This window comes from Miscanthus floridulus, chromosome 11, assembly GCF_019320115.1.
Source record: "Miscanthus floridulus cultivar M001 chromosome 11, ASM1932011v1, whole genome shotgun sequence".
Classification (NCBI taxonomy): Eukaryota; Viridiplantae; Streptophyta; class Magnoliopsida; order Poales; family Poaceae; genus Miscanthus; species Miscanthus floridulus.
In genome coordinates, this window is record NC_089590.1 from 57245698 (window position 1) to 57317786 (window position 72089).

The 72089-nt window shown below is 45.0% G+C and overlaps 1 protein-coding gene and 2 pseudogenes across 3 annotated transcripts; 1 reads left to right on the forward strand and 2 right to left on the reverse strand.

The window, feature by feature from the left end:
• The first annotated feature begins 27063 nt into the window (after positions 1-27063).
• LOC136490839 (dicarboxylate transporter 1, chloroplastic-like) lies at positions 27064-36086 on the forward strand (annotated as a pseudogene).
• Positions 28777-33243, reverse strand: LOC136490840 (uncharacterized). Of its 3 annotated transcripts, none has more exons than XM_066487028.1 (5): positions 32821-33243; positions 32666-32737; positions 32430-32508; positions 31731-31814; positions 28777-31575 (listed from the first exon to the last, which is right to left on the reverse strand). In XM_066487028.1, the coding sequence occupies exons 2-5, from the start codon at positions 32726-32728 to the stop codon at positions 31475-31477; spliced, it is 327 nt and encodes a 108-aa protein (XP_066343125.1). In that variant the 5' UTR covers positions 32729-32737; positions 32821-33243; the 3' UTR covers positions 28777-31474. The 3 variants fall into 3 exon arrangements, with proteins under 3 accessions (XP_066343125.1, XP_066343123.1, XP_066343124.1); XM_066487026.1 differs by having other exon boundaries at positions 31731-31817; XM_066487027.1 differs by lacking the exon at positions 32821-33243 and having other exon boundaries at positions 31731-31817; positions 32666-32757.
• Positions 36087-36513: 427 nt separating the features above from the next.
• On the reverse strand, positions 36514-43009 carry LOC136492007 (UDP-glycosyltransferase 73C4-like; annotated as a pseudogene).
• Between the last annotated feature and the right edge of the window lie 29080 nt (positions 43010-72089).

The following is a 72089-nucleotide window of genomic DNA, read 5'->3' on the forward strand; positions in this document are numbered from 1 at the left end:
AGGATGTTGCCTAGCCTGCGGATGGCATGGAGCCTGGGTTGGAGGTGGACATCGCCTCAGCTTCGACCGAGTCGAATGTAGTCCCACCGGGGAGTGAGCAGCCCGAGCCTTTGCCGGTCGCACCGACAGCAGATGCCGCTGAGCCGCCCCAATAGTTTGTGAAGTATAAGAAGTTTAGTAGATGTAAAATGATTAAGTTTGTGGGGGAGCCCCCGTGTAAATATTTTTGTGTACTTAATGACAGTTGGTTTCATTTTTTGTGGAGTCACTCCGTTCGGGGAAGCTTGTCCCTTTCGTTCCTTAGTTTTCCCTTAGCATAATTTTGTTTTTTATTATTTCTTTCTCGTACTTGCCTGTTCACCCCATAGGCTGCAACCTTGGAAGCCCAGGGCATGGCCCGCGAGGCTCAGCTGCTCATAACTGTAGGAAAAGGCGGGGTGCGATCGGTCGAAATGTTTTAAAGCAAAGCTATGTAAGGTAAATTAAAGGAACAGACTACCCTTTTGTTTGGGTAAGAAGGAGCTTCACCATGTGATAGTAAACGAAAAAGAGAGGTAGTAGTGCACCCTTGTGCAGCCCCCGAGCGACCTGGGCCAAAAAGTGTTCGGGTCGGGGTGCTCTTATAGGAGCAAACGCTAAGTAAACAATGGTAAGACTAAAAATTAGGGGAAGAAAAACGACATAGCTGTTCCAAGTGTTTGGTGAGAATGTCGTCGTTGTCATCCTTTAGTCGGTAGGCATCCGGTCGGATCACTTCAACCTTCAGTCGTCCAGATCCTTGCCCGCTATGCCCCCTTTCTCGGTCACTGCTTCTTCGCCTTTTTCTTTCTTTGGCCCGTTGGCCTACTGTAGAAGGCGCTTGAGGAGCTCATAGTCCTTTTAGAGGTGATTGATGAGGTAGTTGTGGTTGGTGCACTGGCTCTCCATGAGCTCATGGAAGTGGCCCGAAGGGTCCTGCTGGGGCTGCTTGCCCGTGTGATCAGCTGTGGCGACCAACACGAAGTTGGCTGGTCGGCGGTGATCTTTTCTGTTCTTTTTCCCCTTCTGTGTGGAGGGGCCCTCGTCCTGATCCTGGCGCTTGGCCTTGCCATTGCCTCTGCCTCCGTTGGAGCGCGGCGGGAGCGGCGCTCGCTGGAGGCGTTGGACAAAGTTCTGTGGTCCTAGGCCATTAGGGCTAAGACTTCGGTCGCCGCTACATGCGTCTCGGTTCGGCCCGAGCCACGCGTATGTAGGCGGTCAGTGTGGATCGTTCGCCAAGTCAAGACAAGGCACGGGTGTGGCCTCTTGTGTCGCACTCGATAGTTGTAGCGGTGAGCTAGTGGAGCGACTTGTCTGCTACGTCCCCATTCCCCTGGTGGGAAGAGAGGCTGTGAGTCAGTGTCGCGATACAGAGCTCTCCGCCTATTGAACGGCGGTGGTCTCCACTAGTGCCTGGAGGTTTTGGTGGATCACCTATTCCTAAGGGTCGTTTGGCTCGAGGAGGCCGCGTAGAAGCATTGCCATGGCGGCGATGTTCTGATTGGCCTGAGCGAACTGTGGGGGGTCATTCCCCTGTCCATGGTGTTGCGCTGGACCCAACGGGCGTGACCCTAGGCGCCGCTCGCCGGTCTATGTGCACAGGGTGCAGTGTGGTGCGCCGAGCGCACTGGCGCAATCGGTGGCTGTGCAGCAACTGTTGTCGTGGTTTCTCACCGTGCTCCTGTGCGAGCTCGGGGGTCTCCACATGAGGATCTAGAGGGGCGTGAGTCTGCAAGGATTGCGTTACCACCGGTGGCTGTCTCAGAGCAATTACCATAGCACACTCCCGGGATGGACGGTGGCTAGGCACCACATCACTGATGCTAGAGCCATCACTCTCAACATTGTCATCCATGAGGTCGAGGAAATAGGTGGGAGCATAGCTTGCCATCCCCACAAATTCGGACGTGAGAGGGGGCGACACCGGCATCCTTCAGAGCCCCCGGGCGTACGCGTCCACGAGAGATGTGAGGCCATAGGGTAATCGGCGGAAGACAGAGAATAGTAAGTAAATAATAGCATGTACATTACTCACAGCAGGGTTTGAGTAGAGAGTTTACTCGGAATGAAGCGCGGATGCCGTGTCGTCGAAGTCGTGCGTCCCAGAGTCGATGGAGGGCGCCCCTCTGACGGGTACCGGAACAAGTGCCTCCTCATGGAGGTGTAGTACGCCGAGCTGGTCGGCGACAAAGTCTAGGCTTCTGAGGAGGAAGGCCTAGGATGGCTCGAAGATGGGTGGAACCCACATCCCAACAGGTGGCAGAAAAGTGGGTAATCCGATATCCAAAAAGTGTTGAACATACAACGTCTTCCCCACAGACAGCGCCAACTGTCGGTGCAGAAAGTGATCAACAAGTAAATACTTGTAGTTTTGCCACACGTTGTGATCAGAGGTGGCCTAGCACTCAATGACACAGGGTTTTTACTGGTTTAGGCAACGTGCCCTACGTCCAGTTTTGAGTCGGTCGGTGACTTTATTCCAGACCCTAGGTGCTCAAAGTTTGTAGTGGGGTTACAAACGAGAAGGAGAAAGATGGGGGGTACAAGTGGTTTGGCCGGGCTCCGGTCAGAAGGGCTGAGAGCAATAGGAGCTCCGCTATGAGCTATGTGTCCAAGTGTGTGCTTATGGTTCAAATCTGGCGGTTCTGTGGTTGTGTGCTGGTGAACTTGGTCGATCTAATGAATTTGGAATCACTTTGATCAACCTAGATCAACTGAGTCTTTGGGAGAGAGCACATCCCCTTTTATAGATGAAGGGGATGGCCTTACAAGTGAGAGGGAGAGAGTACGAATGCTTCTAAGTCTTGTTGCCCATGTCGGCGGGTATAGGATGATGGTAGGCGCCCACAACACTATTGGATGTCGGATGCACGTGGGAGGCTGCGTCGTTTTATTCGGGTATGGCAGATGTGGCTACCTGCTACACTGTTGATGCCTAGAGGTATGTGAGGAGTTTCACCATGTTCACTCGATACGGTAAATGCCAGCGCCCACAACACTGTCGATGCCCAGAGGCATCTAGGGGGAGCCTTATCGTACGGGAGTTAATGGCGCCCACAATACTGTAGGGAAAATGTTGGTGCCTACAACACTATGTGTCAGGGAGGTTGCAGAGTATTATTTCTATAGGCGTATAGGGTATGGTCCCTGGTATTGTGGTTTGACTTGTGCGCCCTACCTTGCTTTCTCTATTCATTCCCTGGTTCTTTCTGAGCAGGCATCCTCGGTTAGTTGGTCCTAGTCGTCTCTGGTTGCGCCGGTCGGAGAAGAGCAGCGAGCAGGGTTTTTGCGTTCCCCGATCAAAGACATGGGGTCAAAGTCAGAAGTAGTGTTTTGGCCAGGCCTTCCGATCAGAGAGGCTATCTAGAGGCGGGCTAGAGACCGAAGTGAGTGCTCCGGTCAGAGAGGTGGGCCGGAGTTGGAAAACAGGTGCCTTTCCTTCTCGACCGGACTTTCCGGTCGGCGATTAGATCACCCTGTTGGCCTGTTGTTCAGATACTTGGGCTGGCCCATGAGTTGCATTTGTCTGCCTAGGCCAAGCCTTTGTTGGGAAGCCGATCCGTGAGGGACCCCACGTTTATGAACCCAACACGTCTTCTCCAACACCATCGATATTGCTCCCTTCCCTTTGAAATGTAGGGCTTTGTTGTAATTTGGTATTCTACGGAGGTCCTCTTTGTAAAATGGCTACTGTGATAACATATTACTAGATGATACTCCCTCTGTTTCAAATTATAGTTCATTTGACTTTTTTGGCCTTAAGTTTGACCACTCGTCTTATTCAAAAAAATTATGCAAACATAGTCAAATTTAAGTCATTCTTGAAGAACTTTTGTTAATAAAGCAAGCCACAACAAAAGAAGTGATATTTTGCACAAATTTTGGAATAAAACGAGTGGTCAAACTTAGGATCAAAAAAGTCAAATGAACTATAATTTGGAACGGAGTTAGTACCTCACGTGTTGTTGCGGGATTTTGTAGTATTGTATAAAAAAGAGAGCTCTTATGGATGGAGAAATAGAGAAAGTTCAGATAAACAATGAATAGTAACTATTTACACCAAAATTTGAAAAGAAGAATGTGGGAACTCGAAGCTTCCAAAATTGTGCCGATCAAGAAATCGATTACATAAGGATCGATACCAGCTGATTCATATGCAATACTGGAATTGGCTCTGTTTGAATGACGTCAGTAGATAACGATAATAAGCTACGGTTAGCGTTGGGAAATACATATTGGACTCTATAAAAAGGGAAAGATTAGGGTCCAAGTTATCTTAAGATATTAATGTTTTCTTTTATACAAAAGATTATAATATGTTGTACTTGAGTAGGATTCATGTTTAGGCTCCGGGTATAAATATTGGACCCCAGCTATTGTAAAAAGACTTCCAATCAATCAAATACAATTTAACTTTTTTTGGCTCTGGCCAACCCTTAGGAGTAGGAGTAGAGTAGATCCCGGCGAGTTCTTTATCAAGCAGGGCTGCATCGGTTCGGCCGGCCTCCGGTTTGTCTGTAAGTACCATCATGGTTTATACTTTGATTTGTACGGCTGCATCGATCCGGTCGACCTCCACTGCGAACTCTAGTATAAGCTAGTTATTGACTCTTGTCTAGTTCAAGTACAGCTACATCTATCCGGTCGACCTCCACTGCTCGAACTAGATTAAGGTCAAGTTATTGGCTCTATCTAAGGGTGGCGTCCTTCAGGTAGATTCATTAAGTTACCAATCTTACAGATGTTTTCATTGTTATTAGTTTACAGCAACATCAATCCACCCAGTCAAGATCGATTTAGATCGGCCTATATCCTTTCAGTCCGTCGTTCACTTTATTACAACATGATGTTTCTTACTCTGAACGACAGGTTACATTTCATCAGCTGTTCTACTTCGATCTTGATCGTGCATAATACGCGGTTAAGATGTGTATGATCTTAAAGAGGTTTGTTGGTTAGTTAAATCTAGTCTATAGTTTGCTATTATGGCTGTAACGATCCATTCGATCCACACTGTGAAAGGTCCTAGTATGGCTAGAGGGGGGGTGAATAGCCTATTTAAAAATCTACAAATCAACTAGAGCAATTTGATTAGTATGACAAATAGCGTAATGCAAACTTGCTCTAGCTCTACAAGGGTTGCAAGCCATCTATCCAACAATTCTAGTTGCAATGATTACTTAGGCACACAAACTTGCTACTCTCAAGAGCTCAACTAGATGAATGTAAACAACAAAGCAAGCTCTCAATTCTAATTACTCTAAAGAGCTTGTATCAACTAGTTTGCAAGAATGTAATCTAAGTAAGTAGGGTGATTATACCGCCATGTAGGGGATGAACCGATCACAAGATGAAGATCAAACCAATCACCAGGAGAATGCAAATGACAAGAGACAATCGATTTTCTCCCAAGGTTCACGTGCTTGCCAACACGCTACGTCCTCGTTGTGTCGACCAACACTTGGTGGTTCGGCAGCTAAGAGGTGTTTCATAAACCTCATCCACATGATAGGACACCGCAAGAACCGACCCACAAGTGAGGTAACTCAATGACATGAGCAATTTACTAGAGTTACCTTTCGGCACTCCGCCAGAGAAGGTACAACACCCCTTACAATCACCGAAGGTGGCCATGAACAATCACCAACTCATGCCGATCCTTCACCGCTGCTCCAACTGTCTAGGTGGTGGCAACCACTAAGAGAAACAAGTGAAATCTGCAGCGCAACACGAATACCAAGTGTCTCTAGATGCAATCACTCAAGCAATTCACTTGGATTATCTCCCAATCTCACAATGATGATGGATCAATGATGGAGATGAGTGGGAGGTCTTTGGCTAAGCTCACAAGGTTGCTATGTCAATGAAAATGTGCAAGAAGTTGCCCTTGAGCCGGCCATGGGGCTATATATAGAGCCCTAATCAAATAGAGTCGTTATACCTCTTCACTGGGCAAAACGCGCTCTGACCGGACGCTCCGGTCATACTAACCGGACCCTGGACTCAGCGTCCGGTCTCCCGATGGATGCCATGCATCACTTGCTTCAAACACAGTTCATCAGATTCCAACGGCTACGAAACTGACCGGACGCACCGGCAAAACTGACCGGACGCTGAAGCCCCAGCGTCTGGTCGTTTCCAGTAAGCTCCCCGAGGCGTATTTCTTCGATCGGACACGTCTGGTCCACCTTGACCGGATGCAGACCAGCGTCCGGTGCAATACCCTAGGTACTGTGCCGACCGACCAGTTTGACTGGACACATGCTGCCAGCGTCCGGTGCTTTCAGATCCAGCGTCCGGTCAATTGACCGACGCCAGCGTCTTCGCGACTAACTCGTTTTCACTTCTAACTTCTTCACCCTTGTTCCAATGTGCCAACCACCAAGTGTATCACCTTGTGCACATGTGTTAGCATATTTTCACAAATGTTTTCAAGGGTGTTAGCACTCCACTAGATCCTAAATGCATATGCAATGGGTTAGAGCATCTAGTGGCACTTTGATAACCGCATTTCGATACGAGTTTCACTCCTCTTAATAGTACGGCTATCTATCCAAAATGTGATCACACTCACTAAGTGTCTTGATCACTAAAACAAAATGGCTCCTACATTTTATACCTTTGCATTGAGCCTTTTGTTTTTCTCTTTCTTCTTTTCCAAGTTTAAGCATTTGTCCATCACCATTGTCATGATCTTCATCATTGCTTCATCACTTGGAGTAGTGCTACCTATCTCATAATCACTTTGATAAACTAGGTTAGCACTTAGGGTTTCATTAATTAACCAAAACCAAACTAGAGCTTTCAATCTCCCCCTTTTTGGTAATTGATGACAACCCTTTCACAAAGATATGAATTTAAGTTCATTTGAATCCATGTTGCTTGCCCAAGCATATCTACCATGTGTAAAAGAATATGGACAAGTTTCATGAACTCCAATTGATAGTAATTGCTCCCCCTACATATGTGCTAAGAGTTTGAATTGTAGCTTGCACATATGCTTAGATAGGAAATATGGGAGTCAATTTCTACCAAGTGATGCTAAGGTATAAGAGATGGACCTTTGAAGCGTGATACCAATCGGAGTGCACCAATATACCATCCTTAGCATCATTAGTAACTAGACATACACAAAAACTAGAATACCCCATGAGATCAATATTAAAAGCAAGGGTCTAGTTTTCATAATGTGAGCATGAGTCTAGTTACTTAGCCTATGCATGCTAGTTTTTCATTTCAACATTCAAACCTACAACTAGCATACACCACACAAGCATGGATATTTGAAATTAAAACTTATGCCATGCAAGCAAACATATGTAATGCTCATTCAAATTCATCATACAAGTTTATGAGCTTGCTCCCCCTACTTATGTGATCAAAATTTTAATTGATCCCTTCTTTCCTTTATTATATCTCTCCCTTAACACTCATTTGGTACAACTTGATGTTGTGGGCACAAGCATAAGCTAGCAAGATCCTAATTGCTTCCAATCTTGCAACCGAGGCATATGTTTCTCCAAAGTCAAGACCTTCAACTTGAGTGTAACCTTGAGCCACTAATCTTGCTTTGTTCCTTATTACTATCCCATCTTGATCTTGCTTGTTCCAAAAGACCCACTTAGTTCCAATCACATTATGACCCTTAGGCCTCTCAACTAAATCCCATACATGATTTCTTGTGAAGTTGTTTAGCTCTTCATGCATAGCATTGATCCAATCAACATCCCTCAAAGCTTCATCTATCTTCTTAGGTTTAATAGATGACACAAATGAGAAATGCTCACAAAATGAAGCCAATCTTGATCTTGTTTGCACACCTCTTGAAATATCACCAAGGATAGTGTCCAATGGATGATCTCTTGCAACATTGTTTGGTTGAAGCACTTGCACTTGATTGCTAGTATTTGATTGATCATTTGGTTGAGATGATGAACTAGCCATTTGTTGATCTTGCACATTGCCATCACTAGTGCTTGCTTGGATTTGATCATGAGAACCACTAGCTTGCACATTTGAGTTAGAGAGTACTTGATTCTTGTCATCTTCAACATCAATCACCTCTCTAGGCCTTAACTCACCAATGTCCATGTTCTTCATTGCATTGACCAATTAAGTGCCTCTTACATCATCTAGATTCTCATCTTCCTCTTGGAACCATTTGTTTCATCAAACTCCACATCATGAACCTCCTCAAGAGTACCACTAGCCAAATTCCAAACTCTATAAGCCTTGCTAGTAGTGGAGTAACCAAGCAAGAAACCTTCATCACATTTCTTTTCAAACTTGCTCAATCTAGTGCCTTTCTTCAATATATAGCATTTACAACCAAAAACCTAAAAGTATGCTATGTTGGGCTTTCTTCCATTCAATAGCTCATAAGGTGTCTTCTCCATCATGGGGTGACAATAGAGTCGGTTGCTATAGTAGCAAGCCATGTTGATTGCTTCGGCCCAAAATGAATGACTCACATTGTACTCACTCAACATTGATCTTGCCATATCAATCAAGGTTCTATTCTTTCTTTTAACTAGCCCATTTGATTGAGGAGTATACTTGGCCGAGAATTGATGTCTAATTCCAAATTCATCACATAACTCATCAAATCTAGTGTTCTTGAATTCACTACCATTGTCACTTCTAACTTTCTTGATTGTGGTTTCAAACTCATTGTGAATGCCTTTGACAAATGATTTGAATGTTGCAAACACATCACTCTTATCAACAAGAAAGAACACCTATGTGTATCTAGTGAAATCATCCATAATCATAAATCCATATTTGTTTCCACTAATGCTAGTGTATGTGGTTGGTCCAAACAAGTCCATGTGCATCAACTCAAATGCCTTAGATGTGCTCATTATGCTCTTCTTAGGATGAGTATTACCAACTTGCTTTCCGGCTTGACATGCACTACATAGCTTATCCTTCTCAAATGTGACATCTTTCAAGCCTCTAACTAAGTCATGCTTAATCAATTTGTTCAATTGTTTCATTCCAACATGACCAAGCCTTCTATGCCATAACCAACCCATGCTAGACTTAGTGATCAAACATGTTGACAATTGAGCTTCTCTAGCATTGAAATCAACTAAGTATAGATTCTCATATCTAAATCCTTTAAATATCAAGTTAGAGCCATCTACACTTATGATTTCTACATCATCCACACCAAATATACACTTGAAACCAAGATCACACAATTGAGCTACCGATAATAAGTTGAAGTTCAAGCTCTCTACTAGTAGCACATTGGAAATGCTCAAGTCATTAGATATTGCAATCTTACCAAGCCCTTTGACCTTGCCTTTGCTATTGTCACCAAATGTGATACTATCAATCCCTTTGCTCTTGCTTTCATTGATGGAATTGAACATTCTTGAATCACCGGTCATGTGTTGTGTGCACCCACTATCAAGCACCCAATGCCTTCCTCCGGCTTTATAATTTACCTACAAAAGAAGATCAATTCTTTTTAGGTACCCAAACTTGCTTGGGTCCTTGTAGGTTAGTCACCAAGGTCTTTGGTACCCAAATGGCCTTCTTCTTTGGGCCCACAATTGGTGTACCAATGAACTTAGCCTTCACACCATTGGCACCCTTATAAAGCATGTAACAAGAATCAAATTTGATTGAGGATACATTAGGTAGCTTGTTCTTGTTAGTCTTGCAATTTTGCTCTATATGCCCAACTTGCTTGCATCTATTGCAAAACCGACCATTGCCCTTCACAATGCTAGCTTTGGGAGTGACAAAGGCCGCCTTGCCTTTCTTGGGGGTATAGTCTAATCCCTCTTTGTTGAGAGAAAATCTTTGGCTACCCAAGCACTTTAGCAAATGGGCTTCTCCACCATAGGTATTGCCTAAGGCACGAGTGAGCTCATTTACCTCCTTATTGAGGGTTTCATTTTCCACCATTAGTGATGTACCATTCATAGGTGGAGTGGTAATGGTTGTGCTACAAGAAGTGTTAGTGGGAGCAACAATAATGGGTTCATGAAAAGATTCATTAATAAGATCACATGTTAGTCCCACATCACATGTTACTATCACTTGCTCCTTCTTGGCTTCCTCCTTCTTGACTTGCTTAATGAGAGAGGAGTGAGCCTTTTCAAGCTTAGAGTGAGCTTTGCCAAGCTTCTCATGGGCATCCACTAGCCCCTCATGAGTGGCATTGAGCTCATCAAAGGATTGCTCAAGAAATTTTACTTTCTTGCGCAATTCTTTGCACTCCTTTCTCTTCATCTGATTGCAAGCATGCACTTGCTCACACATGTCCAAGAGCTCCTCCTTGGAGTACTCCTCATCATCATCATCATCATCATTTTCATTCCTACAAGAGTCACTTTCACATTCATCATCATCACTCTCATCATATTTTACCTTGGTAGGCTTTGCCATGAGGCATGTTGATGGAGTATCGAAGATGGAGGGCTTGTTATTGATGGCGATGCTTGCTAGTGCTCTCTTGATAGACTTCTTGCCATCATCACTAGAGTCATCACTATCCGATGAGCCATCACTATCCCAAGTGACTACATAGCCTCCACCCTTCTTCTTCTTTTGGAAGGTCATTCTCTTCTCCTTCTTCTCCTTCTTTTCTTTCTTATCCTTCTTGTGCTTCTTCTTCTCATCCTCATCATTGTCACTATTGTATGGACAATTTGCTACTACATGATCGGGGCTCTTGTAATTGTAGCATCTTCTCACATACTCTTTCTTCTTGGAGTGATCTCTTCTCTTTCTTGTACCATAGCCCTTCTTTTTCATGAACTTGCCCATCTTGCGCACAAAGAGAGCCATAGCCTCATCATCAATATCACTTAGATCTTCATCATCACTTGATTCTTTCTTGGACTTGCCCTTGTTTTTGTATGATGATGAACTAGCCTTGAATGCTATGCTTTTCTTCTTCTTGTCCTTTTCTTCCTTCTTGTCCTCCTTGTCATCCCCCTCCCTTTCCACATGGTATGTCTCTTGTGTCATGACATCACCTAGTACTTGGTTGGGGGTAATGTCCTTCAATCCTCCGCTTATAATGAGCAATCTTAACATCTCAAATCTTGGAGGTAAGCACATCAAGAATCGATGGGAGATATCATCATCCTTGATCTTCTCTCCCAATACCTTCAAGTCGTTGACGATGACTTGAATCGATGGAACATCTCCGGAATGCTCTCATCATCCTTCATCTTGAAACTTGTCAACTTGTCCTTGAGGATATACAACTTAGCACTCTTCACCGTCGGTGTGCCCTCATATGTTTCCTCCAATCTCTTCCACACTTCATTTGCTCTATCACAATCCTTGATTTGCTCAAACACTTTGGAATCAATGGCATTGTATATGGTGTTGAGAGCCATTGTATTGCATTGCTTGTTGATCTTATCTTGATTTGTTGGATCATCGGGATCAATGATAGCATAGTCATTCTCGGTTACTTCCCATACTTGATCATTGATTGAACCAAGATATATCCTCATCTTTCTCTTTCAATAACCATAGCATGTGCCATCAAAGAATGGTGGTTTGCCCCCCATATGGTTGAACACAACTTGAGCCATAATTTGAACACAACTTGAGCCACAACTTGAACCAATCACAAGATGAAGATCAAACCAATCACTGGGAGAATGCAAATGATAAGAGACAATCGATTTTCTCCTGAGGTTCACGTGCTTGCCAACACGCTACATCCCCATTGTGTCGACCAACACTTGGTGGTTCGACGGCTAAGAGGTGTTTCATAAACCTCGTCCACACGATAAGCCACCGCAAGAACCGACCCACAAGTGAGGTAACTCAATGACACAAGCATTTACTAGAGTTACCTTTCGGCACTCCACCGGGGAAGGTACAACACCCCTTACAATCACCGAAGGTGGCCACGAACAATCACCAACTCATGCCGATCCTTCACCGCTGCTCCAACCATCAAGGTGGTGGCAACCACCAAGAGAAACAAGCGAAATCCGCAGCGCAACACGAATACCAAGTGCCTCTAGATGCAATCACTCAAGCAATTCACTTGGATTCTCTCCCAATCTCACAATGATGATGGATCAATGATGGAGATGAGTGGGAGGTCTTTGGCTAAGCTCACAAGGTTGCTATGTCAATGAAAATGTGTAAGAAGTTACCCTTGAGCCGGCCATGGGGCTATATATAGAGCCCCAATCAAATAGAGCTGTTATACCCCTTCACTGGGCAAAACATGCTCTGACCGGACACTCTGGTCATACTGACCGGACCCTGGACTCAGCGTCTGGTCTCCCGATGGATGCCACGCGTCACTTGCTTCAAACACAGTTTGTCAGATTCCAACGGCTACGAAACTGATCGGACGCACCGGCAAAACTGACTGGACGCTGAAGCCCCAGCGTCCAGTCGTTTCCAGTAAGCTCCCCAAGGCGTATTTCTTCGACCGGACGTGTCCGGTCCACCTTGACCGGACGCAGACCAGCGTCCAGTGCAATACCTTAGGTACTGTGCCGACCGGCCAGTTTGATCGGATGCATGCTGCCAGCGTCCGGTGCTTTCAGATCCAGCGTCCGGTCAGTTGACCGACGCCAGCGTCTTCGTGACTAACTCGTTTTCACTTCTAACTTCTTCATCCTTGTTCCAATGTGCCAACCACCAAGTGTATCACCTTGTGCACATGTGTTAGCATATTTTCACAAATGTTTTCAAGGGTGTTAGCACTCTACTAGATCCTAAATGCATATGCAATGGGTTAGAGCATCTAGTGGCACTTTGATAACCGCATTTCAATACGAGTTTCACTCCTCTTAATAGTACGGCTATCTATCCAAAATGTGATCACACTCATTAAGTGTCTTGATCACTAAAACAAAATGGCTCCTATATTTTATACCTTTGCCTTGAGCCTTTTATTTTTCTCTTTCTTCTTTTCCAAGTTTAAGCATTTGTCCATCACCATTGTCATGATCTTCGTCATTGCTTCATCACTTGGAGTAGTGCTACCTATCTCATAATCACTTTGATAAACTAGGTTAGCACTTAGGGTTTCATCAATTAACCAAAACCAAACTAGAGCTCTCACACTGATGGCACTGTAGATTTAGAGGATGCTAGTTAGTAGATTTGTTCTCGATTAGGCATGACCTTAACTGTTTGCTATGCCTGCATCGGCTAAATAGCCGATCACCTATGCTTTAACACCTATAGTGTGTGTCCATGATTCTGTTAAGCGTGAATAGATCTGTGTACTTTAAGAGTTTGATCTGTTGTCTTTATCATGGCTGCATCGATCCGGTCGAACCCCACTGTTAGAGATAGTAAGTTAAGTCTGATGAGTCCATAGGTTTGTCCATATGAAACAATCGATTGTTTACACGTTGTAGTCCCTTTTCACCTGAATCAGCTATTTTAGCCGATTCATCTAAGCCTTCACGTATAGCAAGTCTTTCGGAAAGCCTGTCGAAGTATAGATGGTTTTATGGATTCTTTGGTTTTAGTTTGTTATTATCATCATAGCTACCATCGATCCGGTCGAACCTCACTATTAATGGTAACAGATTAGATTCAGAGCGTTTGTGGATCCATTGGTATTAGACAGTCGATTTATTTGCATGCTATATCTTTTCCTGATTAGATTCATTAGCTCAATGATTCATACTGGTAATATCCACCTAGCTAATGATCTCATTCACATATGCGGGCAGTGTACTTATCAACATAAAACTAATCGCGATCCATAAGCTTTACTATCCGTAACAACCGATTTCTACGCGTATCAGCTATTTAGTCGATTTTCCCGTCTGACTGCTCCCGAAGTGGCACACTTGGAACTGTCTGGGCAAAGACCGGCATGTTCCACCTTAAATTATTGATAAACTTTCTCTCCTTGTCAATTGTAGGGTCAAATTGACTAGCATGTCTCGGGAGGAATTCGTAGGATCGGTTACCCCTACATTGAAGCCAAGTGGATCTCCAGCTCCATCAAACAGATCCTTCCAGCTTACTATGTGTCGACACATTTTCGTGCCGACACATGTTTTGGCACGCCTGGTGGGACATCACAATCGTCATGGCGGCTTACAACAACAATGACATCCTTATGGTGCCTTATGAAGACCTACATGATAGAGATAAAGATGTCATCAGTAAAGCTATAGAAGAATTTTAGAACAAGTGTTTGTTGTCCTACACCAAGATACATGACAATACAATTGTTCAGAAATATCCACTACCAAGAGTTCTGTTGCATGGGCAGACAGATGTGGATGAAGCTAAAGATAGGCGTTTTCTTCATAGAAGCTATAAACAAGTCTATTCATGATGCCATGTCGAATCATAATGAAGTTTTCTTGAACACATTCCATAACACCATGAAAGAGGTGTTTCATGGGTTTCTAGATGATCAGGTTGGGCCAGCTTATTACAACATTCCACATCCGTTGACTCAGGGGACTAATCAAGCCGATACTAGCCATCAGGAAACAACACCAGCTAGTAATGATGATGTCTAGGTGGTTTAGAGCTCAGTTGAGCAAGTTCAGGGTGCTACTACTAATCACATATAGTATAATCCTGGATTGTCAGAACAACATGTGCAACAACCGATGGGACAAGTTCAGAATCAAATGGTCAATCTTGGCACATCAGGCTAGATACCATCGTCGGCTCAAAAAAATAGTGCCATCAGTTCAAAGAATTCGTAGAGATATAGATCCTAATATCTATAACCAAAGACTTCAAGCAGCAAACCAACAAAGGACCTAATAGATAGAGATCGCATAAGGGTATCATTATGACACAGATTACAACACCCTTCACATGATTCCAAATCCAGGGTATCAGGGTACTCAAAATTTTAATCCATAGATGGGTCAGCAATTGCAGAGAGATTCAAATTCAAATGATGATGAGTTGTTGCTTAAAGTGACCGAGATGATGAAGAATTAGTTCGGTTTAAAACCAAAAGTGTAGACCTTCTCGTACAAACGCCCATATCCAGAATGGTATGATTTGGTCGCTCTTTTAATGAATTACAGGCTCCCAGAGTTTGCTAAGTTCACTGGCCAAGATAGAACAAGCACAATAGAACATGTCAGTCGGTATCTTACACAGTTGGGCGAAGCATCCATTGAAGAGGCCCATCGAGTTCGTTTCTTCTCCTTGTCTCTGTTGGGGCTAGCCTTCACTTGGTTTTCATCACTGCTAGTTAACTCTATTGCAATTGGGCTGACCTAGAGAAGAAGTTTCATACATATTTTTATACTAGGACTGGAGAAAAGAAGATTACCGATTTGACGACCATAAGGCAGAGAACTAATGAATCGGGCACCGAGCTTCTTCAGAGGTTCTGAGATACTAGAAATTTATGCTTCTCATTGAACTCGACTGATGATCAACTTGCTGCTTTGGCCATTTAAAGAATGTTGCCAATGTGGAGAGAGAGGCTGCTAGGACAAGAATTTGACAACTTGGGTCAGTTGGCTCAATGAGTGGCAGCGCTCATAGCCAATTCCAAAATATGCGCAGAGACACCTGATTCTAGAAAAGTACCACAATGGTCGAAACCTATAATCCATATTCAGTCGATGACGACTATAAGGACGACGAAGAAGAAGAGGTTGCTGCGGCCGAATGGAATTGGGGTAAGAAGACAGTAATAGTATCAAATCATTGGGGAAGAGGAGTCGAAGAGAGCTATGACTTTGACGTCACAAAATCGTACAAGCTCTTTGATTTCTTACTCGAGAAAGGACAGATCAAGTTGCCCGATAATTATGTTATGTTGCCTCCCGATCAGTTGAAGAATAAGAAGTTCTACAAATTTCACAACGCCACTTCTCATTCTACTAATGAGTGCAGAGTTTTTCGGCAACATATACAGAGGGCTATTCAGCAAGGAAGGCTCAAATTTGGTACACCTTGAAAGATGAAAGTCGATGATAATCTTTTCCCTAGAGATCAGAACATGGTTGATGCTAGGCTGCTCAAAGGGAAGACTAAAGTCCTAATATTAGTTAGATAAAAAAAAATTGGATCAGTCGATCCCGGGATGTAAATATCGGCGGATGAATATAGAGAAATTAGAAGGCGTCGTGACCAACAAAAGAGCCAATGTGAGCAGGGAAAAACATTGAAGGATGGGGCGACAAGGTCGCATGTTACATCTCAAATTTTATTGAACAAATAGCAGCGGCAGAAGGAAAAGGATTATCAGCGTTGGTTAGAAGAGCAAGAATACCAGCATCAGTAGGAAAAAGAGAGGTATAAAAGAAACAAGCTGAATCACATTGGAATTGTCCTTTTTCAGACATTACTGGAATGAAGGTTTGAAATTGCCTACCAGAAATAATTATCTGGAATGCAGCGAGCAATATTGGAAGTTCAGGCAATCTTAAGCCAACCGTCGGTCTATCAATGCTCGAGATGAGTATCATCATAATAACATGGATTGGTGCCTAAAAATAGAAGTGTTCATGATCGGCTAGGAAAGCGAGTTGTTGATCAAAATTGGGCTGATTATGAAGAAGAAAGTAATGAGGAAGAATTTGTTTGGCAGGAAGGCCAATGGTGTCTAGGAGGTCTGACAAGAAGCCAGAAAAGAAGAGTGCAATGGCTAAGGAATAGAGAACTAGAACAGGCTCAAGCATTTGGTAGACCTCAAGTGTAGAGTGCTAAGCAAACAACCGATAGAAAGCAACCATCGGCTAATATTCAAATGACTTTTCTATTGCCATCAGAATTCAGAGCTCCAGCAGATCAAGAAGTTTACTTAGATTTTGATGAATCAGAGTATGAGGAGATAGTTGCTAAGTTGACAGTTATACATCAGGCTATATTCGATAAACCAGTCAAGGATCAGCACTTAAAGGCTTTATATGTAAAAGGTTTTGTTGATGGGAAACCGATGAACAAGATATTGATGGATGGAGGTGCTTCTGTCGATCTTATGCCTTATACCACTTTTCACAATCTTGGCAAGGGGCTAGGAGATTTGATTGAAACTAATATGATGCTTAAGGATTTTAGGGGTAATGCATCTAAGACCCAGGGGGCAATGAACGTCGAACTGACAATCGGGGGTAAGACTCTGCTCACCACATTCTTTATCATCGATGGAAAATGTTCATATAGTTTACTCCTTGGTCATGATTGGATTCATGCAAACTATTGTGTGCCATCAACCATGCATCAGTGTTTGATTCAATGGCATGGAGATGATGTCGAGCTGGTTCGCGCTGATGAATCTATGAGTATCGCAATAGCCGATCCAGTATACTGGGAGGTAGAAGACTTCGAATGTTTTTCTAGCAAGTTGTGGGAAGGAGGCTTCATTAAGATCAGTGATGAAAGCCAACAATCGATCCAAGCAATCGGCTCTGAGAGTTTGATTTGATGGATAATCATGGCTTCACGTCGGCCGATGGATTAAGGGAGATAGACATTGGTCTAAGAGATAGGACCAGGCTGACATATGTGAACGCTAAGTCAAATCCTGAGTATGAGCCAGAATTGATGGATTTGTTAAAGGAAGTTCAAAGATTGTTTTACTTAATGAGATGCTTGGCCTAGGTTAATCAATTGTTTAATTTTGATCTGAAGAGTTCTAATGCAACCCATCAAGAGGCGATCAATGGAAAATGATTGAAGGAGTATTATCTCAATGTTTAAGATCGACGCTCGACAGCTGATAGGTTCAGTCATCAGCTCTAATAGCTGATACCAGAAGGGTATTGCCTCTAGTTCAAAAAATAAACCTGAAGATATAAAATTCGATACGATATGTATCGCCTATAGAGCAAAAGGGAAAACAAAGACAATCATGACATATACAAGGACATTGCACTGAGACACGGTCATGGAAGAGCAGAAGATTTTATTCATTAGTTTGCCCAAAATACAAACTAATCGAAGACATTGTTCACCACATCCTAAGCGGATGTGATGTCCACAATGGCCTCCGCTGCGATGACAAAATCTTCGATCAAATCCTCATGCTCCTCAGGGTCGTCACCCATCGGGAAGCCAGTCTCTATGGTGTGGAGTTCGTGCCCGATCTAGACCTACGTCACGGTCAGTGCCACCGATGTGCCATGACAGACACCATGGAGGGCGATCTCCTGAACGCGGGTCGGAATGTCGTGGAGGCGAGCGTTGATGAGGGGGCCCCGAGCATTGACGGTGTCCGCGGCCGCGTTCGCCGCTAGTTGGAGGGACTCCAACTGCACCGTCAAGGCTGGCCATAATAGAAATAGGAGAGCTATCAATATAAAGACAATGGAAATTAGAATAAGAGCATTCATGGAATTCATTTTACCCGCCACCATGGTGTCGGACTCGGCCAACTGCGCCCGAGCGGCACTGGCCTCTTCTTCGGTGGCATGAAGGGAAGCTTGAGAAACCCCAAGGCGGATCTCAAGCTGGCCATTTTCCTGAGTTGCCTCAGAATAACGGTTTTGGGCTGCCCTCCACTCTTAGAGGAAACGCCGAGCGTCATTGCCGTTGTACGAATTGGAGGAATCCGACGAGGAGGCCGGTGTAGAAGATGTAGCATCAGAGGGCTCGCCAGCCCTAGGAAGAGGATGAAGACTATCATTCAAAACGAACCTATAGACAAGTCAGAACAGTTCATTGTCATGAATAGAAGATGTCGATCTCACCTCATGCGTCGAAGGCGCTGGTTCACCGGTATATTCTCCTCCGGAATCTCCTCCACTACATGCTTGCCCTGGCTGTCCTCGCCGACCATTGAATCTACAAGGAGGGGAAAAAGGATGCTACAGAGTTTGCGAGGGCAAAGAAGTGCAAAGGAACAGGAGTGGTTGCGAGTGTAGATGTATTCAAAGCTGGAGCCCTCGGCTGGTATTAGAAGCCATGGAGCGAGGAGGTGGACGCCTCAGGACGTGCGAAAGGCAACCGCAATTAATAGAAGGCAAAGCGCCACCTCACTAATGCCAAAGAGAATATGGCATTGGGTGACTAAGGACAAAAGATCGAGGAGTTCTCTTAATAAAGGTCATGTTTTCAGACTTAATTGGATTAAGGTTAGAGGTCTAGAATCGACTATTTTCAAATCCGCTCTTTAGCCGAAAACAAGAAATACGATGGGGCAACAAAAAGTATGGTTATCATTGATTCTACACAAGATACACGTTGATATACAGATCATGAGTCTAGAACATCCTGGATTGCTTTCAAAACTTCTAGCCGGATAGCATCAACTTCTGCGATTTGTTGCTTGTCTTTTTCGGTTGATCCAGGAATGTCCTCGAGGCTACTATAGATGGCCCTGCCTTCTCTGACTTTGGCAAGTAGTTCTTGTTTCTTTTGCTTGATGGCATCGGGTATTTGAGCTAGGTTGGACTTATGACGATCAATGACAGCCTTCACATTCTCTAGCTCCTTCTCAAGTTCTGCATGCTTGATTTCTAATTGGGACAACTCTGGGTAGATCCTGAGGAAGGAGTTCTTCAAATCATCAATCAACTGTGTCAGCTCTTTAGCCTCTTGCCTGTTGGAGTTCCTCTTGGCCAATAAAGCTTCACGGTCAGACAGATTCCTCTAAGCCTTTTTCACCTTTAGGGCCTGATCTTCAATAATGGATAAAGGTGACAAGACTCTAGAGAGAATTGGGGATAGATCACCATTAATAGCCAAGAAGACTCTCTGTATTGAATCAATGTTTGGGACCAAATCGATTATATTCTTCTCAAACATTGGTAATATATCCCTTAGCCGATTTCTGGTCTCTTCTAACAAAGCTTCCTTATAGGAGGTGGCTGACGAGCTAATTTCATCTTCATCTAGATACTCCTCAAGATTAAAAGAGTAGCTCAGAGCTGGAAGATTGAGTGCCTATGTATAAGAGAATCTTGATTAGAAGGTTTGGATCAGTTTATAACAAAATGAACGGTGAAGTGGATACAATACCTTTTCTGTGGTAGTCTCTGTCTGAAGAGGTGGAACAGCTAATGATGCACCAATAATATCTGGTTGAATTGGCTCTGAACTTTCAACGTTGGTATATGCAAATATCATGGAAAATTTTTAGTTCATGATTATTACGTAAGGATAGAAGGGATATATGATTTTCTTACCATCAGTTGTATGCTGAACTAGGGAATCGGCAGTATGAGTGTCAACAATGGGATCATTCTCAACGTCAATAGGATCGTTGTCAATAGGTGGACTGCCAAACTCCTGCTCTTGCGTGGGTGTTTCCTTGGAGAGTATCTGGCATGATAAATGGTCAGATGAAAGGCAAAAACTGAATAAAATCAAGAAGTTAAAAAAATGTCTTGGCAGCATCAGGGGGTGAAATGGAAGAACTTACATCTTCTGTTGTCTTGGAAGCATCGATTATTTCAACCAAAATCGGCTCCTTTTGAGGATTGGGTGATGAAGGTTCAGTTGGTGCTGAATCAAACGCCTGGGACTGCAGTTCCGCACCCAGAGCAGATTGGGACACAATGTTTGATAACTGTGAAGAAACAGGATTAGAAGCTGAATATCAGTTTAAGAAGAATATGGATTGTTTACCTGAGCATCTGATGGTCTCATTCTATGGAGTCTTTTCCTAGTAATGGCTTTCTGGGTTGCCCCTTGGACTGCCTTGCGCTTTGAAGATTGATACGTCACGATCGTGGGGGCATCATGAGTTTTTATCAATTTCTTTAGTGAAGGTGCGACCAATCCTATTCTTGAAACTGGGTATGGTGGCTAATAATCTATAGGACGTCCCTTCCTATCTAAGCTTGGAGGATCGAATTCAGTGTCCTGACAGGGTCGGTCAGAATAGTTGGCATAGCCAAACGCGCAAGGGTAAGTGGTGGTTGGAGTATCAGAGGTGCGCTGGTGCAAGCTGCAGTGGCGAGCGGCTATCCACGATGGCGGCATGGCTGTTCTGGCTCAGCTGCGCGACGGCAAGGTAAAAGAGCTGGCGCTCAAGCATCAAGGACTCACCAAGGTTACTGCTACGGCGATGGTCAAGACGAAGGGAGGCTAGGCAGGGCAGGGTAGGCTACATGCGTGCAGGCATGGTAGCGGCGCTCCACGGCGGACATGGCTGCGTCAGCTCATCGTCGGTGAGGGTTCTGGCCAGCTGAGACAAACACCAATTAGAGGAGGTCAAGGCGAGTTTAGGGATGCAACTTCTTGATCTGTTACCGACAATTCGGGCCTTACCCCCAAATCCTACTGGCTCGGCGGCGCACATGACCGACGGTGAGTAAAATGCCAAATTATCGATCAGTAGTGCTCTACCGGGCTTGAGGGGAAAGAGACGGCTAGCCGACTTCCTAAGCTATCCACTAGAGCAAGGAATTGGGCTGAGGAGCCATGAGCTAGTGGTTATGAAGGAAGAGGGGAGGGTGCATTGCCACTACCACGTTGCAGAGAGTGGGGATGGCTTAAGCGGCCCAGCCAAGACCCGACAAGAGCATGGCAGCGCAGTGACATGACCGCACGAGCGAAGGGTAAGAGACATGTCGGTTAGTGCTCGTATAGAACCATAAATGTGTGCCTACGCGTGGCCACGTACAAGCAGTAGCGCGGCATCGCGATGCAGCAGACCACGCCATAGCGTCGAGATCAGGGCGTGGTAGGTGGGTTGAGTGGCGGAGGGCGAGCGCTGCAACGGCCGAGGTGAATCGGAGTGCGGGGAAAGGCACCACGACTACCGAGCGACGGCAACCATAGCCTCACCTTGGCCCTACACGCGACACAGCGGCCTGGCGTGGCTTGGCTAGCAAGAGGGCAAGGTGAGGTGAGAGGCGCGTCATGGTGTTGTCCCAGCATGCAGCACTGGCCAGTAGGGTAAGGCGTGACTAGCCCTAGGCCGAGCCCGGCGCCAGCTGCGCACGCGCACGAGGCGACCGTGTCCATGGGCCAAACGGCTAAAACAAAGATACGCACGCTTATTAAAGTGGGCCAAAAACTACTTACTAACTCGACGAAGGCTCAACCAACTCCATGAACCCAAAGTTGATACTAACATATAGCTAGCGAAGCAAACCTCACTCCCAGAGAGCGACCAGAGAGAAAGATAGGGAGGTGCCAACATGAGTTCGTCACGTTGAACGCCGGTTCGTGAACCAAGCGCTAACCACACGGTCTACAACGTGTTTCAACAAAATTTGGGCAATTTTTGCAATGCCAATGCAAAACCAAACTAGTCAATGAACTACACCATGCTAAAGTACTCATTATGGTCCAACCAACAGTACAAAAATATGGATCTAGTGTTTAAGAAATTTAATCAAAATTTAAATGCCAAAAAGGCATCGCCATTAGGTTTTCCGCCTAAGGTTATTTTGGTTCTAGACGCTGAAATTGAATTCACATTCAATTATCGAGCTATCAAAAATACTATTGAACATCATCTATTTACCAAAACAAAAGTTGCATTTTCATCTACTAAATTTGTACTTCAAATTTTATTTAAGTACTAAATACAAGTTATATTTTATTTTTGTTTATAAAAATTGTTTTTCATGCTTACCCAAATAGGACAAGCCACTCACTATTTATTTGCTAGAAGTGCTATCAGGCAATTTAAGCACCAAAAAAATTGATTAGCAACACTTATTTGGTTTCTTTTATTTACAAAAAGTTGCGTTTATGTACTGTTTTTTGCATAGGTATGAGCTTTCAGTCTAGATTCTCGTAGACTACGGTACTAGTAAATGGACATTGAAGCATAAGGTGACCACGCTAGAGCTATTTGGACAGTAATATCTTGAAATTGGTACCGAGGTTTGCGATGTGGCCTACTGAGTGATTGTAGTTCACCTAGAATGGAATTTGATTTTCCTTGTTGGGGTGGACAAAACACTGATTGCATATGACATGAACCATAGTAAAGTTCATGTTCTCCCTTGTCTTGGCCATTGGCTATCCTAGAACTAGCTGGAAACTATTATGTATGAACGGCGGACACTATCTTCCTTATGTTCCTTTGTTCATGGAGAAATTAGCAGAGTAGTGAAGAGGCCAATGCTATATTTTGTTGTTACGACATGTCTTTGTTCAGGTAGGTAATTGTTTTGATTCTACATATAGGCCAATTTGGGCTTGGTAACTAAAGGAATGATGCGTTAAATATCATTAATTTTGCTACTTTGTGTAGGTTGTGGAGTCTGAGTGCTTTTGAATAATTTTCCTGCATTAGGTTAAGGGAGGAAGAAGAGGGGTTCCATGATGCATTGGCTACCAATCTAAATGAAGCACTCATTATAGTTTGCCTTGCAAGCAGGAGTGGACACATAGGAGGAACCCAGCTACCTCGTTTTCGTAATGTAAGTCTATAGAGATCAGTACTTTGTTATGCAACATCAAGTGACAAACTTATCATGTTAGCATCCATTGTTATTGTAAAAAGTACTCTTATTTGTGGGCATGATGTTTGGATGTAATGATTTATATCTGTATATGCTTGTGTGTTAAGCTATTAAGGCCTAGCTGAATTAGTGTAAACATTGTACAATTCTATCACTGTACATCGAGGAAATAAGCGTCGTTGAAAAAATTGTATCACCGCCGCTATTCGTCTGATGCGGACAGGGATCAAAAGTGTATCACCGCCGAATCGCTTAGTAAACCAACACAGGAAAAAGGATCATCAAAGGCGGATCAGTGATGCAAGGCAACATTGCCATGAACTTTCGACAGGCGGTTCATACGCCCAAGCAACGGTGAGCACGACCATTGCACCGACAGGTTCATACGCCCTAGGCTGACTGTGATGTTTACCGCCAGCACAGACATCTCGGTCCGCCTGATGTGATGATAGAACACACTACATACAGTCGGGTCGTAGTACAAGGCGACGGTCCTGATGAGCACTACACAGGCAGGTTCATGTGCCCAAATGACTGTGATGTTAGCATCAACACAGACGGATCATTAAGCAATGCAGCGGTGGTGAGGTCATCCACAGTCGGTTGCTTGCCGACAAGTGATGCCTATGACCATCTCTATCGAGTGCTTACTGATGGACCTGAAATTCAGCTAGTGAAGGAGGGTTATGACTTGTCTGCTGAAGGGTCTGAGTGTAGTAGTGCTTGGGCTTATTCCCCTGGCGGAAGCGCCAAAAGCACCTATAGTGGATTGCTCGTGGCTTGTGGATCCCCATCTTGTGTTGGTTGTGTGGCACCCTAGTGAGGGTTTGGCAGTGTGATGCTAATTAGCTTGTGAACCTCCAAGTGGGTGAATCACCACAATGAGGACTAGCTTATCGGCAAGCAAGTGAACCTCGGTAAAAAAATATTATGTCATCTCTCTTTCCGAGGATTCTTTGGTTTTCATTGTGATTGTGATTGATTGGATCATCTCCTCTACACCTGGCTGTTATAATCATCACCTCTCTACCTTGCATTACTTTCCTAGTTGACCTAGCTCTTTAGTGTAGTTAGTTTTGAGAGCTAGTTTACCTTTGTGCAAAGTAGAGGTTAGTGAAGCTCTTTTAGTTAGTCTTTGAAGAGCTCACTAGCTTAGAAGTAGTGACCTAGTGTTGTTGAGTGACATAGAGATCATAGCCTATAGAATTGGGTAGGTGGCTTGCAATACTTGAGTAGTGCTAGTGCAATATTTACTTCACCATCTTATTTACTAACCGGCTATCCTAAGTGTCTTTTGTAGAAATTTTATAGGCTATTCACTCCCCTCTAGCCATTTAGGACCATTCAGAAGTACCCTATTCCAGTTTCAAATTATAAGACGTTTTGGCTTATCTAGATATATGTTTTTTACTATGTGCCTAGACATAATTAATATCTAAGTACGTAGCAAAAGTTATGTATCTATTAATATCAAAATGTCTTATAATTTAGAGTGGAGGGAACAGTTAGGAATTTAGCTAAAAATTAGTCCACCTATTAGCTCATCTATTTGGATACTTATGGACTTAAAATTAGTTTACTAGGTGTTAGTCACATGGATCTAAACAGGCTCTTTGATTATTTTTCACAATAACCTAGCTAGCAATCTAGGAAAAATTTTAGGGATTTATTTTTATAATTGTAGAAGTCGTGATTTTTAAAAAACATGGTAAATCTGATGATATTGTTACAATGATTAGAGGCTATCAAATTGATGGTTAGATGATTTATTTTGATAATTTCTAAGATTTATCGTGTGAGGATTAGTATGGAACCCCAAACAAAATCTCTGAAGGGTGATTTGAAGGAATACACTAAGGCCCGTTTGATCCTTGGAATTAAATTCATCGTAATAAATTATAGTTTAGACATATATTTGATATAGTCTATATAATTTATGTAACTTTACTTAAGTTGGAGAGTACAAACATAGCATGGTGATATATGGAATCCATTTTCATCTCCTACCCTATGAATTTAAGATAGACTTAAATGTGAACTTTGGAAAGTTGTGAAATCTCACATTCCAAACTAAATAGCCTAATTTATTAAGTAATTATAATTCCTCTAAAATAAAGGGAAACCAAACGATAAGAGGATTATTACGTGGTGTAATGTGCTTCTAATCACCACATGCTGTAGCGAAAAAAGTTCTTTTAATATCCTTCGAGAGGTAGGGTAGCCCCTTGAGAGCAATTTGGATATAGCTATGTATGGCCAGCGCCCAGCGATATCGCTGTCCTTCATATGGTTGGAATTTTGTTTCACTAAAAAGGTTGCATATCTTCATTGGCGTCATCGATTACGAACCTTTGAACAGTTTGAAGACAAGACAATATTCACTCCAGGAGATGGGGGAGCGGCTCCACGATTGTTCACCGTTCACGTGTCTTACCGATTTGCTGCCTTGATGCTGACGGCGTGCGCAATACAATTCTTCGGTTCATATCCACTTCTCGACTTCAACATACATAGGGAATACTTCATCGGTTCCTCCGTGTCTTGTCAACTGTCGTTCTCGCATACTCCCTCCGTCCCCAATTGACCGTCGCCATGATTGGCGTGCCGATAAATTTAACTCGATTTATAGAAAAATATGTGCAACATTTCTATCTTCAAATAAATTTATTAAAAAACTAGATTCAAATATCTATCCAATGATATTAATTATGTAACATACATATTAATAATTTTTAATATATATTTAGTCAAAGTTGTTTATCGGGAAACGAAAACGACAAACATTTAGAGACGGATGGAGTATTGAGAAGTGAAACATACTCACTTTGACCAAATATATACAAGAGGTTACTAATATTTAGAGTGCATAATAAATATTATTAGATTAATCATGGTATATATTTTTATAATATATTTGTTTATAGAGATACAAATGTTATTAATATTTTTTATAATCTAGTTAAGCTTAAGAAAGTTTGACTAGCGAGAATTTAGGCGACACTTAAAAAGGGACAAAGAGAATATATATATATCAAAGTATCAATAATGAATCAAATTGCAGTTGGGACAACTGATGTGATAATCTTGCAGTTTTGTGATGCTTCAAATTCTTTGCAAAAACTAGTACTACTTTTGGTCAAATAAACATGTTGTTTGTGATAAAATTTAGTCAAACGTTAAAAACTACAAGTATCCATAAGTTCTAAATTATTTTGTTTGAAAACAAGTGAGGTATATGTTTGTGGTAAAATTTAGTTAGACATTAAAACCTACAAATGTCTATAAGTTTTGTTTAAATTATTTTGTTTGAAAACACATAAAGTATATGTGTAATCTACTCTATTTGTTTCAAATTGTAAATCATTCTGTGTTTTCTTAGGCATAACTTTTGATATGAATATAAATATATGCTATGCCAGATGTATAGTATATCTATGTAAAGGGACGAAACCAGTTTCAAGTTTCCTAATGCCATGGCACCATTGTAAAACATGCTAGTGAGCCTCTAGCTTTTGGCTTCCGGAAGCTTTTTGGTTTTTCAAAGGTTCAAAAGCTTCCAAGAAGTCCAAATAAACTGGCCCTTAGACAGAGCAACAGAGTAGATTTGCTTGTAGCTTCGTCCTGCCTATATCTCTTACGATTAAAAAAATAAAGTGTAGATATTTTTTTAATGTGACATCTATTTACCGTCTGCACCACGGCTACAATCCCGCACCCATCGCTCCCTCGGTCTACCTTCCCCTGCGATGCCCTGCCGGTCGCCGCGCGAACGCGTCCACGCCGCTCCTCCTCCTCTTCCTCCTCTAAGCCCATCTCCCTCTCCCACTCCCTCCCCTCCAAGCCCTCGCTGGCCCCACCCCCCACCGCATCCGGAGCCTCCCGCCGCGGCCTCACCCCCGTCTCCGCCTCCGCCTCAGCCGCGGCGGCCCCAGCCCCGGACCCAGTCCCAGCACCGTCCCCGGCGCCGGCCGCCCCGCCGAAGAAGCCTGCGCTGCAGGGCGCGGCCATCAAGCCGCTCCTCGCCTCCCTCGCGATCGACGTCCTCATCTGGTTTGTCCCAGCCCCCACCGGCGTGCCCCACAACGCGTGGCAGCTGCTCACCATCTTCCTCTCCACCATCATCGGCATCATTACCCAGCCGCTGCCCCTCGGCGCGATGGCCCTGCTCGGCCTCGGCGCCGCCGTGCTCACCAAGACGCTCACCTTCGCCGCGGCCTTCTCGGCCTTCGGCGACCCGATCCCCTGGCTCATCGCGCTCGCCTCCTTCTTCGCGCACGGGTTCATCAAGACCGGCCTCGGCTCCCGCGTCGCCTACGCCTTCGTCGCCGCCTTCGGCTCCTCCTCGCTCGGCCTCGGCTACTCGCTCGTCTTCGCCGAGGCGCTCCTCGCCCCCGCCATCCCCTCCGTCTCGGCGCGCGCGGGCGGCATCTTCCTGCCGCTCGTCAAGTCGCTCTGCGAGGCATGCGGCTCGCGCGCCGGCGACGGCACGGAGCGGAAGCTCGGGGCCTGGCTCATGCTCACCTGCTTCCAGACCTCCGTCGTCTCGTAGGCAATGTTCCTCACCGCCATGGCGGCCAACCCGCTCTCGGCCAACCTCACGGCTGCCACCATCGGCCAGGGGATCGGATGGACGCTCTGGGCCAAGGCCGCCATCGTGCCGGGGCTGCTGTCGCTCGTGCTCGTGCCGCTCATTCTCTATGTGATCTACCCGCCGGAGGTGAAGGCCAGCTCCGATGCGCCACGCCTGGCCAAGGAGCGGCTCACCAAGATGGGACCCATGAGCACGGAGGAGAAGATCATGGCCGGCACGCTGCTGCTTACGGTATATAATTAATGATATATATACATATACTTGCCATTTTCTCGCAACATTTAACTCTTTGGCATTACTATAGCCTTTACTAGCATTCTTTGAACTTTTCTTGTGCTATTAGTGTTCTTTATTTATGCCTTGAATCCTGATGGTTAAAATTATTATCAGCTATCTTTCATAAGTAGTTTATAGTGTTCTATTATGAGTGGATGCACCATTTGATGTCTTTGGAGTCTTAGGATTCTTGTTATCAATGGTTTAGTAATCGACTGAACTCTGACCTGTGACTTTGTAATGTTCATATCCTTGACAGTCGTTGCCACTGAATGCAGTTTTTTTCATTGCCCTGTCACATCTAACTTGAATAGGAATTGGATCCACTTTTCTTCACTGAAAATTATGCCCTTGCTCTGCATGCCAGGTTGGTCTTTGGATCTTTGAAGGAATGCTGAGTGTGGATGCAGTGTCTGCAGCAATTCTTGCGCCTAATCACAGGGGTTGTCACATGGAAAGAGTGTTTGGCAGAGTCTGTGGCGTGGGATCCGCTTACATGGTTTGCAGCACTTATAGCAATGGCTGGCTACCTCAACAAATACGGGTTCATCTCTTGGTTCAGTGAGACTGTTGTGAAGGTACACTCTCTTTTCTTCACACAACTCTCATCTCTCATGAGCCTTGGCTCTTGGCATTTATAAGGTTAAGGTTTTTTCTTTATTCGTGAGAAAATTCCTTATTTGACAATGGAAGTTAACATGCTTTATTCTTTTTTCCCACAACGAGAAACCTGAATTTTATTACTTGAAGCAATGAAATTACAAACACAACGAGTTCAAAGACATAATAACATCACAGATTGACAGATCCCACCCAATTAAAATCCATACTTCTGATCACAGAGGGACCAGAACATATGGAACCACCTCAGGCCCCTGACATGCTTCCTTTATGGCCCTGAAAATCTTTTTCTCCCTTATATGACACTGGATCTATCTTTTATGCCTTAATTTGACACTTCCATCAGTTTTGGCTGTTAACCCATTAAAAGATTAGATGAAAAGACCTTTTGACCCTGAGCCCTCTTTGCGCCAGTATTGGAGTCCCAGCATCAGGATTTGTGCATAACATATGTGAGGCAACAAGCAATTTCAAAAAACCATGAGTAGTTTTAGTTACTGATCAAATCAAAGCTTATCATGAAAGTATGAAGCATCTCTTTCTCAGTATCCATCAACATGATAACTTCATAGATGAATTATTCATCCTATTTCTTTCCCAATATCATTCAACATGTTAATTTCATACATGAATTTTTTTATACTATTAATTGGTGAAGAAAAAATGTGCTTAATGTAATCATCTCGTGAGAAAATAGTATGCTTCTTTTTCTTAAAGAATGAAACAGTAAGTTTTGTGAGGAAGCCGGCCTTCTTTTACTTTGTACTTTTTGGATGTCCTCTTTTTGTGAGGCTAGACTTCAAGCTCTCAGAATGTGTGAAGATAAACGAGTTGCTTTTCTTCTTGTATAGATTCTCTTGCTTAGCTCTTTGGTTCTCTAGCCGTCCTCAGGCTTGAGGCTCCCTCTGGGAGTTTTTGATAGTTTTTGTTAGGAACCTTACTAACTTTATACAAAGGTTCCGATTGTATCTATGTCATCCAAGTTTTATGTTGCAATAAGTTTTCGTCGTATTCCCCTTCGTGTTAATTGTTGAGAAGAACATGAACAAGGGGAAGAAACTGTTAAATGATAATATTTTCAATGAATATCATCTATAAAGAGGTTCTAGCTCTATAGACAAGATAATATTGCATGTTAATACTTTTTTCATGATAATCAAAAGTACCTTTATTAAACAGTACTGTTATTTATCGTGCGATCTGTGTGTTTTTAGTACAAAAGTTTTGTTGTCCCGTAGCAACGCACGAGCACTGCTACCTAGTATCTAAAAAGGCCAAAAACGACTTACAGTGTAGAATGGAGGGAGTATTACTCTTTGTATTTGCCAAACGAAAAAGAATCTTCATATTTATTAACACTTATTAAGGCTTAAAATAAAATTACCACGATAATAAGAGAAAACGGTTGTCTGCCAAGCGTCTACACAAGCCGCTAGAGTTCTCGTGGGGACAGTCCCGCATGGAAGGGCCTATCATTTTGCGGGCTTTGTGGCAGCCATGGGCAAAGTTATATTGTGATTAAGGGATGCAAAAGCACCTGCTAAAAAATGAATTTTTTTATTGTAACTAAAATCCCATAATAATACATGCATATTCTATCTCGGATGGATTAATCTGCAGCCTCCGTCGTGAGAAATTGCAAGGGGCTGTGGTCGGAGAACAGTTGTAGGCAAAAAAAAAAAAAAGCAACATTCAGGATCAGTGTAAGCCAGCAATGTCATGGCATCAAATTTAAATCGAATTGCTCAACGTCCCAATAACCAAAGCTCATTTCTGTAGCATCAACGAATGTAGCAAAATTACAAAACCAACAAATAATCTCCAATAACATCAACGAATGTTTTTTTTAGAAAAGGAACATCAACGAATGTAGCAACATTCACACTGACAAGCAGCACCGGCGCAATGCAAACCCGCCGCTCTGCAAATCACCGGCATTATGCAAACCGACGAATGCCATGGTGAAGCTACGGCGGAAGTAGGCGTACGTCTAGCACCAGCGCTATGCCGAGCGTCGGCATAGTGTGGGCTCATCGTGAGAAGTCTGCACATTGTGGAATTTGGACCTTCGTAAAAAATTAAAAAAATAAATAAATTGTGGAGTTTGGATAAATCCAGCCAGTCCTTATCAGTTCAGAGTTCAGTCTATACAAAAACGACAATGCATATGTCGCCACCAATCTTGTTTTGCTTGGCTTTGTCCGCTGCAGTTCTGCGGTATATATAAGCTCTGCTAGCAGAAGCAAAACATGCATTGTGAATCCTTACAAGCAGATACCAGTATACCACCCCTGTGCAAAGTTCTTGCAGTCTTGACAAGGTGACAGGAATATAGGAAATGGAGGTCACCCTGTGCCCAAAGCCTCATTTCGTGGTCATCACATGGCCGGCCACCAGCCAAATGATTCCCATCGTGGACATCGGCTGCCTCCTCGCCGCGCACGGCGCCTCGGTCACGATCATCACTTATAGGGCCTCTTGTCTGACCACTTAACCTCTAGACCATTAAGTTTTCTGACAGCCTTCTCACCATCCTCTCTGTGAACGAAGTTGACAAAGCCAAAGCCCCTGCTTAATCCAGTGCTCTCATCCTTTGGGACTTCCACATGGCTTATAGGGTCCAAACGTGGAGAAGAGCTTGAAGATGTCCAAATCAGCAGTGTCTTCTGAGAGATTGTTCACACGGAATAGATTTCTCATCATTCCATCTATTCATCATACTTGCTCCACTTGTATCAGCACCTTCTCTTTTCCCTACAATCGAAGATACAAATTGAAGCAACAAAAAAAATTATTTAGCCAGAACAAGGGGCAGGAGATGTATGTTTTATGAGAAAGGAAGATAAACTATATCAGCTACATTATAAAGATATGTCATGGCTGTAGGAGAAGAGCTTAAAGCAACTCACTGGTATGCACTAAGAGATTGTTCACAGAGATAGAGTTATCGTCATTCCTTCTCTTCATCATACTTACTCCACTTGTATCAGCACCTTCTTTCTCATATTGCAGAGCACATTGTAGGGTAGAATGAGACATAATATGTTTAGTAATAGAAATTTGCAGTGTATGCAAGTACTGTAATTCAATCAAGGTTAAGAGACTGATTTATGTACACACTATCAAGCAGACTGGAATAATACATAATTCAGGGAGAATGACGAGTCATAAAAAAGTGAGGGCGCAAATTTTGTTGTTTGGTAACACTAACTACATTGATTCCATTGTGAGCACTTGGAAAGAGAATTTTTCCAAGGTAGATGGTGGTTTTGATGTTCTATAGGACTATAGGCTATGTGGTTTACCAGGAACTACTAAGCCACACATAAATCAGTCCAACTCACCAAAGTTCAAGCACGACATAAAGCCCATAACATGCAAGAGAGCCGAACTGCACGAACGATTAATGTTGTCTCTAGCGACAAATCAATATTGAACAGTTCTAGAACCAACACAACGACTATATCAATTCTATAAGAAACTACAATTATGCCTGCATTAGTCAAGAACCTCAAGTTGGTTGTGTCCACATTAGTTAAAAACCACATCAGTTTTGTTTCATCTGCAAGACACCTGAAAAAATAAAAAAGAAAGATGTTGCTTCTTACCTTCTTGCTGCTCACTGTTAAGCATCTCTCGGGTCTTGTTCTCACTTTCCACTCTCTTGTCAAATTCAATTTTTATTTCCTAAAAAATAACAAAGGTCAGCTTTGGGGTCAATATAAGACACCTGAAACTTAAACAACCGGTGCTTCTTACTGTTAGATACATATATAAGACACTAGAAATTTAAACAACTGGTGATACATATATAGATCATATACATCTAACATTTAACACTTACCATAAATTTTCTGGCTAACACTTCAGATTTGTTAGGGAATGCACTCATCTTCTCTGAATCCATTCTTATTTCCTAAAATTGAGATGGGTTAATTTTAGAGTCATAAAACACTGAAATTTTAAAATAGAATGTTGAAAACAACCGGTGTTTTTTACCTTCAGAAACTAGCAATGAGATTTTTATTGTCCCGGCAGACTTTCACTTGCTGGCAGTCCACTGGGACAATACATGGAAGAATAACTTCCTGGATTTTCCCAGTATTCATCTCCTCAACTGTATAGCACTTGGAGAGTATTTTTCCTTTGTGGTCTTTCATGTCACCCTAAATCAACATCTTTATAAGGTCCATTAAAGCTTCTAAAATAAAATAAAGTTAGAACTCAACTAATAAACAAATGAATCATTCATTTTCCATTGCTGAACTGACATGTTAGCTTTATGTCGTGATGTAGTTTCTCAAGTCTCTATTTGGTTAGGTCATTATTGTTCTGCTTTCCCTTGTTCACTTTGCTTGAGAGAATCTGGCTATTCTCCACGGAGCTGAAGAAAGAGTTCTCCATTTCTTCTTTTGTTTTTGGAGCTCGGATGTGGTCCAGTTGCCACGATACCAAACCGCAGATCGGCTTCTCAAGGGTTTTACCACAGACTGGCCAACGGTGTCTTTCCGTCAGCGGTCTGGACAACGCCCAGGGACACGGGGTGCTCTGTTCCAGGCTTTAGCCGCAAGATCTTTGGCAAAATCAAAGGCACGTGACGGCATCTGCAAAGAAAGTACATCACTTAAAACAAGATTGCATGCCAAATAGGAACTAAATTTTTTTATGATAGGATCTAACATTTAGAAACAGGGGAATTTTCATGATAGGAAAAACTTTGGAAATAAATAAACTAAATATTAGGGTTTTTTTTTCTCCAGCACACAGAAAAAAAATCCTGATGTTTAGTTTGTTTATTTTCAAAATTTTCCTACCATAAAAAAATCCCCTATTTTTAAATGTTAGATCCTATCATAAAAAAATTTAGTTCATATTTGGCTTGTAATCATGTTCTAAGTGATGTTCTTTCTTTGCAGATGTTGTCGCGTGCCTTTGCTTTTGCCAAGGATCTTGTGGCTAAAGGCTGGAACAGGGCACCCCGTGTCCCTGGGCGTTGTCCAGACCGCTAGCGGAAAGACGTCGTTGGTCGGTCTGTGGTAAAACCCTTGAGAAGCCGATCCTGTGGTTTGGTATCGTAGCAACTGGACCACATCCGAGCTCCAAAAACAAAAGAAGAAATGGAGAACTCTTTCTTCAGCTCTGTGGAGAATAGCCAGATTATCTCAGGCAAAGTAAACAAAGAAAAACAGAACAATAATGAACTAACCAGAGAGAGACTTGAGAAACTACAGCACAACATAAAGCTCACAGGTCAGTTCAGCAATAGAAAATGAATGATTCATTTGTTTACTAGTTGAGTTCTAACTTTATTTCATTTTAGAAGCTTTAATGGACCTTACAGATATGTTGATTTGGGGTGACGTGAAATAACACAAAGGGAAAATAGTGTTATACAGCTGAGAAGATGAATACTGGGGAAATCCAGGGAGGTATTCTTCCTTGTATTATCCCAGTAGACTGCTAGCAAGTGAAAGTCTACCGGGACAATAAAAATCTCATTGCTAGTTTTCTGAAGGTAAAAAGCACCGGTTGTTTCACCATTCTATTTTAAAATTTCAGTGTCTTATGACTCTAAAATGAACCCATTTAAATTTTAGAAAATAAGAATGGACTCAGAGAAGATGGGTGCATTCCCTAACAAGTTTGAAGTGTTAGCCAGAAAATTGATGGTAAGCGTTAGATGTTAGATGTATATGATCTATATATGTATCTAACAGTAAGAAGCATCAGTTGTTTAAATTTTTGGTGTCTTATATATGATCTATATATGCATCTAACCGTAAGAAGCACCGGTTGTTTAAGTTTCAGGTGTCTTATATTGACCCCAAAGCTGACCTTTGTTATTTTCAGGAAATGAAAATTGAATTTGACAAGAGGGTGGAAAGTGAGAACAAGACCCGAGATATGCTTAACAGTGAGCAGCAAGAAGGTAAGAAGCAGCATCTTTCTTTTTTATTTTTTCAGGTGTCTTGCAGATGAAACAAAAATGATGTGGTTTTTAACTAATGCGGACACAAATAACCAACTTGAGATTCTTGACTAATGCAGGCATAATTGTAGTTTCTTATAGAATTGATATAGTCATTGTGTTGGTTCTAGAACTGTTCAATATTGATTTGCCGCTAGAGACAACATTAATTGTTCGTGCAGTTCGGCTCTCTTGCATGTTATGGGCTTTATATCGTGCTTGAACTTTGGTGAGCTGGACTGATTTATGTGTGGCTTAGTAGTTCCTGGTAAACCCCATAGCCTATAGTCCTATAGAACAGCAAAACCACCATCTACCTTGGAAAAATTCTCTTTCCAAGTGCTCACAATGGAATCAATGTAGTTAGTGTTACCAAATAACCAAAATTTGCGTCCTCACTTTTTTATGACTCGTCATTCTCCCTGAATTATGTATTATTCCAGTCTGCTTGATAGTGTGTACATAAATCAGTCTCTTAACCTTGATTGAATTACAGTACTTGCATACAGTGCATAATTTCTATTACTAAACATATTATGTCTCATTCTACCCTACAATCTACTCTGCAATATGAGAAAGAAGGTGCTGATACAAGTGGAGCAAGTATGATGAAGAGAAGGAATGATGAGAACTCTATCCCTGTGAATAATCTCTTAGTGCATACCAGTGAGTTGCTTTAAGCTCTTCTCCTACAGCCATGACATATCTTTATAATGTAGCTGATATAGTTTATCTTCCTTTCTCATAAAACATACATCTCCTGCCCCTTGTTCTGGCTAAATAATTTTTTTTCGTTGCTTCAATTTGTATCTTCGATTGTAGGGAAAAGCGAAGGTGCTGATACAAGTGGAGCAAGTATGATGAAGAGAGAATGATGAGAACTCTATCCGTGTGAACAATCTCTCAGAAGACACTGCTGATTTAGACATCTTCAAGCTCTTCTCCATGTTTGGCCCTATAAGCCATGTGGAAGTCCCAAAGGATGAGAGCACTGGATCATGCAGGGGATTTGACTTTGTCAACTTCGTTCACAGAGAGGATGGTGAGAAGGCTGTCAGAAAACTTAATGGTCTAGAGGTTAAGTGGTCAGACAAGAACTAGATTTTGCTTCTACCTACTAACCTGGCATGCCACCAGCAACGGGCGCATGCCACCAGCGCAGCTGATGCAGCTCGGACTGGCTGATCTGGTAATTTTTTTTATTTTTATTTGCAATTTGTATTTTTATCTGTTTTTGTTTTGAATTTATTCAATTTGTATTTCATAAAAATAATCTGTTAATTTGTTTTTTATTTGGTCCATTAGATTTGGATCTTGTGGTTTCTGCAAATCGGGTGATTTATGGCTTCAAATCACTTGATTCTATCTTCCTTGTAGAATCGAGTGATTTTTAGCCTTGGCTCACTCGGGTGACGGGAGACCATAAATCACCGTACTAGACAGACCCTAATTTAAGCAGTAGGGCTTGATCGTCCTGATTTCCTGAAAAAAAAAACTTTACATGGTGGGCATCAAAAGTTCACGAACGCACCCATGTAACATGTGATGATTTCTTTTTTTCTCTCTTTTTTTCCTCATTTCGCCCCGCCTCGCCCTTTCCTACTCAGCCTTTGATTCTTGCTCAAACACATGGGGTCTTAGGACACCATGGATCCGCAAACACTCCAAACTTCGTTATGCAGAAATCAACTGATTATTTATTGCCAACGTCAACCAACACAGATTCAAGAGGCGAACTGGATGAACTCCTCCAGACAAATATACGATGATCCCCTGTTCTCCAAAGCAGCTTTGGCTTTGGCCTTCAGCTCCCGAGCGGCCGAACCTTGCTCCTCCGATCCTCCCCTTCGGCTCCTCCATCCATGAGTTTGATCAGGGCCCTCTTCACCTGTTCTGCTCCCACCTCCGCCTTCGCCTCGCCTTTGACACCGTTCAGCAAATTTTCTGTGGGCTGTCACGCCGACGGACACGCCGATCCCTAGCACGTCAACAATCAACTTCTCGTTCATGAACTGCTCGGCGAAGAACGGCCAGGTGGCCATGGGCACGCCCGCGACGACGCTCTCCGGCGTCGAGCCCCACCCGCACTCCCGCAGTGTGTCAGAAAACCGCCGACGGCCGCGTGCTCCAGAATGGCGACCTGCGGCGCCCACCCACAGACTGCAAGACACTGGCTCTTCGAGAGGCCGTCACCATCGGTGTTGTGCTGTAGCCACTCGGTGACGTCGTCGGGCAACGTGCCTGCGCCCTTGATGACCCAAAGGACAGGCCAGGGGCACTGACACGAGGGCCAGTCCGAGCTGCATCAGCTGCGCTGGAGGCATGCGCCCAGCTCTGCCGAAGCTAACGTAAAGCACGGACTCGGCTTTCTTGGCGTCCAGCCATGCCATGCACCGCCTGGCGTTGTCCGAGCTGGCACGCAACTCGAGGAGGCTAGGCGGTGCGCCGCACAGCGAGACGGGGCCGACGGCGAGAATGGTCTTGCCCATGGTGGCTGCGAGTCGCGCGGCCGAGTCGCGTTCCAGCTCCTCGAAGCTGTTCACGACGATGCCGTCCACGGCCAGCTCGAATTCCCGGAGCTCCCGATGGCGGTCCTCTGGAATGCAGGAAGAAGGCTGGAAGTGTATCGGCAGCTGCCTCCTGGCGAACTTGAAGCCATGGAAGATGAAGCAGGGCGAGCCGAGTTCATGCGCCACGCCTTGCGCCCACGTGTGGCACATCCCGGCGACGACGCAGCTCGGCCGATGGTGCGTCGCCATGAGGAGGCGGCAGTGCCGCGCCACTGCCTCGTCGAACTGCGTGGTGGCGACGAAGAAGTTGGGCACGAGGTCGACCGAGGGGATGTGGTCGGTCCTCTCGCAACCATCCGCCAGGCCGGCTTCCGCGCCCGGGAACGGGATCGCGTCATCGCGGCAGGCCCGCTATAGGGTTTATCAGGAACTACTAAGCCACACATAATTCAGTCTAGCTCACCAAAGTTCAAGCATGACATAAAGCCCATAACATGCAAGAGAGCCAAACTGCACGAACAATTAATATTGTCTCTAGCGACAAATCAATATTAAACAGTTGTAGAACCAACAGAATGACTATCAATTCTATAAGAAACTACAATTATGCCTCCATTAGTCAAGAACCTCAAGTTGGTTATTTGTGTACGCATTAGTTAAAAACCACATCAATTTTGTTTCATCTGCAAGACAGCTAAAAAATAAAAAAGAAAGATGTTGCTTCTCACCTTCTTGCTGCTCATTGTTAAGCATCTCTCGGGTCTTGTTCTCACTTTCCACCCTCTTGTCAAATTCAATTTTCATTTCCTAAAAATAACAAAGGTCAGCTTTGGGGTCAATATAAGACACCTGAAACTTAAACAATTGGTGCTTCTTACTGTTAAATACATATATAGATTATATATAAGACACCAGAAATTTAAACAACCGGTGTTTCTTACTGTTAGATACATATATAGATAATATACATCTAACATTTAACACTTACCATCAATTTTCTGGTTAACACTTTAGACTTGTTAGGGAATTCTCTGAGTACATTTTTATTTCCTGAAATTGAGATGGGTTAATTTTAAAGTCACGAGACACTGAAATTTTAAATTTAAAATAGAATGGTGAAAACAATCGGTGCTTTTTAACTTCAGAAAACTAGCAATAAGATCTTTATTGTCCTGGCAGACTTTCACTTGCTGGCAGTCTACTGGGACAATACAGGAAGAATAACTTCCTGGATTTCCCCAGTATTCATCTCCTCAATTGTATGAGTATTTTTCCTTTGTGGTCTTTCACGTCACCCCAAATCAACATCTCTGTAAGGTCCATTAAAGCTTTTAAAATGAAATAAAGTTAGAACTCAGTAAACAAATGAATCATTCATTTTTCATTGCTAAACTAACATGTTAACTTTATATCGTGATGTAGTTTCTCAAGTCCCTCTCTGGTTAGATCATTATTGTTCTGTTTTCCCTTGTTCACTTTGCCTGAGAGAATCTAGCTATTCTCCACAGAGCTGAAGAAAGAATTCTCCATTTCTTCTTTTGTTTTTGGAGCTCGGATGTGGTCCAGTTGTCATGATACCAAACCGAAGTATCGGCTTCTCAAAGGTTTTACCACAGACCGGCCAACGGTGTCTTTCCGCCAGCGGTCTGAACAACGCCCAGGGACACGGGGTGGTCTGTTCCAGGCTTTAGCCGCAAGATCCTTTGCAAAATCAAAGGCACGTGACGGCATCTGCAAAGAAAAAACATCACTTAGAATAGGATTGCAAGCCAAATAGGAACTAAATTTTTTTATGATAGATTCTAACATTTAGAAACAGAGAAATTTTTTATGATAGGAAAAACTTTGGAAATAAACAAACTAAACATCAGGTTTTTTTTTCTCCAGCACACAAGAGAGCTGCTTATCTTTATATTAAGATGGACTAACATCAGATTTTTATGATCACAGAAGTGTCAGAAAGCATTGATGAAATACAAATAGAAAGATTCATTAGCACTGGCATTGTCCTATGCAAATTAGGGTTTCATTGCAGAAAGAAAACATACATACATACATATATATATATATAGACACGCACACACACACCATTGCTTTGAGACAAATCTGAATGGCATGAAGGATTTTACTGAGGTTTGGAAACAGGGCCCTTGGGTGCATTACAGGACAATTGTATAATATGGAAGAAGTAGCAATTTTCAAGGATACATTAACAAAGTTCTGAAAACATATGACCTATTTCAAAAACTAACCCTAAATTGAACTAAGATTTTGCGACAACAGTGTCATCAAAATCAGAATAGCAATTTCAGCTTGTATGAATTTAGAGGACCATTACTTCAACATGCTGAATAACAAACTAATTGTATAGGCTCTCTATCTAAATAAACTGAAAACAAGCAACAGTCATAATTTAATGATGCTTTAGCATTACAAACTTTTCTGACTTGGAATTGCTTATCTTTTTATTGAGATGGAGTAACAACAGATTTATCACAGAAGTGCCAGAAAGCATTGATGAAATATACAAATAGAAAGATTCATTAGCACTGGCATTGTCCTATGCAAATTAGGATCTCACTGCAGAAAGAAAACATAGATAAGCATACACCACTGCTTAAAAATCTCAAAGGGGAACTCCACCCCTGCAAATATGCAAGAGATCAGGTGTTTATACCTCTGCTCTTCCGTTTTTGCCCTGACAGGAGGCTAGATCAACCTTATAGCATAGGATTAGAACCATTAACTTCATGTTGAATGAAAAACTAATCGTATAGGCATGCAGTTTACAGCGCATGATGACACAACAACTACGATCTGAAATTGTTCAGCAAAGGATAATCGAGATGGAGATCCAACAAACGGCAGAATGCAAGCAAACAGAGGGACAGGCAGAGTGTTGAGTGTCGAGAAGATCAACAGAAAACGGGGAAAAAAATGTTTCTAAAACAACATTCAAAAACAGCAATCTCTCAAACATGCCGAGCATTGCAGATACCAAAACAATTAAAACAAAAATGATAGATAGATCACGGTCAGATTTATCCCCGAGTTCTGACGCACGTAAGCAGTAGAACGAACGACAAGGCCTTAAACGATAAACGGTTGATGAAAGGACGGCAGAATTTTTGAGAGGAAAGTTCAATCGAGTTCACCATGGAGTCGCGGTGCTGATTAGCCGCCTTCCCTCCGAATAAACCACTACGAAAAGCAACATCAAAACCAATACGGAACGCAACAACGATGTCACCGACCTACTAGTTCGATCCAGTACAAGCACAGCAATAGAAGTATCTAGAAGCTACTAGAATGATCTGGATATAGGTTTGGAAGGGGAAGAAGGGAAAAGGTGAAATCTAGCCGCAGCTAGCCTCGAGCTCACGCTCGCCGCCGGTTCAGGTTCTGGTCCTTCGACGCCACTTGCTGATGGTGGTGTTCATTGTTTGTACTGTCTTCCCTTCCTGCTTGGCCCACAGACTGTCTTCCTTCGGTCTTGGTCCAGCCCATATATCCTTTCATCGGCCCAGCCCATAGTATCTCTAGTAGGATCATGACATACTTCCCTCCTTGAAACACGGCTTGTCCCCAAGCCGTGCTTGCACACGTATGATGTATCACCAAGGGTCGATCCATGGCTTGGCAGTTGTGAAGTAATCCACCAGGATCCCATAGCCTCAGCGTCAAAAATGAATTCAATGGAATGGTAGGCTCCCACAGTTGCACATATATTACCTGGTAAGTAGTTACGAAATCTAGCTGCCGGTACTCTATGGTCTCATTTGGAACAGATGCAGTTCTAGGGGCTTCTCTGATGTATTCCTTCATTGTTCCAAGAAATGCAAATGATGATGGTTGCTCTCTCAGAATTGGAAACTGGAAGTTTCTTGCTAGTTCCAGACCTCTGGAGAGCTCGTATAAGTCAAAAAGGGACTTTGCCAGATTTGCTGTCCTTCTATAGATGTCCTGAGTTTTGGTAGCTTTGAGTTTTGTCATATCAAACAAATCCACAAGGTTAATGATCTCGTCATTGGCTGCACAGTAGATCTTGAAGCTTCCCTTCAACACCAGAGCCAAGACATACTGTATGAGGTAGTTTCCAAAAACTGCCGCTTCAAGCTGACAACTGACAAGCCGGAAGAGCAGCTGCTGCAGTGCAGGAAATTGCTCCAAGAGATCGTCCTTGCCTAATGTCCTTGTTCTGCTCTGCCCCTTGCACTGGTTACATTGGGCGAGAAGTTTTAAGTTGATCGTGCTTCCAAGTGCATATGGTGCAGGCCATACTTGTGACTCAAACAAATTTTGTCCCCAAGCCATTACACTGTCCAGCACAAACAGCACCCTGCAAATCGACACATATAATGTTTTCTCCCAGTACAAACTTTTCATGCCAATTGAGTCAGCAAACAGTTCCGCTCTAGCTTTCAGTGACATCACCAAGTGTTCTAGTAACCTTTCCACTTCCATAGGCACTGATCTGAACTTGTTATATGGAGATTGCCACTGAGGTATATGCTCAACTGAGACTTGACAGGGAGGGGTTTCAGAGTGTGCACCAAACAACCATAGCAATGCCAGTTTTGACAAGTCAAACTTGGAGCTGCTATCTCTTTGTCAACAGTGACAACTTCATGTGGATTCAACCCAGTGATTTCAATCCATGACTTCAAAGTGAATGGAGAGATATCCTTTTCTTCATACTTGCTCATAAATAAAACAAGAGGACCACTGCTTGCTTCACCTCTTCCATGACTAAGAGTATGCAACAAGCCACTAAATGATACTGTATTTGCATTGATATATTCATACATGCCTTTGGCACCCAGATCACCACCTGCCCGAGGAATCACTCGCTGGCTTTCCAGGTTGCTAGTCAAGGGGCCATCATTCAACTTCTGTTGCTGCTGTACTTGAACATTTCGCCAGCCTGAAACCATCACCCGAAACACTGCTAATTTTGTTTGCAGAGATAGAGAATAAAACTGAATGCCCACCAAATAATTCCTTAGGATCACGAAAGCACCAACTTCATCACTGATCATAACTATATCAAACCTCCACTGTCCAGCACAAAAACAACCAATCAAAAATGACCAGCACAGCAGAACTTTTAGTTGCACAGTAACATCAGTTCGATTGCTCTTGACAAGCCAAATTCGAGGTTGTATTTCTTCTTGACTGCTAGCAATCATGTCACTAACAGGTGGTGGCCAAGGTTGTGGCACCAATAATCCAACACCATTACTGCACGCAAGTGACAGCCAATGAACTGACCAATAATAAATGTCACCGCCCTTACATTCATCTTGAGTTGGAGGTGGCCATGGAGATTTCAGAAACTTATCGTCTCTTTTATAGACACTGTCTCCATACAGAGTAGCAGGAGCTGGGTGGAAGAAATAGGAACACTGGCATTACCTTGAACACCATGTAGGCACCACTTGTGCTAGCAGCAGGATACCACGAAACCATATCCTCTGATGAAGCTGAAATCTCGCTAGTGATCTGGAGTTTGTTCCCAAAAGTCTGGTAGAGGCATAGCATCAAACACCTGGTCTGCAATAGCATCAAACACCTGGTCTGCATTGCAGAGAGGAACTCGGTGCTGGCAACGGGGGTGGCATGGGACAGCTCCTTCTTGCCGCCGAGTCGGCAGTGGATCTTCTCGCGCGAGTTGGAGAGCGCGCGCGGGGGGGGGGGGGGGGGGGGGGGGGGGGGGGGGCTGGCAGCGCCTCGGTGTTGGGCGCGAGGTGCGACAGGAGCGAGGACCATCTGAGCATGCAGGAGACGGCGTCAGACTGGGACTGGTCACCGAAGAGCTTGACGTCGGTGTAGGGGAGGCCACGCTTGGTGACGCGGATGCCCCTGCCGAGGACGGCGTGGACGAGGGAGGGTACGCGTGCCGTGACGGTGGCCTTGCGCGCGCGGCAGCGATGTTGACTAAGGGGCGCGCGGACTCGCGGCGAACGAGTACGATGAGGTCGAGGTCCGGGAGGTAGACCTGGTTGGAGGCGGCGCGCGCGGGCACCGTGAAGGAGAAGCCCCGGCCGGAGAGGATGTTGCGCACGGCGACGAGGACGAGGCGGTTGGTGCGGGAGGTGACGGAGGCGGGGGCAGAGGCGAGGGAGCGGAGGGTGGCGAGGACGGAGCTGCCGCAGACGGAGTTGTCGTGGCCGGTGCCGGTGAACGTGGGGGCGATGTTGGCGGTGTCGGTGGTGATGTCGACCTGGAGCGAGGCACGATTCTCCAGCCTGCCGGCGCCATAGGCGAAGGGGATCCCGCGCGCGGGCGCGGGCGCCTGCTCCGCCGAGTCGTTGGTGGTGATGGGCGGTTCAGGGAGCGTGCGGTGGATGTAGGAGAGCTCGGTGACGCCCGACTGGAAGCCGGGATCTGCGTCCTGCGGTGGTGCCGAGGACGGAGAAGGGACGAGCGCCGAGGAGATCGTCGCTGCCTCTCGTTCCTTGGTGTCGGCGATGAGGATGGAGGTCGAGGGAGGCGATGGCTCAGCGAGGCTGCGCAGCTGAGTATTCATCTCTTCCAACTTCGCCAGCATCTCCTCCGTCTTCATGGTGGCCACGAACTCCGACGCGGTGGTGGGTAAAGTGGACATGGCTCCGGTACCAATTGTCACCGACCTACTAGTTCGATCCAGTACAAGCACAGCAATAGAAGCTACTGGAACGATCTGGATACATGTTTGGAAGGGGAAGAAGGGAAAAGGTGAAATCTAGCCGCGGCTAGCCGCGGATAGCCTCGAGCTCGCGCTCGCCGCCGGTTCAGGTTCTGGTCCTTCGACGCCTCTTGCTCATGGTGGTGTTCATTGTTTATACTGCCTTCCCTTCCTGCTCGGCCCACAGACTATCTTCCTTCGGTCTTGGTCCAGCCCATATATCCTTTCATCGGCCCAGCCCATAGTATCTCTCGTAGGATCATGAGAAACAACGACGCAAGCGAAGCGCGAAGTCCGAACTGAGGGAACGAGAGTGCTCACCAGCACCGCAGAATTCCCAAGCACGCAAAAGCAAAGGGCAGCCGTCAAGAGATCGAGACGAACCAGAAGAACCAGTATGCGCTATTTCGAAGGAGGGAGGTGATCGGAGATCACCATGGAGCCATCGCTGCCCCCGCGGCCTCCTCAACCTCCTTGAGGACCACAAAAACCACCACGACAGCAAACCCCCAGCAACGGCAACAACACTACTACCAGCAGCACCAAAAACACGGAGGAACAACTCACAACAACCAAATCCGCGGGTCAAAATCTCGCAGCCGCGAATCCAAAAGCACGGACTACCACTATTTTGGTCCGTCAAAAACTATGAAAAGTCAGGGATCAGAGTACCTTGATGAAGCAGAGACGAGCCTGCGAGCATTCAGCGTAACAGGCGAGCGGGTTAGAAGACGGGTTAAAATTCTGAAGAGCAAATTCAAAAAAGGAGGGATCAGAGACTACCTAGCAACGAGGAGAGACGGTCCAGAGTAGGAGCCTGCGAGCATTCAGAGCATCAGGGGTACACGGGGGTTAGAAGACGGCTTAAAATTTTGAAGACCAAATTTGAAAACAAGGAGGGATGAGAGTACCTGCGTCGCAGGAGCGAGGAGCTGAAGAAGAGGAGCATGCGAGGAGCACTTAACTTATAGCCGGAGAGCCACCGGCCCACGCGCCGATGATCGGCTCAACCGGCTCAGCGTCGCCCGCGCGCGGGGTGGCTTATTCCATTTGCCGCCACTGACCTGCCCAATCAGGAATTGAGGCCCAATCACAATCAGGAATTGAAATTGAGGAAAAGAAAAGCCATAAGGCTGACTCACAAATGGGTGAGGCTTGGGCATGGTTGGGTTGTAAGAGGGACGAGAGTTTTTCACGCCCGCGGCGAGCTCGGTGGAATGCCGAGCTGCCTCGCCGGCGCGCGCATCGCGGCATTGCGGCCAGCCACGACGTTGGGTGGATGCGTGCGCGAGGCGGTGGGTATGCTACGGTCTTGGTAGGGAAAGGTGCCTTGGGACCTCAGGAGATTGTGGCCGTGAAGGAACGGCGCGTCCTCGCCATATCGCGGCCACCACGCGCGGTGCGGATGGCGGCGCCCGCGCTGGCCACGGATGATTGAATAGTATTCTGTGAGAGAATAAGTCGAAGGAACAAGTCGGGACAAGATCAGCCGAATGCCATGTTTGACTTCTAGATGTCTGACTTTTTTTCATGTACTCTAATGAAGACCCTGCAATTGATAAGGAGAGAAAGTTTATCAGTAATTTAAGGTGAAACATGCCGGTCTGTGCCTAGAAAATTCCAAATGTGCCGTTTCGGGAGCAGCCATACGGAGAAAACGATTAAATAGCCGATCCACACATAAATCGACTGTTACGGACTGTAAAGCTCGTGGGTAGCGATTGAATTCATATTGACATGTGCAGTACGTGTAGATGTAAATGAGATCATCAGCTAGTTGGATATTATCAGTGTGGATCATTGAGCCGATGAATCTAACGAAAAAGGATATAGCACGTGAACGAATCGATTATCTGATACAAATGGACCTACAAACGCTCTGAATCTAATTTGTTACCACCAACAGTGAGGTTCGACCGGATCGATGACAGCTATGATGATAGCAACAAACTAAAATCGAAGAATCCGTAAAGATATCCATACTTCGACAGGCCTTCCGAAAGACATGCTATACGTGAAGGCCCAGATAAATCGGCTAAAATAGCCGATTCAGGTGAAGAGAACTACAGCGTGCGAACAATCGACTATTTCACATGGACAGACTTATGAACTCCTCAGACCTAACCTGATATCTCTAACAGTGGGGTTCGACCGGATCGATGTAGCCGTGATAAAGACAACAAACAAAACATTTAAAGTAAACAGATCTATTCACGCTTAACAGAATTATATAAACACATTGTAGGCATTAACGCATAGACGATCGGCTATTTAGCCGATGCAGGCATAGCAAATAGTTAAGGTCGCGAATGATCGAGAATAGATCTACTAACTAGCATCTTCAATCTAAAGTGCTATCAGTGGGGATCGATCGGATCGTTACAACCATAATAGTGAACCGCAAATCAGATTTAACTAGCCAGCAAACCCCTTCAAGATCATTCGTGCCTTAACCGCGTACTATGCGCGATCAAGATCGAAGTAGAAACAGCCGATAAAACGTGACCCGTCGCTCATAGTAAGAAACATCGTGTTGTAACAAAGCAAGAGACGGACAAAAAGGATATGAGGTCAATCTAAATCAATCTCGACCGGGTAGATTGATGTTGCTGCAAACTAATGATAATAAAAACATCAGCAAGATCGGTAACTTAATGAATCTACCAAAGATTGTCACTCTCAGGTAGAGCCAATAACTTGACCTTAATCTAATTCGAGCAGTGGAGGTCGACCGGATCGATGCAGCCGTACTTGAACTAGACAAGAGTCGATAACTAGCTTATACTAGAGTCGCAGTGGAGATCGACCGGATCGATGCAGCCATATGAACAGAAGTATAAGCAATGACGGTACTTACAGACAAGCCGAAGGTCGGCCGGACTGATACAGCCCTGCTCGTTGAAGAACTCGTCGATATCTACTCTACTCCTACTCCTAAGGGATGATCGGAGCCAAAAAAGTAAGAAACTTGTATTTGATTGATTGTGTCCTTTATAATAGTCGGGGTCCAATATTTATACCCGGGGCCTAAACATGAATCATACTCAAGCACGACTCATTAACATCTTTGGTATAAAGGAAAATATTCTTATTTTAAAATAACTTGGACCCTAATCTTTTTCCTTTTGTAGAGTCCGATATGTAGTTTTCCGATGCTAACCATAGCTCACCATCGTTATCTGCTGACGTCATTCAAAGAGAGCTGATTCTAATGTCGCATCTGAATCAGCTGATATCGATCCTCATGCAATCGATTTTTTGATTGATGCAATCTTGGAAGCCTTCGAGTTTCCGCGTTCTTCTCCCAAATTTTGGTGTAAACAGGAATTTAAAAACACCAAGCCACTCGACACACACGTATACATTCAAATAAGGCCTAAAGACATAACCTTAAACTATATGAATATATCACAAAAATCACAACCCTAGCTGGTTTTGAGGATGGTTTATATGGCATCTGTCGGTGCGAAAGTGACCAACTAGTAAATATTTATCATTTTGTCATACGTTGTGATCGGATGTGGCCTAGCACTCAATGACACAGGGTTTATACTGGTTTAGGCAACGTGCCCTATGTCTAGTCTCAGTTGGTCGATGACTTCATTTCTGAGCCCAGGTGCTCAAAGTTTGTTGTCGGGTTACAAACGAGAGGGAATAAGATGGGGGGTGCAAGATGTTCGGTCAGGCTCTGGATCAAAGGGCCAAGAGTGACGGGAGCTCCAACGTGTGCTAAGTATTAGAACGTATGCTCTTTGTAGCCTTAGAGCTTAGAGTTCTAAATCCTAGCAAAGAGAGTTGGAATCAATCGTGTGTGTGTCGATCATCCCCCTTTGGGGGAGAGCGCATCCCATTTTATAGGAGAAGGGGATGGCTTTACAAGTAAGAGAGAGAGAGAGAGAGAGTGTGTGTGCATGTATGCTACTAAGTCTTGTTGCCCACGCCGTCGGGTACAAGATGGTCGTCGGCGTCCACAACACTGTTTATGTCAGATGCATGCGGGAGGCTATAACGTGTTCACCTGGTATGGAAATTGATGGCGCCCAAAACACTGTACGGCAAATGTCGGCGCCATAACACTATTTAGGTTCTGACATGTCTAGAAGGTTGTACAGCACCCTTCTGACTTGTCCTGGCGGTACTATCCTACAGACGTGCAGGGTACGGTCCTTGGTTTTGTGGCTGACCTGAGCGTCTTGCCTTATCTGCCCTGCCTAATTCTTGGGTCCTCACCGAGTGGGCGTCCTCGGTCGGTTGTCCCTAGTCGGCTCCGACCGCGCCAGTCGGAGTCGAAAGCTATAAGCAGAGGTTCGGCGTATTCCCTGTCAGAGAAGCGGGTCAGAGTCGAAAGCGAGCGTCGTCTCTCTGGTCGGAGAAGCGGGTCAGAGTCGGAAGCAAGCATCATCTCCTCCTTGGCCAGGCCTTTCGGTCAAAGACTAGATCGCTCTTCTGGCCTGTCATAGGAATTTAGGCCGGCTCAGGAGTCACACATTTGTTGCAGCGTCGTCTGTTGGGCCGCGCTTTTTGCTGGGAAGCGGGTCCATTAGGGACCCTGGGTTTATGAACCCGACAGGAGCCCCCGAGCCCCCGGGCAATTTGGATAGAATCGCCTGGGGGATTTTTCATTTTGCCAGTGGCTGCTCACAAGTGCACCCGGTGGGTGTAGCCCCCGAGACCCCAGGCGATTCAGGTAGACTCGCCTGGGGGATTTTTCGTCTTGCCAGCGGGTGCGCGCAAGCGCACCCGGTGGGTGTAGCCCCCGAGCCCCCAGGCGATTTAGGTAGAATCACCTAGGGGGTTTTGTCAGCGGGCATGCTCAAGTGCACCTTGGTGGGCGTAGCCTCCCCTTTCTAGCTTCTGAGCCATCATTTCTAGGAGTGTGGACCCAGGCATTTAGGCGCGGCCAAGGGATTAGGCGAGTCGGAGTTGCCAACGAAGGCGTCGGGCGTGCCAAGGGGTTGGGCGAGTAGGAGTCATGGACCCAGGCATCAGAAGTGGCTGAGGGATCGGGCGAGTCAGAGTCGCGGATGCAGGCGTCGGGCACGGCCAAGGAATTGGGCGAGTCAAAGTCACCAACCAAGGCGTCGGGCGCGCCAAGGGGTTGGGCGAGTCAGAGTCACGGACCCAGGCATCGGGCGCGGCTGAGGGATCAGGCGAGTCGGAGTCGCCAACCGAGGCATTAGGCACGCCGAGGGTTTGGTCTAGTTCCATGCGTTACCCGTCCATAGTTTTCACAATTGGAGGGATTGAGCTAACATTGCTTGCCTCGATGGCTTGAGTGACGCGCTCGGTGAGCTCACTAACGGGCATGTTCGAGCAAAATCCGGGTCCGTCATTCATAACGGGGTCGGCATAGCCCTCATGTGGCATTCTACTGCTCCTTAACCCACCTCCCGGTAGATGCCCGGGTCATTCTAGAGACAGACTCAGGTGGCCCATTGGCCTCTCCTCGATGGAGATTCTATGGACATAGCTCGTGGTTAGGATCGAACAAGAAGGTTGAGATTACCCTATCTCTATTTGACGTGAGGCGGCCTCGAGCCCTTCGTGGGCCAGCCTTCGAACCCCAATCGGTCGTTGCTCATGTTGAATGAGGCAACTACCACTTTGTGACGCAACACGAAGCGTTGTGATGCATTAGTTACATATACAATGCTTTGGATGTATGGGATGAATGAATGATTGTATGAATGAATGTGTGAATGCGTGTATGAGAATGGATGAATGAATGATTATGCATTTAGAAAATAAAATAAAGTAAGTAGGTTTGGTAAAGTTACCTCGATGACTTGAGTGACGGGTTTGAGGAGCTCTTATCGGATATGTCCAAATGGGATCTGTGCCCATCATTCGTGACGGAGTCGGCATAGCCCGCATGGGGCATCCCTATGCTCCTTACCTGTCTCTCAGCATTCGCCTGAGCCATCCGATCAACTCAGGAAGCCCGTTGATCTTCCCTTGGCGGAGATCCCGTTGTTGGGCCCTTCCAAGTCCTGCCTGGAAAGGCAGAGGGCCACCTATGTGTGGTTGCGCTTTGTTTCCTACGCCCAGTATGTGGTAGTGGTGGGCCATGCCTAGGCCACATCCTGTTTAACTAGGCACCATCTCATCGGGCAGGGTGCGTCCCATCAGTCAGGACGCGTCCCGTTGCATGCCTATCCGCATTAAATAGGGGAAGAGATAGGGTTTTTTGCCCCTATCCCTTCGCTTTTCTCCAACGGTTGCCTCTCCTCTCTTAAATAGGGGAAGGGAGGTGTTTTTGTCCCCTTCCTTCACCTTTCTCCAACTGCTGCCTCTCCTCCTTCTTCCTTTCTATCAAGCCTGTTCATGCACCGTGGCAGTTTCTAGAAGAGAGAGGGTAGAGCATGGGAGAGGAGAACTCATAGATCTGTTCATGAATCCAGAGCAAGATGTTGAGCTGAAGGCCATCCAATGTGGACAAGATGGTGCTGGCCGCCTTCGCTGAGAAGGGGCTGCTCCCACCGAAGGAGGTGGCGCACTGGAGGGCTCCTATGCTAGGGGAGGCCATTTTGCGACCTTAGGCTAGCGAGGTTGTCTCCTTTCTCACCTTCCATGAGCGTGGGCTAGGATATCTCAAGCACTGGTTCTTGCATAGGCTCCTCAATGAATGGGGCCTAGAGCTATAGCACCTTAATTCGACTGGGGTGTTGCACGTTGCCAGTTTCATCACCGTTTGCGAGGCCTTCCTTGGGATGGAGCTGCACATGGACTTTTTCTGGCGGATCTTCACCGAGCGAGCCTTGTCGAAGGGGAAGCCACCTAGGACAGCGTCGGTGGGGGGTTTTGCCTTGTAGAAGAAGCCAAGTTCATTGGGCTCCTACCCCGCGTACTCCCCCTGCGACTTCAATCAGGGGTGGCATGGGGAGTGGTTCTACATCAGGAACCCCACGGAGGCGCCATTCCTACCGTTCACCGGTAGAAGGCCGGAGAGGCAAGAGAGCTGGTCATGGGGCCTCTCTAGCCAACAGAACAAGCTGGAGATCATTGAGGTGGAGCTCCAGAAGCTGGTGCAGCACGGCCTCGATGGGCTATGGTGTTCCACACCTTCTTCTGCCATTGGGTCACCTCGCTGGCAGAAAGGAGGTGGCCGATGTGGATGTACTCTAGCCCGATGGATCCCTACCATGCGTCGTCGGTGGAGTTGACGAAGGACAAAGTCTGGAGCTGACTCTATTGGGTGCTACAACTAAGGGCCAAAGAGTCCCTTGAAGGAAAGCCCGGACCACTTCATGATGTGAAGCTATCCAATCTAGTATGCTCCCCTCTCCTTATTCCGTATCCTTTTCCCTTTTGCTCTCCTGTACCTTGACTTTGAGTCATCTATTTCATAGGGTCTCGCGGGTTACAAGTCTCAGCCGCATCTTCTGAAGGGGCCGTAGGGCGTGGCTCTACAAGCTGCCCTGAAGGAGGCGACGGACGCTAAAAACAAGAAGAGAGCTGAGAAGGCTCGGAGGAGGCACGATAAGGAGATGGAGATCGCTCAGTGGGTGCGGGCTAGGGAAATAGGAGCGATGTGGAAGCAGAGCTCAAGTCAGAGGAGCCCACGGAGTTGGGTGGTGATGCGAGCTCCTCTGAGGATGGAGACTGGGGCATCATCACAACCTCAATGGAGCGTCGGGAGCCTGTGGCCACGTCTGCTAGTGGTGGGCGGGGCTCTAAGAGGTGTGGCGACGTTCCTGTGTCATGAAAGCGCGCCGTGAGCTCAGATGCCATCATCGAGCGAGAGGCAATGCGGTCGCGATCACCGCGCCCTTTAGAGGCATTGCTGGCCGCGCCCCCTTGCTTCGAGCGTGGCGGAGCATGCCAGCCGATCGGAAGAGTGTGCTCGTACCCCCACATCTTTGGGGTTGGTGTGTGCGTGCGAGCCACAATGGGGAGATGCCCCGGTGGGTGCACCATGGGCCGGCGATCGTGGTGACTCACGGGAAAATCGGGAACCGACTGGGTCTGCTCCTCCCTCGATCGATGTGAGGGGGCACGAGCTGGGACTCGTGAGTGGTCCTCGTCTAGTGGGCTCATTGCCAGTGGGTCGGAGCTTCAGGGCCCTGCCCCTTTCATCTAGGTATGTACCTATGTTACTTTTGATCTCACAGTTGAGTTTTTTTAGCACGACTGACCTGTCTTTTTTACAACGGCCAAGAAGTGACGGGACTGAGCATCGCCCCACCTCCCATGTAGGAGGAGTGGAGGCCCAGCCTGCATGGAGCCATGACAAGCGGCGGGGGAAGTAGACTGGCGGTGGTGCGACCTTCCCTTCTAGGGATTGTGCCTTCTTGGCCGATCGCGAGCACGACGGCAGCGTTAGCAGTGGTGATGGCGGCAATCCCTGTAGCGACAGCTATGGCGGAAGAGAGGAGGGAGACCAGGCTCCCTGCCTCACCCAGTAGAGGAACACATGGCTCGTCCTCCTTGTCGGAGCTGGAGGGGTCAGGACGGGATGTGGCTAGGACAGAGGCAGAACATCCACCGACGGGTCATGGAGTCAAGATAGTGGAGATCCCCTGCTCCAGCGAGGCAGGCGATAGGGTGGAGCCGCCAGCCATCCCGTCGATAAAGGAGTTAGCGATGGTCTAATCATCGCACGATATTGCGATGGCTGGACCTTCTAGTGGGTTGGGGGCAACCCGTGAGCTAGTGTGGCCCTACCCCAGTGACCCAAGGAAGGCTCGGTTTGTCCTTCGTGACGAGGAGGAGGTGGCGCTCTAGGACTTGCTTGGGGGAGAAGACTCTCGATGGAGTCCGATCTTGCCCAAACCAAGGCGAGGCTCGAGGAGCCCTTGGAGCAGGTCAAGCTCATCCATCAGGCGGTTATGGTTGACCTACCTGTGTCATAGAGGTAAGTTTTCTATGTTCATCCTTGACTCCTTGGTCTTTCATAGGTTGTCTTAGCATGCTTGCTTCTTGTTTTACAGGACTTAGAGGCGATGTTGTCCCGCAAGTCCCGTTCCCTTCAGGAGGAACACTGTCATATGGAGTGAAAAGTTGTGATGTCACGGTGGGTCACCAAGCTTGAGCATTAGCTAGAGTCTGCCTGCCATGAGTCCTAAGACCGTGCGGCCGAGGTGATGAGAGCGCGGGCGACAGAACTGCTTACGGCGAAATGAGTGACTGCTGCCGAGTGGGGACTCGACACAGCAAAGGTCCACCTAGTGGAGATCAAGGTGGCACTCTAGAAGTCCTTAGAGGCTCTAGAGTCAGAGTAGAAGGCTCTGGAGTCGGAGTGGAAGGCCCGGTCGGAGGCCGATCGAGAAGTGTGTGCGCTCCGAGGGCAGGTGCTTAGGGCGGAGGAGTCGAATGCTCGACTGCAGGAGAAGGTGACCCTGGCAGGAGGAATGACTCTCCATCCTCGAGAACATCCGCCTTGGTACATACCTATTCCACCTTTGGTTGATACCTTAGTTTTTTCACTCCTTTGCTTCTGAACTTGTCGTCTTTTTTCTAGAACTGGGTGGAAGAATTGGTTCTCTGGAGCGGGAGCTGGAGACAACCAAGGTGGCGATCGGTCGGAGCACGAAGGCTCTAGCCAAGTCCCTTGAAGAGCAATGCACTCTCGAGGGGGAGCTCAAGCCAGATTGACAATGTCACCCAGGTGGTTGTCACTGAGGTGTTCGGGTCGGCGCCGAGCGCTAGTACGCCCGCCATCCGACTAGCGGAGGTCCCGGACAAAGTTTAGGAGCTTATCTCCAATGGGATGTTCTACAAGACATCGAGGGTGCTAACCTCAGTGGCGACGCACCACCCGGACCTAGACTTCGCCACCATCTCCAGAGGGTACACTGACGGCTAGAGTGCGAACACCATCCATGCGCTCGGGGAGAGCTTGGTGCCATGCGCACAGATGGTGGCCGAGCAAGTCTCTACGCAGTGGGTGATGGAGGCTTGCCGCTCGAGCATGGCTGAAGGTGTGCCTCAGGAAGATGTCATCCAACTTGTAGACGGTGGAGTGGAGACCGGGTTGGAAGCTAGCGTCGTCCCACCTACGACCGAGCCAAACATCATCCTGTCAGAAAGCGAGCAGCCCTTACCCTGGTCGATCGAGTTGTCAGCCGATGCCGCCGGGCAGCCACAATAGGATTTAGAGTAGAAGTAGTTAGTATGTGTAAGAGATAAGTTCGTGGGGGAGCCCCCGTGTGAAACCTTTTTGTGTATTTATGAATACTTTAGTTTTGTTTTGTGATGGAATCACTTGTAAGGGGAAGCATGTCCCATCCATTCTTTTTTTTACCCTAGCGTAGCTCTTTTTTTATCCTTTCTTTTTCACACCTACCCATTCATCCCATAGGCTACAACCTTAAGAACCTAGGCATAGCCCTGTGAGGCTTAGCTGCTCATAACCATAGGTGGTGGTGGGGTGCGATCGGTTGGGACTTTAAAACAAAGTTACGTAGGGTAATTAGAGGAATGGACTACCCTTTTGTTCAGGTAAAAAGTATTTACTATATGAGAGTAAAAAAGAGCGGTGGTATCGCACCCTCCTAGAGCCCCCGAGTGACCCGGGCTGAAAGTGTTCGAGCTGGGGTACTTATAGGAGCAAACGTTGAATGAAAGAAAGCGGTAAGACCAAATTTTTAGGGTAAGAAATGATGTAACTGTTCGATGTTCCAAGTGTTGGTGAGAACATTGCCGTTGTCGTCCTTTAGTCGGTAGGCGCCCTGGTCGGATCACCTTAGTCACCATATGGGGACCTTCTCATGGTGGAGAGAGTTTGTGTTTCTCTTTGGTTGATTGGGTTCTTCGAAGCATGAGATCTCCTGAGCTCCAGGATCCTCTCCCCTGATTTTTCTTTCATGGTACCTACGGAGAGTTTGCTGGTAGCATGCGGAGCTGGATGATGGTCATCTCAGCGATCCTCCTCGAGCAGATCAACCACATCTTGCTAAGCCTTTCGCAGCTCAGTCAGCGGTCGAAGGCCTTCACTCTTAGGGGCACTGTGGTCGAGGTCTGAGGGCAACACTGCTTTAGCTTCATAGGCTAGGAAGAAGGGTGTGAACCCAATAGATCAGTTCAGGGTTATTTTTAGGCTCTAGAGGATCACTAGGACCTCTATGACCCATCGCCTGAAAAGCTCTAGTTTGGTTTTGGTGAATTGATGAAACCATAAGTGCTTACCTAGTTTATCAAGTGATCATGAAATAGGTAGCACATTCCAAGTGTGAAGCAGAAGATCATGACATAATGATGGTGATGGCATGGTGATGATCAAGTGCTTGGACTTGAAAAGAAGAAAGAGAAAAATAAAAGGCTCAAGGCAAAGGTATAAGTGGTAGGAGCCATTTTGTTTAGGTGATCAAGACACTTAGCGAGTGTGATCACATTTAGGTTCGATAGCCATACTATTAAGAGGGGTGAAACTCATATCGAAATATGGTCATCAAAGTGCCACTAGATGCTCTAACTCATTGCATATGCATTTAGGATCTAGTGGAGTGCTAACACCCTTGAAAACATTTGTGAAAATATGCTAACACATGTGCACAAGGTGATACACTTGATGGTTGGCACATTTTAGCAAGTGTTAGAAACCTCACCGCTGGAGTGTCCGCCCATAGAGTGCGGACTAGTCTGACGGTGCCACCAGGCGCCCTATATAGAAAAGATAGGATTTCACAGTATGCACCGAATGCTGGTCACGCAGTGATCGGACACTGGGTCCTGTGTCCGGACGGTGGAAGCAGTAAAGATGCTGGCGTCGGTCTTCGACCGGATGCTGGGTCACTTTGTGACCAAATGCTAGAGAGGTGTGTCCGATCCCACTAACATGGTAGCACATAGAGGAGTCAGTGTGTGATTGGATGCTAGGTGAGTCCAGTCGGGCATGATCGGACATGTTCGGTCACCTCTAGAACATTACTAGAAACGACCAGATGTTGGTGTTGGTGCGTCCGATCACTTCAAGTGGCGCGTCTGGTCATCACTTGACCATTGGGATCAGGCACTCAATATTTGAAGCCGATGACACATGGCAAGCATTGAGCGACTGGACGCTAGGGTCCTGCATCCGGTCGATCTGACTAGAGCATCCAGTCAATCTGACTAGAGCGTCCAGTCACCCCGTGTTGTGCCTAGTGAAGGGGTACAACAACTCTATTTCATGGGGGCTTCTATTTAAGCCCCATAGCTGGCTCAAGCTCACTCTCTTGGCCATTTGCATTGATATAGCAACCTTGTGAGCTTAGCCAAAGCCCTCCCACTTATCTCCATCATTGATTCATCATCTTTGTGAGATTGGGAGAGAATCCAAGTGCATTGCATGAGTGTTTGCATCTAGAGGCACTTGGTGTTCATGTTTTGCTGTGGGATTCGCTTGTTACTCTTAGTGGTTGCCGCCACCTAGATGGCTTAGAGCAGCGAGGATCATCGAGTGGAGGTTGGTGATTGTCCCTGGCTCCGATCGTAGTGGTTGTGAGGGGTTCTTGACCTTTCCCCGATGGAGAGCCAAAAGGTACTCTAGTGAATTGCTCATGGCTTGTGTGATCCTCATCTTGTGTTGGTTGTGCGGCACCCTATTGAGTGTTTGGCATATGATGCCAATTAGCGTATGAACCTCCAAGTGAGTGAATCGCCACAACGAGGACTAGCTTGCCGGCAAGCAAGTGAATTTCGGTAAAAAATCATTGTGTCATCATTTGATTCTGAGGTAATTGGTCTTCATTGGTATTTATCCTTGTGATTGATTGGTTCACTCCTCGACATGGCGGTATAACTATCTTGCTCTCTCTCTCTCTCTTTACAATACAGCAAACTAGTTGTTAAGCTCTTTAGTGTAGCTAGTTGTAAGAGCTTGTTAGTTTGGTTAGTATGGCTCTTTTGTTAGCATTTGAGAGCGCACTAACTTAGTGTAGTGACATATCTATTGTGTGGATAGAAACTAAATATAAACTAGAATTGTGGTAGATAGCTTACAATTTTAGTAGGCTAGTGCAACACTTGCTTCGCCTCATAATTAGTCTAACCGATTTGTTAAGTGTTGTTGTAGAAATTTTAATAGGCTATTCACCCCCCTCTAGCCATTAGGACCTTTCATCTGCCCGGCGTACTTATTGAGTCGGTCGAAGATGCATGGCTTAAGTCCTTGGAGGACCATGCCATTGGCGCGTTCGACCTGACCTATTAGTACGTGGATGTTCCGACCGAGGCCCTAGTCAATCCTGATGCCGTATCCATCACAGAAGTCTAGGAACTTCTTTCAAGTGAAGTTAGTTCCGTGGTCAGTGATGATACAGTTAGGAACAATGAAATGGTAGATGATGTCGAGGAAGAACTTGACTGCCACTTCTGAGCGAATGTTGGTGATGGGCTTCGCCTCTATCCACTCGGTGAATTTGTCAACCGCTACGAGTAGGTGAGTGAAGCCGCCTAGGCCCTTTCTGAGGGGTCCTACCATGTCAAGGACCTAGACTATGAATGGCCAGGTGATGGGATGGTTTGAAGCCCCTGTGCCGATAAATGAGTTTGCCGAGCGTAGAACTGGCATCCCTCACACCTGCGGACGACTTCCTCTGCATCTCACAGCATGGTGGCCTAGTAAAAACCTTAGCAAAAGGCTTTTCCAACTAGCAACCTCGGGGCCACATGATGTCCGTAGATTCCAGTGTGGACTTCGAGGAGGAGTTGTTTCCCTTGGCCAGTCGGGATGCACTTCATGAGTACTCCCGACGGACTTCGTTTGTAAAGTTCATCGCCGAATGCGACGAACATCTTGGCATGTAGAGCTGATCCATCGCGCTTCAGTCCTTTCTGGTGGAAGAATCTCTTCGAGGAGGTAGGCGAGTAGTGGTGCTCTCTAGTCAGCTTGATCGAGTGCTACCACGGTGACTGTCGATGGGCGACGTCGTCATGGAGGCACCCGGGTGAAAGGTCCTAATATGGCTAGAGGGGGGGTGAATAGCCTATTTAAAAATCTACAAATCAACTAGAACAATTTGATTAGTATGACAAATAGCGAAATGCAAACTTGCTCTAGCTCTACAAGGGTTGCAAGCCACCTATCCAACAATTCTAGTTGCAATGATTCCTAGGCACACAACTTGCAAAGTTACTACTTACTAAGAGCTCTCAATCTTGCTACTCTAAAGAGCTCCACTAGATGAACTTAAAATAACAAAGCAAGCTCTCAATTCTAATTACACTAAAGAGCTTGCCACAACTAGTTTGCAAGAATATAAATGAGTGAGTAGGGTGATTATACCGCCGTGTAGAGGAGTGAACCAATCACAAGATGAATACTAAATCAAACACCGGGAGAATACCAAAGGGCAAGAGACAACCAATTTTTCTCCTAAGGTTCACGTGCTTGCCAGCACGCTAGTCACCGTTGTGTCGACCAACACTTGGTGGTTCGGTGGCTAAGAGGTGTTGCACGAACCTTGTCTACACAATTGGACACCACAAGAACCTACCCATAAGTGAGGTAACTCAATGACATGAGCAATCTACTAGAGTTACCTTTTGGCTCTCTGTCGGGGAAGGCACAGGACCCCTCACAATTACCATGATTGAAGCCAGAGACAATCACCAACCTCCGCTCAACGATCCTCACTGCTCCAATGCGTCTAGGTGGTGGCAACCACCAAGAGTAACAAGTGAATCCCGCAGCGAAACACGAATACCAAGTGCCACTAAATGCAATCACTCAAACAATGTACTTAGATTCTCTCCCAATCTCACAATGATAATGAATCAATGATGGAGATGAGTGGGAGGGCTTTGGCTAAGCTCACAAGGTGGCTATGTCAATGCAAATGGCCAAGAGAGTGAGCTTGAGCCGGCCTTGGGGCTTAAATAGAAGCCCCCATGAAATAGAGCCGTTGGGCTCCTCACTACACTGAACACGGGCACGGTCACACAATACACGCCATGTGTCCCCTCTCTTCAAATACTAAGCGCTCGATCTCAACGGTTAAGTGATCACCGGATGCGCTGCTGCGAGGTGACCGGACGCTGGACCTCAGCGTCTGGTCATTTCTAGTAAGGTTCCATTCGCGCAAAATCACGACCAGACACGTCTGGTCATGCTCGACCGGACTCATCCAGCATCCGGTCACTCAATGTCTCCACTGTGCACCACACGTCAGTGTACGTCAGCATTGATCGGACACACCCTGCCAGTGTCCGCTCACTCTTCGCGCCAGCATCCGGTCACAAGACCGAGATGCATGCTCACTGCTGCTACTGACCAGACTCTGAACCCAGCTTCCGGTCTCTACACCACCAGTGTCCAGTCACTTTTGTGAACCCCTGTCTTTTCTGTCTAGGGCGCCGGTGGCACCGTCGGACTGTCCACACTCTATGGGCGGATACTCCACCAGTGAGGTTTCTAACCCTTGCTCAAATGTGCCAACCACTAAGTGTATCACCTTGTGCACATGTGTTAGCATATTTTCACAAAGCATTTTCAAGGGTGTTAGCACTCCACTAGATCCTAAATGCATATGCAATGAGTTAGAGCATCTAGTGGCACTTTAATAACCGCATTTCAATACGAGTTTCACCCCTCTTAATAGTACGGCTATCTAACCTAAATGTGATCACACTCGCTAAGTGTCTTGATCATCGAAACAAAATGGCTCCTACTATTTATTCCTTTGCCTTGAGCCTTTTATTTTTCTCTTTCTTCTTTCAAGTTCAAGCATTTGATCATCACCATGCCATTACCATCGTCATGATTTTCGCCATTGCTTCATCACTTAGAGTAGTGCTACCTATCTCATAATCACTTTGATAAACTAGGTTAGCACTTAGGGTTTCATCAATTAACCAAAACCAAACTAGAGCTTTCAATCTCTCCCCTTTTTGGTAATTGATGACAACCCTTTCACAAAGATATGAGTTGAAATTTAATTGAATCCATGTTGCTTGCCCAAGCATATTTACCATGTGTAAAGGATATGGACAAGTTTTCATGAGTCCCAAATGGTAGGAATTGCTCCCCCTACATATGTGCTAAGAGTTTGGATTGTAGCTTACACATATGCTTAGATAGGAAATATAGGAGACAATGTCTACCAAATGATGCTAAGGTATAAGAGATGGACCTTTAAAGCGTGATACAAATCGGAGTGCACCAATATACCTTTCTTGAGCACCATTAGTAACTAGACATACATAAAAACTTAGAATACCCCATGAGATCAACATTACAAGCAAGGGTCTAGTTTCCATAGAATGAACATAAGTCTAGTTACTTTAGCCTATGCATGCTAGTTTTTCATTTCATCATTCAAGCCTATAACTAGCATCACCACACAAGCATGAATATTGAAATTTAGAACTTGTGCCATGCAAGCAGATATATGAAATGCACATTCAAATGCAACATACAAGTTTATGAGCTTGCTCCCCCTACTTGTGTGCATTTTTTACTGATCCCTTTACAATGTCATTTCATTTGTTTTCTCCTCCTATCTTACTATCTTTGTGAATTTCTCTCCCCCTTTGTCAACAATTAGCACAAAAGGTGAGCTCAAATTATAGACAGGTTAGGGTGAAACCATGTGAAATGAGGATCATTTTCCTAATTTGGTTCAATCTAGATCACTTACAAAAGATATTTAACTCGGTTTGATCCAAGGACAAGCTTCTTCACACCTCCAAATAAGGGTTATCTTGTATCATGTTGAGTTAAACACTTATAGCTTATTTTCTAGATCAAACACTAGGTTTACAAGCCCACAAACTATGTCATATGATATCACTAGATCATTTCAAGCATACAAGCAATAGCTGGTACCTATACAAGCATCAAATTCATTTGTTTTCATGAATGAGCCTATTCAAATGTGAAATATGTCTAGATGCACTAAACTATGTCCTTAGCAAGGATGTATGCCATGTCAATCAACTTTTACCTTGAATTGCTCGAAGGAGAGGCATGTCATATAAATTGGGGGTGCATCAACACATATTGGAGAAGTCAAGTATGTTCAATTCATTCCTTAGCTTATAAAACCTCTTCTCATCAAGTGGCTTGGTTAAGATATCGGCAAGTTGAATCTTCAGTGCCCACTACTCTCAATGCAAATGTCCCCTTTTTGTTGATGATCTCTTATGAAATGATGGCGGACATCAATATGCTTTGTTCTTGAATATTGAACCGGGTTGTTGGTGAGCTTTACTGGCACTCTCATTGTCACATAGCAATGGCACTTGCTTGAATTTAATTCCAAAGTCACTCAAAGTAGCCTTCATCCAAAGTAATTGAGCACAACAACTACCGGCCTGAAATATACTCCGCTTCGGTGATTGAAAGTGCTACACTATTTTGCTTCTTTGATGACCAAGACACAAGTGAATCTTCCCAATAGTTGGATGTGTGCTCGATGTGCTCTTTCTCTCAACTTTGCATCCCGCATAATCAGAGTCTGAATATCCAATCAACTCAAATCTTGCTCCTTTAGGATACCACAATCCAACATTTTATGTATGCTTCAAGTATCTCAATACTCTCTTTGTTGCTTTCAAATGACTCTCTCTTGGTGAGGACTTGAAATCTAGCACACATGCATACACTAAACATCACATCCGGTCTTGATGTGGTCACATAGAGTAGGCTTCCAATCATAGACCGATACATCTTTTGATCCACCATGTTGCCACTAGCATCACTATCCAAGCTTCCACTTGTCCCAATTGGTGTACTAATAGCTTTAGCATCATCCATTCCAAACTTCTTGAGCATGTCCTTGATATACTTGCCTTGACTCACAAATGTGCCACTCTTCATATTGCTTGATTTGAAGACCAAGGAAGTAGCTAAGCTCTCCAATCATGGACATCTCAAACTCACTTGCCATCATCTTGCCAAACTCCTCATAAAAATCTTGATTTGTTGACCCAAATATGATATCATCAACATAGATTTGCATTACAAACAAGTCATTTCCAAGCTTCTTGGTGAAGAGAGTGGTGTCGACCTTTCCCATCTTGAATCCCTTAGAGAGTAGGAAATCCCTCAATCTCTCATACCATACTCTTGGTGCTTGTTTCAATCCATGCAAAGCCTTTCTCAACTTGTAAACATAGGTTGGGTTTCTTCTTCATCTTCAAAACCAGGGAGGTTGCTCAACATACACAAGCTCATTGATATACCCATTGAGAAATGCACTCTTCACATCCATTTGGTACAACTGGATGTTGTGAGCACAAGCATAGGCTAACAAGATCCTAATTAGCTTCCAATCTTGCAACCGGGGCATATGTTTCTCCAAAGTCAAGACCTTCAACTTGAGTGTAACCTTGAGCCACTAATCTTGCTTTGTTCCTTATTACTATCCCATCTTGATCTTGCTTGTTCCGAAAGACCCACTTGGTTCCAATTATATTATGATCCTTAGGCCTCTCAACTAACTCCCATACTTGGTTTCTTGTAAAGTTATTTAGCTCTTCATGCATAGCATTGACCCAATCAACATCCTTCAAAGCTTCATCTATCTTCTTAGGTTCAATGGATGACACAAATGAGAAATGCTCATAAATAAAGCCAATCTTGATCTAGTTTGCACATCTCTTGAAATATCACCAATGATAGTGTCCAAGGGATGATCTCTTGCAACATTGGTTGGTTGAAGCACTTGCACTTGATTGCTTGCATTTGATTGATCACTTGGTTGAGATGATGAACTAGCCACTTGTTGTTGATCTTGTACTTTGTCATCACTAGTTCTTGCTTGAACTTGATCATGAGAACCACTAGCTTGCACATTTGAGTTAGAGAACATTTGATTCTTGTCATCTTCAACATCAATCACCTCTCTAGGTCTTATATTACTAATGTTCCATGTTCTTCATGGCATTGACCAATTAAGTGCCTCTTATATCATCTAGATTCTCATCTTCCTCTTGGGAACCATTTATTTTCATCAAACTCCACATCATGAACCTCCTCAAGAGTACCACTAGCCTAAATTCCAAACTCTATAAGCCTTGCTAGTAGTGGAGTAACCAAGCAAGAAACCTTCATCACATTTCTTTTCAAACTTGCTCAATCTAGTGCCTTTCTTCAATATAGTAGCATTTACAACCAAAAACCCAAAAGTATGCTATGTTGGGCTTTCTTCCATTCAATAGCTCATAAGGTGTCTTCTCCATCATGGGGTGACAATAGAGTCGGTTGCTATAATAGCAAGCCATGTTGATTGCTTTCGGCCCAAAATGAATGACTCACATTGTACTCACTCAACATTGATCTTGCCATGTCAATTAAAGTTCTATTCTTCCTTTCAACTAAGCCATTTGATTAAGGAGTGTACTTGGCCGAGAATTGATGTCTAATTCTAAATTCATCACACAGCTCATCAATTCTAGTGTTCTTGAATTCACTACCATTGTCACTTCTAACTTTCTTGATGGTTGTTTCAAACTCATTGTGAATGCCCTTGACAAATGATTTGAAAGTTGCAAACACATCACTCTTGTCAACGAGAAGGAATACCCATGTGTATCTAGTGAAATCGTCCATAATCACAAATCCATATTTGTTTCCACCAATGCTTGTATATGTGGTTGGTCCAAACAAGTCCATAGTGCATCAACTCAAATGCCTTAGATGTGCTCATCATGCTCTTCTTAGGATGTGTGTTACCAACTTGTTTTCTGGCTTGACATGCACTACATAGCTTATCTTTCTCAAATAGTGACATCTTTCAAGTCCTCTAACTAAGTCATGCTTAATCAACTTGTTCAATTATTTCATTCCAACATGACCAAGCCTTCTATGCCATAACCAACCCATGCTAGACTTAGTGAACAAACATGTTGTCAATTGAGCTTCTCTAGCATTGAAATCAATCAAGTATAGATTTTCATATCTAAAACCTTTGAATATCAAGTTAGAGCCATCTACACTTATAATCTCTACATCATCCACACCAAATATGCACTTGAAACCAAGATCACACAATTGAGCTACCGACAAAAGGTTGAAGTTCAAGCTCTCTACTAGTAGCACATTGGAAATGCTCAAGTCATTGGATATTGCAATCTTACCAAGCCCTTTCACCTTGCCTTTACCATTGTCACCAAATGTGATACTATCAATCCCATTGCTCTTGTTTTCATTGATTGAATTGAACATTCTTGGATTACCGGTCATGTGTTGTGTGCACCCGCTATCAAGCACCCAATGTCTTCCTCCAACTTTATAATTGACCTACAAAAGAAGATCAATTCTTTTTAGGTACCCAAACTTGCTTGGGTCCTTGAAGGTTAGTTACCAAGGTCTTTGGTACCCAAATGGCCTTCTTCTTTGGGCCCACAATTGGTGTACCAATGAACTTAGCCTTTGCACCATTGGCACCCTTAACAAGCATGTAACAAGAATCAAATTTAATTGAGGATACAATAGGTAGCTTGTTCTTGTTCATCTTGCAATATTGCTCTACATGCCCAACTTGCTTGCATCTATTGCAAAACCGACCATTGTCCCTTCACAAAGTTAACTTTGGGAGTGACAAAGGCCACCTTGCCTTTCTTAGGGGGTATAGCCTAATCCCTCTTTGTTGAGAGAAAACCTTTGGCTACCCTAAGCACTTTAGCAAGCGGGCATCTCCACCATAGGCTATTGCCTAAGGCATGAGTGAGCTCATTCACCTCCTTCTTGAGGGTCTTATTTTCCACCATTAGTGAGGTTTCACAAGTGAGACCATTACTCAAAGGTGAAATAGAAGTGGTAGTGCTACAAGAAGTGTTAGTGGGAGCAACAAAAATAGATTCATCAATAAGATCATATGTTAGTCCCACATCACATGATATGATCACTTGCTCCTTCTTGGCTTCCTCCACTTTGACTTGCTCAACGAGAGAGGAGTGAGCCTTTTCAAGCTTAGAGTGAGCTTTGCCAAGCTTCTCATGGGCTTCCATTAGCCTCTCATGAGTAGCATTGAGCTTATCAAAGGATTGCTCAAGAATTTTTACTTTCTTGCATAATTCTTTAGCACTCCTTTCTCTTCATCTCATTGCAAACGTGCACTTGCTTACACATGTCCAAGAGCTCCTCCTTGGTGTACTCCTCCTCATCCTCATCCTCATCATCATTATCATTCCTACAAGAGTCACTTTCATATTCATCATCATCACTCTCATCATATTTTACCTTAGTAGGCTTTGCCATGAGACATGTCGATGGAGTGTCGAAGATGGAGAGCTTCTTGTTGATGGCTGATGCTTGCTAGTGCTCTCTTGATAGATTTCTTGTCATCATCACTAGAGCTATCACCATCCTGAGGAACCATCACTATCCCAAGTGAGACTACATAGCCTCCACCTTTCTTCTTCTTTTCGAATGTCATTCTCTTCTCCTTCTTCTCTTCTTTTCTTTCTTGTCCTTTTTAAGCTTCTTCTTCTCATCCTCATTATTGTCACTATTGTAAGGACAATTTGCTACAACGTGATCGGGGCTCTTGCAATTATAGCATCTTCTCACATACTCTTTGCTCTTGGTGTGATCTCTTCTTTTTCTTGCACCATAGCCCTTCTTCTTCATGAATTTGCCCATCTTGTGCACAAATAGAGCCATGGCTTCATCATCAATGTCACTAACATCATTATCATCACTTGATTCTTTCTTGGACTTGCCCTTGTTCTTGGATGATGACGAGCTAGCCTTAAATGCTACACTCTTCTTCTTCTTGTCCTCTTCTTCCTTCTTGTCCTCCTTGTCATCCCCCTTTCTTTCCACATGGTATGTCTTTTGTGTCATGACATCACCTAGTACTTGGTTGGGGGTAATGTCCTTCAATCCTCCTCTTATGATGAGCAATCTCAACATCTCAAATCTTGGAGGTAAGCACATCAAGAATCGATGAGAGACATCATCATCCTTGATCTTCTCTCCCAATACCTTCAAGTCGTTGATAATGGCTTGCAATCGATGGAACATCTCCAGAATGCTCTCATCATCCTTCATCTTGAAACTTGTCAACTTGTCCTTGAGGATGTACAACTTGGCACTCTACCGCCGGTGTGCCCTCATATGTTTCCTCTAATCTCCTCCACGCCTCATTTGCTCTTTCACAATCTTTGATTTGCTCAAACATCTTGGAATCAATAGCATTGTATATGGTGTTGAGAGCCATTGTGTTACATTGCTTGTTGGTCTTGTCTTGGTTAGTGGGATCATCGGGATCAATGATAGCATAATCATTCTTGGTCATTTCCCATACTTGATCATTTATTGAACCAAGATATATTCTCATCTTTCTCTTCTAATAACCATAGGATGTGCCATCAAAGAACGGTGGTTTGCCCCCCACGTGGTTGAACACAACTTGAGCCATAATTTGACACCAAGGTTGTTAAGCCTTCAATCAAACGGTGACCATGGCTCCGATACCACTTGAAAGGTCCTAATATGGCTAGAGGAGGGATGAATATCCTATTTAAAAATCTACAAATCAACTAGAGCAATTTGATTAGTATGACAAATAGTGAAATGCAAACTTGCTCTAGCTCTACAAGGGTTGCAAGCCACTTATCCAACAATTCTAGTTGCAATGATTCCTAGGCACACAACTTGCAAAGTTACTACTCACTAAGAGCTCTCAATCTTGCTACTCTAAAGAGCTCCACTAGATGAACTTAAAATAATAAAGCAAGCTCTCAATTCTAATTACACTAAAGAGCTTGCCACAACTAGTTTGTAAGAATATAATGAGTGAGTAGGGATGATTATACCGCCGTGTATAGGAGTGAACCAATCACAAGATGAATACTAAATCAAACACCGGGAGAATACCAAAGGGCAAGAGACAACCAATTTTTCTCCCGAGGTTCACGTGCTTGCCTGGCACGCTAGTCCCCGTTGTGTCGACCAACACTTGGTGGTTCAGAGGCTAAGAGGTGTTGCACGAACCTCGTCCACACAATTGGGACACCACAAGAACCTACCCACAAGTGAGGTAACTCAATGACACAAAGCAATCCACTAGAGTTACCTTTTGGCTCTCTACCAGGGAAGGCACAAGACCCCTCACAATCACCATGATCAGAGCCAGAGACAATCACCAACCTCCGCTCAATGATCCTTACTGCTCCAAGCCATCTAGGTGGCAGCAACCACCAAGAGTAACAAGTGAATCCCATAGCGAAAACATGAATACCAAGTGCCACTAAATGCAATCACTCAAACAATGCACTTGGATTCTCTCTCAATCTCACAACTAATGATGAATCAATGATAGAGATGAGTGGGAGGGCTTTGGCTAAGCTCACAAGGTTGCTATGTCAATGCAAATGAACAAGAGAGTGAGCGTGAGCTGGCCTTGGGGCTTAAATAGAAGCCTCCATGAAATAGAGCCGTTGGGCTCCTCACTGCACTAAACACGGGCCTGATCGACGCTCTGGTCATATTGACCTAACGCTGGACCCCAGCGTCCGATAACACGGATACAGCCATGTGTCCCCTCTCTTCAAATACTAGCGCCTGATCCCAACTATTAAGTGATGACCAGACGCGCTGCTGCGAGGGTGACCAGACGCTGGGACCTTAGCAGTCCGATTGTTTCCTAGTAAGGATTCCATTCGCGCAAAATCACGACCTGGACACGTCCAGTCATGCTTGACTGGACTCACCCAGCATCCAGTCACTCAATGTCTCCACTGTGCACCACACGTTAGCGTACGTCAGCATTGATCGGACGCACCCTTGAAAGCTCTAGTTTGGTTTTGGTGAATTGATGAAACCCAAAGTGCTAACCTAGTTTATCAAGTGATCATGAGATAGGTGGCACACTTCAAGTGGAGAAGCTAATGAAGATCATAACATGACAATGGTGATGGCATAGCGATGATCAAGGGCTCAAACTTGAAAAGAAGAAAGAGGAAAAACAAAAAGCTCAAGGCAAAGGTATAATTTGTAGGAGCTATTTTGTTTTGATGATCAGACACTTAGAGAGGTGTGATCATATTTAGGTTTGATAGCCGTACTATTAAAGAGGGGTGAAACTCGCATCGGAATTGTGGTTATCAAAGTGTCACTAGATGCTCTAACTCATCGCATATGCATTTAGGACCCTAGTGGAGTGCTAACACCCTTGAAAATGTTTGTGAAAATATGCTAACACATGTGCACAAGGTGATACACTTTGTGGGTGGCACATTGGAGCAAGGGTGAAGAAGTTAGAAGTGAAAACGAGTTGGTCCCGGAAGACGCTGTGTGTGCGGTCGGTCAACTGACCGTGACGCTGGGTCAGAAAAAAGCACCAGACACTAGGTAGCTTGCGTTCGGTTGAACTAGTCGGTCAAGCACAGTACCTAGGGTATGCACCGGATGCGGTCTATGTCCGGTCAAGGTGGACCGGACACGTCCGGTCGAAGAAATATGCCTCGGGGATCTTACTAGAAACGATCGGAGCGCTAGGAGGCTTCAGCAGTGCCGGTAGTTTTTGCTGGAGCATCCGGTCCAGCCTCTTAGCCATTGACATCTGACGAATAGCATTTGAAGCTGGTGACACGTGGCGTCCATCGAGCGACCGGACGCTGGAGGGCTGGCGTCCGGTCAAAATGGACCAGGCGTTCGTTCGGTCAGAGCGCAGTGTGCCTAGTGAAGGGGTACAACGGCTCTATTTCGTGGGGGCTTCTATTTAAGCCCCATGGCCGGCTATGCTCACATCTTTGGCCATTTTCAATGACATAGCAACCTTATGAGCCTAGCCAAAGTCCTCCCACTCATCTTCCATCATTGATTCATCATCATAGTGAGATTGGGAGTAAATCCAAGTGCATTGCTTGAGTGATTGCATCTAGAGGCACTTGGTGTTGTTCGTGTTTCGCTGCGGATTTCACTTGTTACTCTTGGTGGTTGCCGCACCATAGACGGCTTGGAGCAGGGAGGATCATTGAGCGGAGGGTGGTGATTGTCTTCGGCTCCGATCGTGGTGGATTGTGAGGGGTTCTTGACCTTTCCTTGGTGGAGCGCTAAAAGGTACTCTAGTGAATTGCTCGTGGCTTGTGTGATCCTCATCTTAGTGTTGGTTGTGCGGCACCCTATTGAAGGGTTTGGCGTGTGAAGCCAATTAGCGCGTGAACCTCCAAGTGAGTGAATCGCCACAATGAGGAGTAGCTTGCCGGCAAGCAAGTGAACCTCGGTAAAAAATCATTGTGTTCATCCTTTGATTCCTGAGGTGATTGGTCTTCATTAGTTATTCATCCTTGTGATTGATTGGTTCACTTCCTCTACACGGCGGTATAACTATCTTGATCACTCTCTTTACATTATCGCAAACTAGTTGACAAGCTCTTTAGTGTAACTAGTTGTGAGAGCTTGCTTGCTTGGTTGGTGTGGCTCTTTAGTTAGCCTTTGAGAGCACACTAACATAGGGTAGTGTCATACCTCTTGTGTGAATCGACACTATCTAAACTAGAATTGTGGTAGGTGGCTTAGCATTTTGAGTAGGCTAAGCGCAACACTTGCTTCAGCCTTATAATTGTCTAACCTTTTGTTAAGTGTTGTTGTAGAAATTTTTATTAGGCTATTCACCCCCCCTCTAGCCATTAGGACCTTTCAAGTGGTATCAGAGCCGAGGTCACCGTTATTTGAGGCTTAACAACCTTCGGTGTTAAAATGGCTCAAATCAACAACACAAAGAAGCCACCCCAATTTGATGGCTTAAATTATTCTTATGGAAGTCAAAAATGACCACACATATCAAGTCAATAAATAGAAAGGTGTGGAAGGTGGTAGAAACCAAAATTGAGATTGGTGATCCAGAGAATCCCACCGCCGCTGAAGAAGTGCTTCTCCAAAATAATGACATTGCTCTAAGTGCCATTCATGATGCAATTGATATGAGAACATTTGAGCAAATCAGAATATTGAGATGGCTCATGAGCTTGGAAGAAATTGGAAGAATCTTTTGAGGGCACTCAAGCCGTGAAGGGTGCAAAGGCATATATTCTCAAAGAGAAGTTTGCAAGCTTCAAGATGAAGGAAGATGAGAGTGTGTCGGACATGTTCCATCGGATGGAAGTGATTGTCAATGATCTCAAGGCACTTGGTGAGAAGATAGAGGACAAGGACTTTTCTAATAAGTTCTTGAGATGTTTACCCGCAAGATTTGGGCATGTTGTCACCTTACTCGTATGAGGAGCAGTTTGAACACAATGACCCATACCAAATCTTGGGAGATATCATGACCGATTGATGCTTATAGAGATGATGATGAGAAGGAAGAAAAGAGGGAGAAGAAAGATGACAAGGATGAGAAGAAGAAGAGTGTGGCATTCAAAAGCCCATCATCCAAGGGCAAAACAAAGCAAAAACATCAAGTGAAGAAGATGAATCATGGCATGATGATGATGATGAGAAGATGGCTCTATTTGTCAAGAGATTTGGCAAGTTCATGGTGAAGAAGGGCTACCGTGCTAGAAAGAAAGAGTCTTCATCCAAGAACAAAGAAGTCAAGAAGGGTGCTTCAAATGTGGAAGCAAAGATCATCTTGTTGCTCAATGCCCATACAATAGTGACAATGATGATGACAACAAGAAGAAGGACAAAGAAGAAAAGAAAGAGAAAAGGACAATGGCCTTCAAGAAGAAGAAGGGTGGTTCATATGTAGTCACTTGGGATAGTGATGCTTCCTCAAGTGATGATGATGATGATAGTGATGATCACAACCACCAAGAAGAAGGTTCTTGCAAGTATTGCCATCAATGAGAAGCCTTCTCTCTTCGAATCTTCATCATGCTTCATGGCTAAGGCCACTAAGGTACAATCTTGTGATGAAAAGTGATGAAGAACATGTTGATGATAATGAACATGAAAATGAAATGATAGTGATAGTGATGATGATGAACCTACTAAGGATAATTAATTTGACATGCTAGAAGATGCTAAAGAATACTTTGACATTAAGAGAAGGGAAGCAAAGCTTGAATAAGGAGGTAAAGCCCTTAAGCAAGCCCTTGATGAGCTCAAAGCAACTCTGAGAAGCTAGAGGAAGCCCATGAGAAGCTTGGCAAGGCTCACAAAAAGCTTGAAAAAGTTCATTCTACTTTTGCTTCGTGAACAAAAATAAAAGAAGCATGTTGAAAACTTGCAATATAGGTTTAACTTGTGATATAATAGATGAATCACTATCTATGCCTATCATTGTTGCTCCTACTAACCCTTCTTGTACACTTCCACGTCTTCAACTCCACACTCCTACCCCATCTAGATAGTATGTGGTCTCACTTGTGACCAACCTCACTAGTGGTTGAGAATGAGAACCTCAAGAAGAGGTACTAAGCTCACTCACACCTTAGCTAAGGCTTATGGTGGTGAGGACCGCTTTCTTATGTGCTTAGGTAGCCAAGAGCTTCTCTCTACAAAGAGCGTTGGGCTATACCCCCAGAAAGGCAAGGCGGCCTTTGCTCCTCACAAGACTAGTTTTGAAGAACAATGGTTGGTTTTGCACTAGTTGCAAGCAAGTTGGTCACAAAGAGCAAGAATGCAATCGAGAACATCCACCTTGGTACTACCTGTTCCACCTTTGGTTGATACCTTAGTTTTTCCACTCCTTTGCTTCTGAACTTGTCGCCTTTTTTCTAGAACTGGGTGGAAGAATTGGTTCTCTGGAGCGGGAGCTGGAGACAACCAAGGCAGCGATCGGTCGGAGCATGAAGGCTCTAGCCAAGTCCCTTGAAGAACGATGCACTCTCGAGGGGGAGCTCGGCCAGATTGACAATGTCGCCCAGGTGGTTGTCACTGAGGTGTTTGGGTCAGCGTCGAGCACCAGTACGCCCGCCATCCGACTGGCGGAGGTCTCGGACAAAGTTCGGGCACTTATCTCTGATGGGATGTTCTATGGGACATCGAGGGTGCTAACCTCGGTGGTGACGCACCACCCGAACCTAGACTTCGCCACCATCTCTAGAGGGTACACCAACGGCTAGAGCGCAATGCCATCCATGCGCTCGGGAGAGCTTGGTGCCATGCGCACAGATGGTGGCCGAGCAAGTCTCTACGCAGTGGGTGCATCCAACCTGTAGATGGCAGAGTGGAGACTGGGTTGGAAGCTAGCGTCGTCCCACCTACGACCGAGCCGAATGTCGTCCTGTTAGAAAGCGAGCAGCCCTTACCCTAGTTCGATCGAGCCATCAGCCGATGCCGCCGGGCGGCCACAATAGGATT

Coding starts and splice junctions, on each gene's coding strand:
- LOC136490840 (XM_066487026.1), bottom strand. CDS start 32,728: ATGGATTCAGAGAAGATGAGTGCATTCCCTAACAAATCTGAAGTGTTA. Junction 31,818..32,429: donor TAACAGTGAGCAGCAAGAAG/GTAAGAAGCAAC, acceptor AATATGAGAAAG/AAGGTGCTGATACAAGTGGA. Junction 31,576..31,730: donor CAATCTCTTAGTGCATACCA/GTGAGTTGCTTT, acceptor CTTCGATTGTAG/GGAAAAGAGAAGGTGCTGAT.